This window comes from Eupeodes corollae, chromosome 2, assembly GCF_945859685.1.
Source record: "Eupeodes corollae chromosome 2, idEupCoro1.1, whole genome shotgun sequence".
Classification (NCBI taxonomy): Eukaryota; Metazoa; Arthropoda; class Insecta; order Diptera; family Syrphidae; genus Eupeodes; species Eupeodes corollae.
This window is the reverse complement of record NC_079148.1, coordinates 115076350-115141222: the sequence shown is the minus strand read 5'-3', so window position 1 is coordinate 115141222 and position 64873 is coordinate 115076350. Positions and strand designations below refer to the sequence as shown.

General features: G+C 34.8%; 5 protein-coding genes across 5 annotated transcripts; 3 read left to right on the top strand and 2 right to left on the bottom strand.

Annotated features, from left to right (window-relative positions):
* Positions 1-4138: 4138 nt before the first annotated feature.
* Positions 4139-4789, top strand: LOC129947062 (cuticle protein 16.5-like). Its single transcript, XM_056057497.1, has 2 exons — positions 4139-4268; positions 4336-4789. The coding sequence occupies exons 1-2, from the start codon at positions 4257-4259 to the stop codon at positions 4729-4731; spliced, it is 408 nt and encodes a 135-aa protein (XP_055913472.1). The 5' UTR covers positions 4139-4256; the 3' UTR covers positions 4732-4789.
* Positions 4790-19332: 14543 nt separating this feature from the next.
* Positions 19333-19889, top strand: LOC129947659 (cuticle protein 16.5-like). The gene is made up of 2 exons (XM_056058292.1): positions 19333-19416; positions 19487-19889. The coding sequence occupies exons 1-2, from the start codon at positions 19405-19407 to the stop codon at positions 19796-19798; spliced, it is 324 nt and encodes a 107-aa protein (XP_055914267.1). The 5' UTR covers positions 19333-19404; the 3' UTR covers positions 19799-19889.
* Positions 19890-23927: 4038 nt separating this feature from the next.
* On the bottom strand, positions 23928-24554 carry LOC129947131 (cuticle protein 16.5-like). Its single transcript, XM_056057572.1, has 2 exons — positions 24400-24554; positions 23928-24329 (listed from the first exon to the last, which is right to left on the bottom strand). The coding sequence occupies exons 1-2, from the start codon at positions 24409-24411 to the stop codon at positions 24018-24020; spliced, it is 324 nt and encodes a 107-aa protein (XP_055913547.1). The 5' UTR covers positions 24412-24554; the 3' UTR covers positions 23928-24017.
* Positions 24555-31065: 6511 nt separating this feature from the next.
* LOC129947937 (cuticle protein 21-like) lies at positions 31066-31628 on the top strand. Its single transcript, XM_056058709.1, has 2 exons — positions 31066-31210; positions 31280-31628. The coding sequence occupies exons 1-2, from the start codon at positions 31199-31201 to the stop codon at positions 31574-31576; spliced, it is 309 nt and encodes a 102-aa protein (XP_055914684.1). The 5' UTR covers positions 31066-31198; the 3' UTR covers positions 31577-31628.
* A 14741-nt stretch (positions 31629-46369) lies between these two features.
* LOC129945196 (cuticle protein 16.5-like) lies at positions 46370-46920 on the bottom strand. The gene is made up of 2 exons (XM_056054853.1): positions 46762-46920; positions 46370-46675 (listed from the first exon to the last, which is right to left on the bottom strand). Exons 1-2 carry the CDS (start codon positions 46771-46773, stop codon positions 46370-46372), a joined length of 318 nt encoding a protein of 105 aa, XP_055910828.1. The 5' UTR covers positions 46774-46920.
* Positions 46921-64873: the final 17953 nt, after the last annotated feature.

Below are 64873 nucleotides of genomic sequence, written 5' to 3'. Positions count from 1 at the left end.
CCACCAACCCCTTCTTTTCTTTTTGACCCATCTGTGTAAAAATGGATTGACTCATCCTCCAGGAATGTCCTATCCTACCATAAAGATCTGGTAGGTATAGAAATCTGGAAGTTTCTGTCGAATTGTAGTTGGGGGATCGTGTAGTCTGTGTGCTTTGGAATTGAATCTTAGAATTACGGAGTGGCCAATGTTGTTGTTTTTATTTATTTTGCCCTGGTTTATACCTTTCTCTAAAGCAGTCCACCATACTGCCACACCGTACGTTAAAATCGGTCTGATTATCGATGCGTATAGCCAATGTGTGATTCTGGGTTGTAAACCCCATTTATTACCAATAGCTTTTTTGCAAGAAAAGAGAGCTACAGTAGCTTTTTTGACTCTTTCCTGTACGTTGCGTTTCCAATTTATTTTTTTGTCTAAGACAAGACCTAGGTATTTAGCCTCGTCTGAGAATTTTAATTGGATTCCTTTAATATAAGGAGGGTTGACAAATGGAATTTTGTATCTCCTCGAAAATAAGACCAGATCGGTTTTGTGGGGGTTAACACCCAGTCCACACCGATTAGCCCAAAGCATTAGTCTGTCTAAGGCATTTTGTAAGAGTTCTTTTAGGATGTTAAGATGCTTTCCTGAAACTGCTATAGCAACGTCGTCCGCATAGGCTATCACTTTGAAACCCTCCGCATCCACACTAGTTCGGATTTCATTCACCACTAGATTCTAGAGGAGAGGGGATAGAACACCACCTTGCGGTGTCCCTCTAATAACGAATCGTCTACTATAAGAGTTGCCCAGTTTTGGGTTAATTATTCCGCTTGTAAGCATTAAATGAATTAACTCCCGAAACGAACTCTCTACATTTAGAGATGACAGTGCAGTTGTGATTGCAGATGTGTCCACGTTGTTAAAGGCACCTTCGATGTCAAGGAAAGCAACAATAGTGAACTCTTTATGATGGAGGGAATATTCGATGGTGCGTACTAAAGTTTGTAACGCTGTTTCCACCGATTTACCATTACAATAGGCATGTTGCGACGAAGTCTTGTATCGATACGTGCCTTTAAATGGATATCAATCAATCTTTCCAAATTCTTAAGAAGGAATGATGATAGACTTATAGGTCGTAGATCTTTAGGATTGACTTGCGAGCATTTACCTGCTTTAGGTATAAAAAAAACTTTAACTTCTCTCCATGCCGAGGGAACATGGACCAGGTAAAGACAGCTGGTAAAAATTGCCTCAAGGATTGGTGCAATTATATCAGAAGAAGTACTCCCTAATTCTGAACAAAATTATTTTAACCATTGGTTTTGATACGAGTATACCAGAGACGAAGCTGTATGTTTATAAGACTGCACAGCTCCTTATTTGGTTAAAAAAAGAAGACAATAAATAATGGTGGCCTCTAGACAATTTTGTGTGTCATACATTTTAATTTCAATTAGAATAATTTAACTTTTTGGATAACTTTTTTTCGGTATTGAATTTTTTTTAAGAGCTTGCATACGATTCTATAAAAGGCGACACGAAAACGATCGTTCGTTTTTCAAAATCGAAAGCAAAATATTAAAAAAAAACATTAGGTTTGCATTTTCATAGTTGTTATGTTAGAAGAAATTTTCTAATTTCCCTAATATTTTCAAACTTCCCAAAGAAAAACATTGTAATTGGTCCGATTTGTTAAATTGAACATTTTTACATTTCTTGACATTTCAAGGTCCCTAGAATCGCAATAAAAGATTTTTAGAGAGATGTCTGTGCGTGCGTGTGTAGGTACGTTCGGGACATTTTTTCGTCGTCCATAGCTCAAGAACTAGATGAGATATCGTCTTTAAATAAATTTTGTTATACAGATAATAATGTAAAAAGATGCAGAAATGACTCTCGTAAAAATACAACAGTCAGTTTTTTTTCATAAAAAAATAAATTAAAAATTAAAATCTACAAAAAATAGAAAAAATAGTACTCAAAATTGGTAAAAAATTGGTTTTCGACTAAAGATTTTGAAATCAAACTATTTCATCATGTGCAAACATTTTTAAATTTTTAAGAAAACACGAAAACATACAAGCTTTTTAAGCAAGTCAAATCGACAGGATGGGAAGTTATCAGAATTTTCGACTGAATTACTTTTCAAATTTACGAAATAAGAAATAAAATGCACGACTGGATTGCAAGAACTTGCTCATGTGTTCAAAGAGTCTGTTTACAAATTTATAAATGTACCTTTTAATAATGTTTATTTTGAAAACTAACATAAATGCTATTGTATTTCTCGAAAAAAACCTTATTGTATTAAAATTTTTATTATCAGAGCAGTTTTTCTTAAATTCACTTTTTATACATACAATTGTTCCATTTTAGTTTAAAAGTATTTATAGTATGCAATAAAAAAAATTGCACCCAAATTTCGAAGTTTAAACCCAATCGACCTAGTGGTTAAGGCCTTATGCTCGTTTCACACTACACAGTTTTGATCGAACGGCAAAAAACCGGACGGCGACACTTTGTAAGAGGCGCAAAGAAGTGCATATACGCTTTCATATTATACGGTCACGACAAAATGGCAGCGCAGTGTAGCAACCGTCTACTACCACTGCAGTATACGGCAGCCGGACGGCGCGATTAGATTAGTGGCGTACGTGACGAAATGCATGTTTTCACTTCATACGATTTTACTCGGCGGCAGAGTTCCATCAGCCACTTCAAGACACTGTGAAAAAGTATACTAAGCACAGGCACCATGCATAAATCGTGTTTTACCGTACGGTTAAAACCGTACAGTGCGTAATTAGCCATTGTTTCGGTTTATGCCTTCCGGTTTTTGCCGTACGGTTAAAACCTTGTAGTGTGAAACGAGCCTAAGGCTACCTTCAGACGGCGACTATTCGATTCGATTTTTTCACGTATGCGGTTTTATCGAATACGAGACGGCGGCATTTCACACGAGAAATACTCGATTCGATTTTTTCACGTACGGCTTTTGAGGCGTGGAAGGGGACACGGTACTGTCGGCAGTCAACCGACCATCGTCATTATGAATCCACGTATATAATAATTCGAAAATCTAAAACACGACGTAATGAACGAATTCGATGAAATTTTGTTCGTGTGAACGACATAATATTAAGATAAGAGCTACTAATTACGTATACGATAAAAATACATTCGATATTTATGGAATAGTGGTGACAAGTTCGTACGGTATACGTACAAAATTATTTCACGAATACGGGATTTTCATGTGAACGCAAAATTATATAACCGTACGGTTAAAATCCGTAAGCTTTTTTTTTGTACGGACTTTGTTTTCACACATAACGTATTTTTCCCGTGAATCATCTACGTTTTGTCATATTTTTGATATTTTTTTTAATTTTAACTCAACTGACTTTCAACTTGTATCGTAAGCGCACTATTGCCATGTGTTTTTTTATATCGTCATATTTGAAAGTATCGAAAACAACGAAATCGTAGTTATTGGGTGCTCTCACTGATAAGGCGGCCGGCAACGGCACGGACGCTGTATATTCCAGTCGTTGAGACGGCTATTTTAAACCGTCCGTACGGAAAAAGCCCATCTCCATCCAGTGTGAAAGCTTTGATTAATTTTATTAGTTTACGAATGAAACCGTCTCGTGTGAAAGAGGCCTAAGGGTCGAGGACAGACTGACGGACGGAATCTTGGGACCCGTTTGATAAAAGTCTCGAGTTCAATTTTTTTACGAATGCAAAATTTGCCGTACAGTTCCATTAACACACAAGAAAATGTTAGGTGAATATTTTCATGAGTATAATATTTTGAAGGAGATCAAATTTTGGAAAAGCCGGAGAAATAAAAAAGGTAGATTCTTTTCTTGCAAAACTACAAAAATTAGATTAAAGTAAAAGTAATTGAACTTGAAGTTTCTGTTGCCTTAACTATAATTATTTTTACTTAACCTTGCATTCCCATATAACTTCAGAGCCTCAGATTCTTGCAAAACATTCATATACATTATAAAGGGTGTCCCGTTAAAGGTCATAACTCCATATAAATGACGATATGTATTGAGGTAATTGTAATTGTGCATACTGCAGAGGCACGCATTTCGAATACACTTAAACGAACAATGTTAAACGAAAATAAATAATGAAAGTCACGCCTTGCGCTTCAATTTAAATCATATAAAAGACTGGTGGCTACGTTCACCAAATCAGACTTTAAACTCACTCCATTTGGAAAAGACTTATTCAAAGCCCAAAACAAAACCAACATGTTCAAATTCGTAAGTTTACCATTACAACGACATTAAAGTGGATTATATTTAACAAACGTTTATTTCTGTTTTTTAGGCCGTTGTCATCTTCACTGTCATCGCCTGCGCTGTAGCCAAGCCTGCTCCAGGACTTCTTGCATCACCATTTGCATACTCTGCCCCATTGGTTGCTGCTGCTCCAGGAGTTGTCACTGCCACAAGTAGCCAAGTGATCGCCAGGAACTACAATGGAATCGCCACCGCTCCAGTGTATGCTGCCGCTCCTGTTGCCAAATTCGTTGCTGCTCCCGTTGCTGCTCCATTAGCTGCTGCTCCTCTCGCTGCTGCACCATTGGCAGCCAAGTATGTAGCATCACCATTCGCTAGCCCGCTGGCTTACTCTGCACCTTTGGCCGCTGCTCCTTTCGGTTATGCTTCCGCCTACGGATACGCGTCCCCTTTGAGCTACGCTTCTGCTCCACTTTTATTGTAAAAATAGAAACAAGTAGAAAAAGATGACAAGGAAAATAAATGAATTTGCTGGAACACTTTAGTCGAAATCGTTTTATTTTGTCAACAGAAGCAATTTAAGTTAACTGAAAAGTTTTCACTTGCCATTGGAAGAATTGGTCATGGTAGAACTTATTAATGGAATTTCAAAAAGGTAAGGTTACAGTGTAATAATTTGGATCTTTTGAAATCCTGTCGAATTTACTAACATTTGACAATTGTACCTTGGTCCATTTTCCACTAATTTACATTTTTACTTATAAACGAATCCAACTTAAGTGAAACAAAAAGGGTATGGATTTTTCAAGAAACTTTTAATGTTATTTGCACTCTGGCAACTCTATAGCAGATGAAGCCTCAATAGATATAACTTTTCATCTCCGCGTACCTTACCAACCCTATATCACCTTATTTCTATGTGTTGCATGTCATTAGGTGTGAAGTGCATAGATTCGTAGAAGCAAACAAAGGTTTGATGCTGAACTGGTGGTAGTTTTTTTCAAAAATGACATACTGTGTATTATGAACTCCTTTCAAAACAAAAATGTTCCTTTCTGTTTCTATTCTTTTCCTATGCACCATAAGCATAACAACCTAACCCATATAAATGTGTATCAAACAATATAAAACCACCCACCACCACCCCGACCGCCGAAGCTTCCACCACCTGCTCCTTGAGCGAAATTGTATTCCTATTTTTCTTTTACAAAAACTTGTCTTCTTCTCTCTAAGGACATTTTGTATAGTTGTGGAGTATAAATTCTATTTAATCGAAAGAACTCCTGCACACCACATGGAAAAAATAAGAGCTTTCCCAATGGAATGAATATACCTTTTTGAATGTCTTCAACTATCTAAACTTAGGTACCTGTGTTATGCATGCATAAAGGTGGATATAAGAATGTTTGTGTGTAGATAGCTTATTTTTCCTCCGGGAGTCTTCCTTTGGTTGAATACAGTTAAAAGAAGTAGAATTTTTGTTTGGGTAACTAAAAGGATTTGATTTCAATTCGGTTCAAGCTGTGTGTGGTGCATACCTTACCCAACCCACTTACAGGTACCTCTCTACACGTTTATGCTCCGCCTTATTTCCATGACGACACATTTATATTTTCCATGCCAATTTGAAATTCAATGGATTTTATTATAAATGAAATTTAATTGTGTGCGCTGCGCTGGCTGCTGTTTCAAGAACAACATTCAAGCAGTTAGTTGTTTTGAGGTTTTTCAATTTCTTTTATAAGTCGAATAACCAGTGTTTTATATAGTTTCTTATACTTGCCGAATGCTGAGGTTTCTGGTTTTGAGAAAATTTAATTGTGATTAAGAAGAAAGTTGAATATTTTATAATAGAAGAAGAAAGTTAAGGTTTAATGTGGGGCTTTTGTGGCTTGATCTGATTTTAAGTTCTCAATGTTTCCTTCGAAAACTGATAACTGAAAGATAGTGAAGCCTTTTACAATTCGTATTATTAGTTACGAACCTTGTTTTGATTAGCCCGTTATTTGGGTAGATGACATCTTTTGACATTTGACAAGTAAACATTATGTTAATACTAAAAAACTAGTACAAATTTAGCATGTCATTAAGCACCTTCTGGCTTAATATAGTGTAACTAGTCCAAATCCCGCTGTAGTCCAGATAGAACCACTCAACGTGGGCTATGCAGATCAACAATTACCTGACCTTGACGAAGTGAAGATAGCTATATCTAAACTAAAGTCAAACAAAGCTGCTGGAGCTGAAGGCATCACTGTTGAACTATTCAAAGCGGCAGGTGATGACTTGGTAGGGAGCATGCCCAACGAGTGGAATCTCAGCATAGTTTGCCTAATACATAAGAAAGTAGACCCTCTAAGCTGCGCCAACTACAGAGGCATCAGTCTCCTCAACATTGCATATAAGATCCTCTCTGCCGTATTATGTAAACGTCTGCAGCCTGAGAGCTCCTTATCAGTGTGGCTTCAGACCAAATATTTATACTACGGCAGATCTTGTAAAAAACCCAGGAACTTCAAATCGATACCCACCACCCCTTTATCGATTTTAAAGCCGTGTATGACAGCATCCATAGGGAAGAGCTCTACATAGCAATGTCTAGTTTCGGCATTCCTGTCAAACTTATTAGAATGCACGTTGCTCTATCAAGGTCGGAAAAGATCTCACCGATGCTTTTGATGTCAAAAAGGTTTTAGGCACTGTCATGCGACTTCTTCAACATCGTTCTGGAAAGAATTGTGCAAAACTCAACCGTCAACACAACCAAAGGTCCATCCAATTACTCGGATACGCAAATGATATTGACATAATTGGAAGATCAAAGCGATATGTCAGGGAGCGTTTGAGCATTGTGTCGGAAGCGAAGAAGATTTGTGTAGTAGCCAATGAGGGCAAGACTAAGTATATGCTGTCATCAAAAAAGGCATTGAACAACGACGTCTTGGACAAAACGTCACCATGGAAAGCTATAACTTTTGAGATAGTTGAGGATTTTGTCTACCTAGGGACCGCTATTAACACAGACAACGACACCAGCGCTGAAATCAAACGAAGAATAACTCTTGCAAATCGCTGCTTCTTTCGACTTAGAAGGCAAAAATCACCATCTTTAAGACACTCATCATACCGGTTCTCATTTATGGCGCTATGGCCTGAACCCTGTCAAAGAAAGATGAAAGCGTCTTAAGATGCTTCGAGAGCAAAATTTTTCGGCTGATTTTTGGCCCCGTGTGCATAGATGGAGAATGTAAGAGAAGATATAACGTCGAACTGTACGGGCTGTATACCGACACTGACCTCTTGAACAGAATAAAAGTCCAACGGCTTAGGTTAGGTTAGGTTAAAGTGGCTGCCCATGATGAAAACAGACACTCTTAGGCCAGTTTAATGGCCCATTGTGATACCACATGAATCTTAAGGCTTCCTCCTAAGCGCAATGGAACCAACTTGAGTCCCTTACAAAACGTGAGAGGATGATTATGCTGATATGATTGAGATCTTTGAAGAATTCTCCTAGGCAATTCTTGTGTTTTGAGCTAGAACAGGGTATGTACAGAGAAGATGAAGAATTGTTTACTCCTCTTCCTCGTCCATACAGCTTCTGCAAAAGTCATTTGAGAATACGAATTGTCGAGTGGCGTGCTTTCTTATTAGACGGTGTCCGGCTATGTCACCTATTATCGAGCTTATATGCGATCTGCTTAGAGATAGCAAGAACCTTGAACGTTTTAAATCTAGTTGTTGTTTTTTGTGACCTGACACGTGGTGATGTTGTTCCATCTGGTCTTTGCCTTCTTCATAGCGTCTTACATTAGCAACAGTTTACAAGTAGCGATTGGTATGCCAGTACTTGCCAAACGTGGTAGGATGGGCTGTACTGTACCGTTCCTGGCGAGTTCATCTGCCTTACAGTTACCTGGAATGTCTCTATGGCCCGGCACCCAGCAAATGTGAATATTAAACTGTTGCGGCATCTCCATTAGGGATGATCGGCAGTTATGGATTGTTATAGAGTTTGTAGAGACAGAGTCCAGAGGTTTTTTAGCGGCCTGACTATCTGAGGAAATACGGATATCAGATGTTGAATTCACGTTTTCTTTAAGCCAGGACAAGATTTCTTTTATCAACGACTTAGATGGCTAGGTCATGTAGAGCGAATTTACTTCAACGCTCCTACCGGGAAGGTTTTTGAATCCAATCCTGAGGGACACCGCAGTAGAGGAAGATCGAGACTCAGGTAGCACACGCATTTGGGTGAAGACCTATTTGGAAGAGGACAACAATTTTGACCAACAAACCACTTTAGCGACAAGGCACACTTTTGAATGACTGTGTGAACAATCACCAGTTAATAATGCATCCTGAAAAAGTTACCGATTGGTGTTTATTATTTGTCAGTGGCGTACTTTTTTGAAAAGGACATTAGTGGGCGTTCACCGTCAACAGCAAGCGTTACATAACAATAATAACCTACTTCTTATGGCCCAAATTAAACCATATGGACCCAGACGACATATGGTTCCAGTAGGACGCGGCGGCGCTACGTGCCACATAGCAAATGTCATTCCATTCAATTTCAACATCTACCCGCCCTTATTAAAAAAAATTCTTTTATTATCTGTAAGACAAGATTAATTCAAAGCCAAATCCCTGGCGCTATTTCTTGAGATTAAAATTGAAAATAGTCTAAAAGTCTAGAGACCTTGCAACGTTGAAAAATGTGTACATTTTAGAATCGACAAATCGAACCGATTTTTATTTAGTGTTTCTGTCTGAGACTTAATTCTTTGATCCAAAGCAAGTTGCCTCAAATAAGGCAAACTAAAACCCTCCGATACCGAAGATGGCTTATGAAGGATTGGTCTACAAAAAGTAGGTTCAAGCTTACTTGTCGTTTCTTATCTGGGGCTGTTGTCCAAAATTCTCTTGGCTAAAACTACTTTCAACACTTTTTCAAAGTATTCGAAGAGTTTTACTGGTCAATTGGTGGCATTTCCTTGTTTTTCTCTCCTTAAAACAAAATAATATGTATGTATATTTTATTTGTCAAATGTTTCCCTGCTCTACTGTCAATTTGTCTCTCTCTTAGCATCTTTAACTCTATCAGCTAAATAGTACCTCTTTAAACTACACCAAAGTGTTTTGTATGAAATTATTGTGATATTATACCAACAAAAGTTTCGAAAGATGTCAACACTTTCATATGTTGTAAACATTAAACTTTATATTGTTGTCTAGCCCCAGGAATTTTATAAAAGGAAAAAATGTCTACAAAAGCATTCTAGGAGGTATATCTTACCAAAAGAGAAATCACAACCCCAAAAAAGTATGCATCAGCAGCAGCACTAGAAATATCATTCTCCTGTCAAAAACCGACCTCCCCTTTTAACCATCAGGACCTTTCGCATACAACATATATAGGGATGTATATTGTATAAGTATATACATAACATGATGCACAAACATAAACAATCACATTATGAAACTTCATATATCTTTGTGATGTGTGTAAGCACTTGAGTTGACAATTTTCGTCTCAAGGGTACCTCTATGTTGATGTATTGCAACGTTGCAAACACCCTTCCCCCTAAATCTTCACTTGGGGTTTCTTGTGCATTTTTGATTCGGGTTAAATTTCAAAACTGATGTGATGCAACATCAAAGCCGAATTAATTTTTTTTATTTTCATTTTGCGTAGCGTGCATTGCATATACTCGTACACAGTCAAATAAAGGAGCACTAAGTTTAGCTCATATGGAAGTTGACACCACCCACCACTTTCACTCTAAGGAGCAACTGAATGAAGTGCAAGGAGTTTAACATTATTTTTATACAAAATAAAAATCACTCGCTACAAAAAAAAATAACAATAACAACAGAATGAAAAAATGTTCAAAAAGTTCCTTTGACACCTTTGGGCAACAACAAAAAACCTTTTTTTTTTGCTATTTTATTATGCATCATCAACAAGGAGAGTTTGAGGTAACAACAGCACCAAGGACCCAGAAGTTTCAGCAGGAACCCATAATGCCACATGGCCCTCTACCTACCTTTAGTTCAGGAACAGCTTTATTTTTGCCATATATACAAAGTGTGTATACATTGCAAACATAAAAGTTTGTGATGTTCCCATTGAAAGTATGCTGCATGGAAAGGATGCAAACAACAAGGATTGTATCAGCAAAGTAACACTGTTACAAGAAGTCCTTCTGCTTTGGCACATTAAACCTTCCTACACACAAAACCGCACCATCCCCATTACCATAACCATTTCTCTCTGTTATATGCTGCTTGCCAAGCCAAAGCCGTCAATGCAAATGGATTCGAAGTGTGTATCGAACTTTAGATCCGCATCCATCCATCCATCCATACGGCCAACCATCCAACCAACCGACCAAGAGCTATGGCATGTTGCCGTTGGGGATGGAGATGGGGGGAAACGATGGAGGAGGACATATATTAAGGACCTGTGTAAGTGCATTTTGTAATTTTAGCTTTTAATGTGCATCTTTAAGGAGCGAGCGAGTTGTGGTTTTGATTTTAAAATCGTGCTTCATGTTCAAAACATTATCGATAAGAGAGAGAGAAAAACTGAAAGGATGCGAAGATGGGAATAGGGGGGGGGGGGTGAAAGAACCTCTTGGTGGAGCACTTTTTCTTTGAGGATGATGTGCATTTTTTTCTTCTTCTTATTTTGGTAAAAGTATTATATCCTCATCAAAGGAAATAAACTTTAAAGTGTATACCTAGAATGGGTTCTCAAGGGTTGACAAATGTGAGAACAAAAAATATAAAATGAATAAGGACTGTACTATGTGTGCATTACTGAACTTACTACATTGTATACGAGAAGGATTATAACTTTGAAGTGTGTTTCTAAGGATCTGTTTCAAGTTTTATTATTTCTTTGTGTCTTTGAAGTCTTAAGTATCAAGAGCAAGTTCTTAAGGGAAAAAAAAAATTAAATTGATTTTTATTCTTTTTTTTTCAAGAAATTTTATTCAATGTGTGTGATATGTTAATGTTGTAGGCGTTAGACAGAGAGCTGAGGTAAGCAACATGTTGTGTCACTTTGGGATCTTTCACTCTTGAGTTTGGTCAACAGTCAAAAATAGGATGGCGAATACGATTATAGCCCTATTTTATCGCTTTTTAGCGATTTAATTTCTAATCAGTATTTTACTTGAAAACTCAAAACTTCCTCACACAGTACGTGTTTATAAAGGAACTAATATCCTCTCAAAAACTGACTGTGTATACACCAACTTTTCTAAAGCTTTTGACCAACTTAGCCACTGAATTATTTTATTTAAACTTAAGTCTCTTGGTTTTCCACCATTTTTCTTAGCTTGGATTAAGTCATACCTTGAAAACAGATCCTACGAGGTAAAATTTAGAAATTGTCATTCTGAACCTTTTGTTGCTCAATCTGGTGTTCCCCAGGGAAGCCATCTTGGCCCTTTTCTGTTCATCCTGTCTATTAACGATGTATCGTCATGTCTACGGTCAAGTGAACTTCTCATTTTTGCTGACGATATGAAGATTTTCAAAATCATAAGGTCCACCCATGATCGTATTCTTTTACAAGCCGACATTGATAAAGGGTGATTTTTTTGAGGTTAGGATTTTCATGCATTAGTATTTGACAGATCACGCGGGATTTCAGACATGGTGTCAAAGAGAAAGATGCTCAGTATGCTTTGACATTTTATCATGAATAGACTTACTAACGAGCAACGCTTGCAAATCATTGAATTTTATTACCAAAATCAGTGTTCGGTTCGAAATGTGTTTCGCGCTTTACGTCCGATTTATGGTCTACATAATCGACCAAGTGAGCAAACAATGAATGCGATTGTGACCAAGTTTCGCACTCAGTTTACTTTATTGGAAATTAAACCAACCACACGAATGCGTACAGTGCGTACAGAAGAGAATATTGCGTCTGTTTCTGAGAGTGTTGCTGAAGACCGTGAATTGTCGATTCGTCGCCGTTCGCAGCAATTGGGTTTGTGTTATTCGACCACATGGAAGATTTTACGCAAAGATCTTGGTGTAAAACCGCATAAAATACAGCTCGTGCAAGAACTGAAGCCGAACGATCTGCCACAACGTCGAATTTTCAGTGAATGGGCCCTAGAAAAGTTGGCAGAAAATCCACTTTTTTATCGACAAATTTTGTTCAGCGATGAGGCTCATTTCTGTTTGAATGGCTACGTAAATAAGCAAAATTGCCGCATTTGGAGTGAAGAGCAACCAGAAGCCGTTCAAGAACTGCCCATGCATCCCAAAAAATGCACTGTTTGGTGTGGTTTGTACGCTGGTGGAATCATTGGACCGTATTTTTTCAAAGATGCTGTTGGACGCAACGTTACGGTGAATGGCGATCGCTATCGTTCAATGCTAACAAACTTTTTGTTGCTAAAAATGGAAGAACTGAACTTGGTTGACATGTGGTTTCAACAAGATGGCGCTACATGCCACACAGCTCGCGATTCTATGGCCATTTTGAGGGAAAACTTCGGAGAACAATTCATCTCAAGGAATGGACCGGTAAGTTGGCCACCAAGATCATGCGATTTGACGCCTTTAGACTATTTTTTGTGGGGCTACGTCAAGTCTAAAGTCTACACAAATAAGCCAGCAACTATTCCAGCTTTGGAAGACAACATTTCCGAAGAAATTCGGGCTATTCCGGCCGAAATGCTCGAAAAAGTTACCCAAAATTGGACTTTCCGAATGGACCATCTAAGACGCAGTTGCGGTCAACATTTAAATGAAATTATCTTCAAAAAGTAAATGTCATGGACCAATCTACAGTTTCAAATAAAGAATCGATAAGATTTTGCAAATTTCATGGGTTTTTTTTTTTAAAAGTTCTCAAGCTCTTAAAAAATCAGCGTTTAGTTTCACATTTTGGTGTGGGAAAAATAACCTTTTACTCAACCCTTTAAAATGCCAGACTCCACATTTAAAGATTTAGTTGTACATTTCTGTTCCAACTTAGAGTTTAAACATCACATTAATTTTAATGTTAATAAGGCAAGTTCTATGCTTGGTTTTATAAAACGCTGGGCAAAGGAGTTCAATGATCACTATGTTACCCTTTCTTTGTATAATTGCCATGTTCGTCCTCATCTGGAATATGCTTCGCAGGTATGGACACCCTATTACGAAGTTCATAGAAAACGTATTGAATCAATTCAACATAATTTCATTCGCTTTGCCCTAAAAAAATGACAAATTAAATTTTTTTAGCCGATGAACAATTTTCTTTAGCATTGCTACATTTTATCACTTTTCAACTTTGGAATTTTTTAATTAATGAACAAGTCAAAATACACAGACCAACAACACAAGCGTTGAAATTGAATTTGATGCTTTATATATGTTTTGTTATATTTTTGCTAAAACATAAAGCTTATCCCTTATAAGTTGCTTGCATTGAAAGGAGTTAAGTTTAAGTTATAAGGGAATTTTTAAATAACTATTAGAGGCATGGGTAAATCCAGACTTTTAATCAGGAGGGGGGTGGTTCACAAACGTATAGACGAGATCTTACTCACCGCTTAAAAACGTTCTCTAATGTTCTGTAAAAAAGGCTGACAAATGTACATCTTAACCTTTCATTTATTCATTTCTAAAGTGACAACTTTAGAAACAAAATTATTTTATAACACTGTTGCCCATTAAGGTATGGTCTAATTTTTTAATTTGGGCTACTGCCTACATATGAAAGCATTCCAAAAGTTTTCTAAATTTGCCATATTTACTTGTAAGAAGTAAAACACAACAGTTTAGAAGTACACAGTCAATGAACGAAAAAAAATGCCTTCACCTCAAAAAATCCAACAGTTTTAAACCTTGGCAAACTTACTAAGGGATGTCTGGTGATGACCAAAAAAAAGTCACGAAGACATGAGCTCTAGCGGCAGGAACATGGAGATTGTATCAGTATTTCACGTTTATCTTGAAAACTATTTGTTGTATCAAAAAATGGTTACGCACAAAATTAGTGCTCATTAAATTTTATAAAATAACTCTAGCGGCAGTGAAGAGAAACATACGGATTTTTTGGTTTTTGTGTTTATCTCGAAAACTTTTTGTCGTATCAAAAAATTAAGGATTCTTAATTTTCTGAAGGAATATGACATTATTTTGTTAGTTCTTGTTTGAGTTTGTTAAGTTACTCTATAGGCATGTAAGGAGAACCATAAAAAAGTTTCTGAAAACTTTTATACTAAAGAAAACGAACATTTAAAATAGAAAAAGGAAGTAAGGAAGCATTATATCAGTTGTGCGTCCCAGATCATTCATGTCTCCAATACTAAGCAGCCTTGCCTTATTTATATACAGAAAGCTTGGTTCTAAGAAGTTGGTAAACCTAATATCAAGCTTAGGGTTTGTTCTTGTTACTATGAAGCTCAGTTGTTGGAAATATCAGCTATGTGGCACATGCGACCAGATTCCAGCGGTTCATTTAACCAATTATCAATCTGAGTCCCGTCTATCAAAATGCGTAGTCAGATTGGGTGGATTTCACCCCTTAATGTCCTTTATTGTCCCAATAAGTTTTCCGATGAGTGGAATTGGCCTGCTAGAGTTAATAAGTACTATATACGCCCCGGTTTCTGTTGAAAAGATTCAGCAAGGAAAAGCTTTATTAGAGCAGTTCGTATTTTAATACAAGGTCCGGTAAAAAAATGTCCCATATTTTAAAAGTGAATGCCGTGAAGTGTGTGCTGTGGCTCCATCTTGTTGGTACCAGACTTCTTTGTGGTTCCTAGTAAACTTATTTAAGTTTCGTTGGAGGAAGGTCTCAATCATGTGACAGTAGCGATCCGCATTAATTGTAACTTTTTGCCCATTTTCTTCGAAATTTGCGCGATGCTCACCTTGCCACGCCATTATGATTACTAAAAACGGCACGTAGACCTCCAGACCAGACACAAAAAATGCATACCATTTTTTTTTTTTGGAAATAAAATAAGGTTCTTTTTCGTTTAAAATAAACACATGTTTTCCTTAAATGCCTATGGAGTTATTTAACAAACTAAAAAAGTACAAACAAATTATTATAATATTTCTTTAGGAAATTTAATAACTTTTAATTTTGTAAAAGATTATTTGTTGATACGACAAATAGTTTTTAAGATAAACCCGAAAAGCCGAAAAAACCTTATATTTTTCTTCACTGCCGCTAGCGTTATTTTATAAACTATAATCAAAACGAACGAAATCATAGAAGCTATTTTTATAAAGTTTAATGATCTTGAATTTTGTGGAAAAACATTTTTTGATAAGTCAAATGTTTTTGGAGATAAATACAAATTCGCTATAAAAAGTAGATTAATTTAATTCTTTAAGATATTAAAAGTTTTTGTATTCAACAGAAAATCAATTTTTGCTTATGTCTTCCAACAGTCTTTGTTAACTTCCCATCAAATTGAAAATTTTGCTGTTTCTCGATGTTTCAAGGTCCATAAAGTCGGAATAAAAGATTTTTAGAAAGATGTCTGTGCGTGCGTCTGAACGTTCGCGACGTTTTTTTCGTCGTCCATAGCTCAAGAGCCAGAAGAGATATTGACTTCAAATAAATTTTGTTATACAGATAATAGTGCAGAAAGATGCAGAATGACTCTCAAAAAATTTGAGTGGTTGCTTTTTTTACCAAGAAGGTCAACATTTTGGTTAACCCGAAATATCTCACGAACCAATAACGCTAGAGACTTGAACAAAATTTTATATTAAATATTGTAGCGTAATACCAAATAAGTTTATTTTTGGAAAAAAATCAAATTAACGTATTTTTAATAAATAAATAAATAAATAAAACTTAAAGAAAATTTGTCACCTCGAAAATTTTTACGAATAAAAATGTAAAAATGATTTCATCTTTACAACAATTTTGTGCAATGAAAAATAATGTTTTTAACATCTGGTAAAATTTTGAGAAAAATTGGATTGACCATTTTCTTATAAAAAAAAAAAATCTAAAAAAGACATTAATCAAAACTGGTAAAAATCGAATTGACGAGTTAACAGTTTTTTTACAAAAAAATTACAAACCTAAAGAATAATTAACAGAAGTGGGTAAAAATTGATTTTCGACTTAAATATTTTTTTAAAACTTTGAGATTTTTGCTTTAAACTAATTTTATCTTATGACCAATATTGTTTTGAACATTGGATTAAATGTTTTGAAAAATCGAATTGAAAGTTTTTTTTTTAACAAAAAAAAAGAAACCTACTAAAATAAGCATTTTTAAAAGTTCGTAAAAATTGATTTTCGACTCAAATGTTTTTTAAAAAGTTTTATATATTGGTTTCAAACTTATTTTTATCTCACAGAAAATATTATTTTCGACACTCAGTGAATTTTTGATAAAAAATCCAACAGTACGAACAGTACGAACATTTGGTAAAAATGATGTTCGGTTCTCGATATCACGTGAACAACAGAAGGTATTGAGTTCAAATTTATTTCATTCATCCAATTTGTATTTGTTAATATAAGAAATAAAAACTTTAGGAAATGCTGCTAAAATTAGTAAAAAGTAGTTTACAACTAAAAAATTTCGGTAGTAAAAATACATTTTGAAATCAAACTATTTCATCATGTGTTATTGTTATTCATTTTAAATTTTGTAAGATAATTTAATTGATCACTTTTAAAACAAAACACGAATTCAATTTTGAAAGACAATGCACGACTGAACTTGCTTATGTCTTCCAAAAGTCTGTTTAAAAATATTTATTATATTTTAAGATTTAAAAATGTATCTGCAAAATAATTTCCTTAAAGATTTTAATGCCATTTTAATTAGCAACAAAAATTAAATTAACTTAATTTTTTTTGAAAAATCAATAAAGCGTTTTTCTTTAAATTGATTTTGAAATATACGATTTTTAAATTTTGTCTTAAAAACATTTTTGGTATGCAGCTGTTTAGTGCTTATAATTATACATTTTACGTGTTGACCCCTTTCTGAGATTTCGATTTTTGTAAACAAAAACAATACATTTTTAAAAATGAAAAAAAAAATAAAAATAATAATAATGACATTCTTGAGAAAACATAAAAGCAAATAGTTTTATGAAAGGTACTCTTCTGGATCAATACCAAAATATGTTTTTCTTGTAGAAAAAAGCCAAAATAAGAAAGAAAATTTGTTTTTTTTTTTTTTTTAATTATCGGTTAATTGTTAAAAAAATTCGAATTCTGGGTTTTTAACTAAAAAATTTATATATACTGCAATTATTTTTCGTATTAAAAAAATGAAAAAAACGCCTTACGCTAATCAGCTTAAAACCTTTATTTCCTAGTTTAAAATCAATCGACAGGCTTTGAGATGTAGCGGCCAGGATAGACAGACAGAAGGATTTTTTTCGACTTTTCTACAACGTTAATGTTATGTTTGATTAAAAGCTCGAGTTCGAAATTTTTAAGAATTATAACTTTTTAGACGTAATTGAAAGAGAGTTTCAGGAATTTAAAGGCAAGTTATATGCTATAAATATTTCTTCTTTTTCCTAGAAACGAATTTTATAACAATAATTAAAAACATAACTTAAGTTTTTCCAAATTCTAAATTTCGTGAAACAAAACTTTTAGTTGTTTTTGACAGCAAACCACATTTTGGAAAATGTCGTTAAATTTTTAACAAATCTTTAGATGAAATCTGTAATTATACAACTTAACTGTTTAAGCTTTACGGCTCATCATGTGCACCCCCTGGATCGTTCACTGGGGAAAAGTTGATAAATTTGTGCTGCGTTGGTTGAAAAAGGCTTAATTTTCCGATTTATATTATGTTCTTGGTTCAGTAATCATTTAAAAGTAGTGCTTTTCGCAAACAAAGTTTAAGGAAGTAAAATAAATGCAATAACATAGTTTTGAATTCAAGGGAGTTCCTACGAAAATAAGAAAAAATATATCTCCCTGGGTGGGTCATGAGCCTTACGATACCCCCTGGATCCCCCATTGTTGAGAGGACAAAGAAGGTCTCTCGGATACATAACTACAATCAAACCAAGACGCGGGCCAAGATCAAGTCCAAGTCTAAGTATACGACCAAGACCAAGGCCAGCACTGAGACATCAAGCATGAAATATTGAACTGAATATCTTCATTTTGTTAAGTTCGAACCAACGTGTTTGATGCAACATATTTAATGCAATATGTGTGAAGCAAACTAACAATTATTCCTGTGTGCGAGTAATGTTGTCAGAGATGGAATGAACCTACAATTTATATGCCGAATCCGAACGTGTAATTTGAGAAGGCACTCTTCTGGACAATGATAACTTTAGGAGGATTTGTCAATTCCACCTAATGAACCGAATCCAAAGCGTCATCTACTATACTAACTTTAAAAGAAAAAAAAACATCAACTCATCAATCTCAGAAATATGGAAGACAAAAATAGTATTTCATCAAGACAAAGTATAGTATCATAGATAAGTCTTGCTTCCAGGTAGGGCCCCAGAACCTAGGCCGTTCTCTAATAAAGCAATAAGAGAAAAACTACGTTGTGAGACAGAATCAAATAATGTTAGCCTATAAACTTTTCCAGTTAAGAGCTTTTAAAAAAAACACGAAACAACTATGACAACTACGGCTCCTTCAAACTTGCGTCACTGGCAATTTTCAACATGATTTTGGATCAATAAGTCAATTACTCCAATATTTTCACAAACTATAACAAAACATTTCCTTCTATATATCACCTTAAAAGGTAAATTTATCAGTGAGACACAATTCAGTCCACGAGAATGTGTCTTTGATTTAAATATTTTCAAAGTGCATCAAAACGATTAGTTTCCTAATCTCTGATGTGACAACCTCATAAAAATTCCCATTCGAAAAAACGCATAAAACATAGCTATGTACATTTCGTATTGGAAATATTAAAATCACACCATCATGCAATTTTAACAATAAACGTGCATCACGTAGGTAAATTTACGTACGTTAACTCACCACAATGACCACTTTCAATTTCAACTGCTTATTCGAGTACACACCACATGCGTTTTGAATACTAAGTAGCTAACCTGGAAGAAGTATAAAACCGAAAGGTTACTGCCAGAAAAGTATCATAGTTCACTTTACCTTCCATCGAAGTAAACCAAACTCAAACCAAAACAATTCAAGATGTTCAAATTCGTAAGTTCAACTGCATGGACTTTCAAAAGGATATCAAAAGGATTAACACAATCATATTTTATTATTTTAGGTCGCTATCTGCTTCATGGCTGTTGTTGCCCTTGCTGCCGCTAAACCAGGAGTTCTTGCCCCAGCTTTGGCCTACTCATCACCTTTGGTAGCTGCACCAGCTGCATACGCTTCATATGTGGCTCCATATGCCTCTAGTTACAACGCCCACTCTGTTGCCCACTCTGCTGCCTACCCAGCTGCCTATGCTGCTGCCGCTCCATTGGTCGCCGCTCCAGCTGCATACGCTGCCGCACCTGCTTTTGCTCCAGCAGCTTATGCTTCTCCAGCTTTCGCACCTGCAGCTTACTCAGCTCCTCTGCTTTTCAAGTAAATTGACGGATTTGAATAATTTTTTTGAACATATGCTAATGCATCAGGACTATGATCAAGGACAATGAATAAAAAAAACTAACGAAACTGAATTTTTTTGTATATTTTTATTTTTCATACAATTTTTAAAGATTTCACTGCAATCGATTTTGAAAGTGACAATTTATCAGCTTAAGACTATTGATAATCGATGAGCAATAATTCATAACTTGAAAGAACTTTTTTAACTAAAAAAAGCTCAAACAATATTGCACAGTATTCGAACAGGCTCCTTCTTTCTATGTTTTGGATTTCATTTGAAAAACATATAAACCAACTTTCATTTTCAAAACATTAAAGGCCAAAAATAACTCTTGGCAGAAATTGCTGTCCTTATAATTTTTTCAACCAAAGATTAATCAACGTCAACAATTCTTTCCATAATTTATAAATTCTTAGAAATGACGCAGATAACTTTATGTGATCTCCCTTTGAAGCTTGAATCTCATACTCGTTGTAATAATTTTATAGCCTCAAGTGTGTGTATCTTTTAGATGTGTCACAAAATAATAAAAATGACAAAAAGTCAAACTAAGGAGTGTATACGAGTATATGCATGTATTTATATGTCAACAAGGGTAAAGTATAAAAATTTAACCCTTAAGCAAAAGGATAGCAACATAATTGTGTGAAAGTTTTCAATTTAAAAGTTTTAATTTTTTTCGTTTACAGTCCTGTGGGAAAAACTTTTAATTTAAAAAATCTTCTACCTCAACAGGGACATAACTTTCGATACACAATGTGTCGTAGAAAAAAAATGTCAAGACTACTATCTTATAAAATGGTATGGTCCACAATTTTGTAGCACAACAAAAAAAAATGCACGACTGGGTCGCACGAACTTGCTCCTGTATGTAAAGAATCTGTTTAAAAAAGTATCTACCTTTATAAGATTTAAAAATATACTTGTAAAAAAAAGTATGTGTTTCAAAAATATAAATGCCATTTGATTTGTCAAAAAAAACCTCATAGAAATTTAGTCTGGATGAATCATCATTATATCTATTATTTCGTTAGCATGGCTCCATTTTTCGTCTCTCATACGCAACTAATTTTATGAAATAAGGTGTCAAAACAAAGAGAATTTTCCGTAGACTATGCGAAATGCATTTCATTGAATATTAATCTATAATTTGTTGGACAAATTTAACTTTTTATTATAATAAAAATATGAAATATTCAGAAAATATTATGTTAAGGAAATGGTTTGTCTTTGAATGAACTTATCGAATACACACCATTTTTTTCGGTAAGCTTGTTTCATCCCAAAACACAACTCATGACGTAAATAAAAAATACTTGCAAGCATACTAAACGGAATCAGTTGTTTGTTTAGTCAACTAGTTCGTTCAAAAGCTTTTTCCTGTGGATAGCTTTATTTTAATTTCATATTAGAAGAACCAGGATGGAAAATAAATTATCTGAACATTAGAAAGAGGAGGAACATGTATGTTTATTTTTTTTAAAGCGATCGCTTATTGGTTGTGTAGTTAGGCATGGTGTCTAAAACGAATAAAGAATAGTTCATTGGCTCAGACATGTTTATGATGATAATGAAGAAATGTTATTAGCAGGTAGAAGGTTCTTACTACAATCCATTCACATTCCTTCTTTCCTACAAGTTTTCAGCGCAAACACGTTCAGTTTATTTTTTTCGTTAAGTTTTAAAAGAAACAAGCATACGAACAAGTACAAGAAATTCGTATTCATGTGTTGTTTACAGTCAGGCTCTTATGGATTTTATATTTTAGTTATGAAGTGACACGTAAGTTGTAGACGTTGTACGTAACACCTCTGAAAAATAAGTTTATCTTAAAAATTTTGAATGCTAAATTTATAAATCAAAAAACCCTTGATTTTTCAATTTCTTTTTTTTTTTTTAAATATTTAAAGCTGTTTTTTTTTAATAAATTTTTATATGCATATAAAATTTTTCAATTTTTTTCGAAAAATATTTTTGGTATGCAATTGTTTAGTTATTGTAAATATACGCTTTACATTTGAATTTTGTAAAAAAATGTTGAACCCTTTTTGAGATATAGAATTTTGAAAAAAAAATTTAAATATTTTTGTAAAGATCCACACAAACAAAAATTGCACTTTTGATAATCAAATATTGTTAAGGCAATATAAGATCTCGTTTAAAAAAAAAATTATTGAAATCTTATGAACCATAAGTTTCTGAGAAAATTAAAAAAAAAAAATGGTTCTATGAACGGTACCTTTCCGGAGCAATACCAAAATATGTTTTTCTTACTAAAAGAAGCCAAGTTTAAAATAAAATTTTACAGAAAATTAAAATAAAATCTATCGGTTCGTTTTTGAGAAAATTCGAATTTAGGTGTAATGCGGCCATTGTTAGTTTTGATCTTAAAAAAAATTAAAAAATGCCTAAAGCGAATCTGCTCAAAATTTTAACTTCCAAGTTTGAACTCAATCGACCCAATGGTTTAGGCTGTATGAGCGTGGACAGACAGACAAAACAGACCGGACGAAATCGCGGGACCCACTTTTTTCGACTTCTCTACCATCATAATATCATGTTTGATTGATATCGAGTTCGAAATTTTGCACGAATGCAAAACTTGCCATAAAGTTCTTATATGTTGCATGTAAAAATATAAAAATTAAATTGAAAACAGGTATTTTGAGGACTTGAGAAAATAGCAGTAGTATTAGTTAGAAATAGTAAGCTTTTGATTCAAAATCAACACTAAAAATTAAGTCAAAACGGTTATTTATAAAAGAAGTAAAGTATTATCTTCAAGTTTTTTTTTGAGACTTCATATAGATTTAATTTAAGACTCATAAGTCATAACTAATGCGAATTTTCAAAAACTTTGTAAAATATTAAAATCCTTTACATCGCATCTAAAACAGAAAGGTTCATACTTTTCAAAATCATTATACAATTTATTGTTAAGAGATATTTTGAGTTTGAATTTAGTCTTAAAAAACCCGTTTTTGTTTGGTTTCATTATTTTTAAAGGGGCGTATTTTAAAAACATGATGTGATAGAAAAATTCAAAGGTGAGATTCAAATTAAGGACATTTTAATCCATTAAAAAAATATTCTTTTATTTGAGCAACAGGAAAAAAACATAATTTTGTCAACCAGTTTAATTAAAAAAAAATAACATTCAAATACAAGATTTTTAAGAAAAATAAAATTTAAAGCTTTGCCTCAAACGTACTTCAAAACTTAAAAAAAACTAAAATAAATTGCAATTTTATCCATTAAATGATGGTATTGAATTTCTCAAAAACTAGTTATTTGTCAAAACCAGATTCCAAGGTTTTTCATATTAGTTTTATGTCAAATCTAGTTTTAAAAAGGTTTTGAGATTAAGTTTTTCAAAAATTTGGTTTAGATGTCAATGAAATGTAAAAAGTATTTGAATAGTAATAATTTTATTGCCAATGTTTACAAACTTAAAACTCGAACAATTTTAAAAGAAGATTTGCCAAAAGACTGGTTTGACATAACGAAATTACATGGGCTTAAGAAACAATTATTGAAAAATCAAAGTGAAACCTTTTAAGGACTTTAAAATAATCTACACAGTAATTTATTATTTTTATAGATCGGAGTTATTTATCGAATAATTTCCCAATCAATGTTTAGACCGAGTAGTACCCGTGGCGTGATGGTTAGTGCGTTGGACTGTCATGCAAGGGGTCTTGGGTTCAATCACTGCCTGTGCCACCTTAATTTAAAAAAAAATTATTTTCGCGGGTACTACCTCTTTCGAGGAATCGACAAATCCTTCAAGAGTAATTCTTGTCATGAAAAAGTGCTTTCTCAAACTAGCCGTTCGGATTCGGCCTAAAATTGTAGGTCCCTTCCATTCCTGACAACAGTACTCGCACACAGGAATGGTTGAGAGTTGTAAGTCACTAGGCCCTGGTTCACAACGGACTGTTGCGCCACCCCATTTGATTTGAATGTTTAGACCGAAAATCTTTTATTCGAATTATTTTTGTGGCTAAACACCGACTCGATCTAATTTGAAGCCATCTTGATTCGGAACTTCTGAGAATATCTAGATTTTTTTATGAATACAGAAATATAAAACAAGTACAAACAAAAATTCGGTTTCGATATTTTTTTTATTCATTGTCCTTGATCATAGTCCTGATGCATTAGCATATGTTCAAAAAAATTATTCAAATCCGTCAATTTACTTGAAAAGCAGAGGGGCTGAGTAAGCTGCAGGTGCGAAAGCTGGAGAAGCATAAGCTGCTGGAGCAAAAGCAGGTGCGGCAGCGTATGCAGCTGGAGCGGCGACCAAAGGAGCGGCAGCAGCATAGGCAGCTGGGTAGGCAGCAGAGTGGGCAACTGAGTGGGCGTTGTAACTTGAGGCATATGGAGCCACGTATGAAGCGTATGCAGCTGGTGCAGCTACCAAAGGTGATGAGTAGGCCAATGCTGGGGCAAGAACTCCTGGTTTAGCGGCAGCAAGGGCAACAACAGCCATGAAGCAGATAGCGACCTAAAATAATAAAATATGATTGTGTAAATCCTTATGATATCCTTTTGAAAGTCCGTGCAGTTGAACTTACGAATTTGAACATCTTGAATTGTTTTGGTTTGAGTTTGGTTTACTTCGATGGAAGGTAAAGTGAACTATGATACTTTTCTGGCAGCTACCTTTCGGTTTTATACTTCTTCTTGGCTGGCTACTTAGTATGCACAGAGCATGCGGTATGCGGTAGACGCACTTGAAATAAAAGTTGTCAAAGACACACAATTTTCTGATGACACATATTAAATTGTTTCGGAAATATAACGTTTGCTCTGGAAACACTTTTAAGTTGCTTGGTTGCTTTTAATAAAGAAATATATTGCTGTTCATTAATATTGAGTAATTGATTGATTCAATTTTTTTCACCTCACTGTAAATTCCTTTTGAACGAACTATGAATAAAAAGACAAGACATTTACGAAGGATAAAGTATCTCCGCCTCTTCACCGCTGTTAACAATATAAATTGAATTGAATAGTTAAGAAATAAAAAGAAACTTTTTGGCGGATTTTCATCGTTTTCGTTTCCTCCCAAAGGACATAGGAGCAAAAAAATTGTAAGAAATACTTTGCAAGGATATTCTTATATGTGTAATGTGTACCTAATGTGTATCCTCTTCTGATGATGGCAAATATTCTCTATAAAAATTTTGTTATAACTTTATAACTTTTCTTTTTTTAGTTTTATTTTTTTTTTTGGGTTATTTCATGTGAGGATGGCAAGTTGTCTCTTGAGTGTTTGTCTAAGTTTTTTATATGTAATTTTTTGTGTGTATTCCTTTTGTTTCGAGTTGGGCATAACTGAGATTGAAGTTAGTAAAAGTTTTTATTAGGAAAACATTTCATATATCCTTTTCCACACACTTATCACTGCTGATGGTTTGAATTGCTCAAAGATATGTACGTTGTTAGCAACTTATTAAAGTTTATTTTCATTTTTGTTTTTTTTTAACTTAAAATTGAAATTTTCAAAATTTTGCAACAAATAAGAAAAAAAGAAAAAATATGGAGTTTAGACAAAAAACAAATATTACAATATCAGTTAATGTCAATACCTTATTCAGAATGTACGAACGGTTATTTTGAGATCAAGGTTATTTTCTTAACCCAGGTTATTTTTTAACCCTGGACATTTTGTTACCTAGCTTGTTCTGAAATCTAGGTTATTTTTTAACTAATTATTTTGAAATCAAAGTTAAGGCGGGATGACCACAACAATTTAGCAAGACAGGATTTTTTAACCTAGTACATATTTCATATTTCAATTTAATTAAGAAGTTAGGGTTTTTAACAAATTAAAAGAAAAAAACAGATGTAATACGACATGTGCGTTTTTCTTGAAGTAGCCAAAAAATGTTTGTAAATTTGGAAATATTTCAATTCTTTATGTATTTTGAGCACCAAATCCTCAATTTACATCCAAACAAAAATATCCTTGGTCACCGAAGAGTAAATTTTAGAGTATTCTATTCAGGAAAGTATTAGAGATACCGTATTGAAATTTTCAAAAAATATTCTAAAATTAGTCTTAGAAAGCTAGACATTTTTTTTTTAAATTTAACTCTCGTTTTGTGCTCTAAGTGTCAAGTGTTTTGAAATGAAAAAATAATAGTGTATTAACTTTTTAAATTTTGAAAGCGAATGATGGGCAACAATACTTCTACTAAAAGAAACATGATTAAAATTGAATTTCAAAATTCTATAACGCTGCAGAAATGTAGCCCCTATACCGGCTAATACCTGCTTGGTTCAAAAATCACTTTACCTTCAAACTTGTGATGATACCAAAATTCATATTAAACTACTAATTCTGCGGTTCGTAAGATACAAACAAGTGTCTCTAAAGTAGCTCATATTTGATTTTTGTTAGACTTTCAAATGTTGTTTCGTTTGAAAAGTCTTCAAAAGTTTCAGCATTTCGACTTAAGGGGTGAAGGCATAAAAACTCAACGCGAGTCCCTCAAACGAAAGAGCCCAAAAATTTTCTTAAATAGTTTTTAAATTTCTTCATCACTAAAATTTCGAAATTCAATTGTTGCGTTTCCAGCTTTTCAGAGTTATTTTTTTTTACTAATAGTATAAACTTTTAAAAAAGATCAAAGAGTCTTAGGGTGAAGGAAAATTCTTCGGCTGATTTTTGGTCAAATCTGCATAGATGGAGAATGGAGGAGAAGATACAACTACGAACTGTGCGGGCTGTACAGCGACAGTAACCTAGGTAATAGAATTAAGGTCCAATGACTTAGATGGCTAGGTCATGTAAAGTGAATAGACATTAACGCTCCAACCCGCAAGGTATTCGAATACAATGCAGAGGGACGGCGCAGTAGAGGAAGACCACAATTCCTATTATTTAAGATTTTAAAATATACTTTCATAATAAGTTACTCTTCATAACGGTTCTATGGGTAGAACCCTTCTGAAGCAAAGAATGAAGAAAACGCCTTATTTGAATCTACTTTAAACCTTTATTTTAAAGTTTGAATTCAATCGACCCTATGGTTTTTCCTGCAAGGTGTTCTCGACGGACAGAATTGGATAACTTCATCAAACTTGGAAAAGCAATACAAATTTTTTGGGGTACCAGGTCAGAGTGGTGAAAACGGTTATGAACACGCAGATAATGAAGCCAACATTACGGCTAAGAACACAAATTTTACAATATCAAAATATAAACCTACCAAAAACAATATTGTAAAATTGACTTGCTCTATTTTACATTTAATCAAAAAATAATGTATTGGTCTCATTATCAGTACCACCATTCTTCCATCAACCAAATTGCAGCTCAGGGGCGGTCGAAGTAATTAAGACCTATCCTTTTTACTTCCTCCGACTGCTCCTTGCAGCTGGCAATCTAAAACATCATAACATTCAAAATAATACTTTTATAATTTCAGCTAGAAGCCCTGGTAGCTATAAGCTTTTAAGTACTGTTTTGTAAATTCGTGTTATAAGACATAAATAAATTAGGTGGCTCAACAGTTCCTTGAGAATTAGTGCCTTGTGACTTACAACTATCAACCATTCCTGTGTGCGAGTAAAATTGTCAGGGATGTAAGGGACCCTATTTAAAGCCGATGCAGAACGGCTATTTGAAAAAGCACTTTTCATGACAAGAATTACTCTGGGAGAATTTGTCAATTCTTCGCAAGAGGCAGACCCGTGAAAAAATTTCTTTTTTGAACTCAAGACATCTGGCATGACAGTCCAAAGCTCTTTTTTTTAGTTCAATTTTATTAATTTCTTCTTAAACATATCTTAAAGCTAGACAAAAATTCATAAACCTAGGATAATTAACCATAACTTACTGGTTCCATACGGAACTGGTTCGTCTGCTTTATCCTATCAGTTTGGTTGCGTTTGGATAGCTCTACTTAACCGAAGGAGCTCTGCTCCGCTTTGTGCCATGACGTCCCGATTGTGCAGGAGTCGCCTATCCACGGTTCGTCGCCTGACGTGGTAGATTAGCGGAACTGCCAATCTATCCTGTATCAGACCGAATTTGTCTAAAAAGAGGAATGCCTCTGGTGGAATGAACCCGCTCAAGCGTGCACTCTCAAAATACTCGTCGTTTGGATAAAACGCCCCGAAAATTAAATTGTTGGTCGTAGACATAGCTCTTGCAATGTGACCTCGAACGAGTTGTCAATTCTGTTGATTCGAGCCCCGTTGTATAGGATCTCGTTAGAATAGCAATGCACATAAGAAGATTCGGCTGTTCGATATAAGCCGTTACAGCGTCGTAAATACTGCCGCTCGAACACTTCCCCATCTGGAAAGGGGCAACGTTGAACCACACAGGACAACCATAAACGATCATCGGTCGTCTAAGGGCCATGTAACAAATCACTTTCACTCTGGGGTTTAGCCGGCTGCTGTAAAACAGCCGTTTCGTCAGAGCGGCATTTATATGTCCGTCGAAATATAAATACTGATCTAACCAGATATCGAGGTACTTCACTACAATTTTGTTCACAAATCGCTGCTCGTGAAGATCAACTAAGGCCATTTTGCGCCAATTCTTGCACGTATCCCTCGTAGCCCTACCGAACGTAATCCGGAAAAGAATTGTCTCCGACTTCTGTTCTGGACATATATTTTTAGTTTCCAGTCGTCGCAATATCGCTGAGTCTTGGCGAAATCGCGCTGCAAGACAATTCTAATAACCACAACATTTCGGGCCGTTCTGTACTCAATAAGATCATCGGCGTACGCAATTGCCTTTATAAGACAACCTGTCAGATCGCTGGTGCAAATGCTGAAGAGAATCGGCGAATTCACCGCTCCCTGTTGAAGACCATTTTGAATTAAGAATGTTGTGGTAGAAGTTTCATTGCCACTTTTGACAATAATCATATCATAAAGTATATACGACAATGGCTTGCTTATGCCAAGCCTGCTCAGTTTTAGGTAAAGACCCTCTAACTATACGGTGTCAAAGGCCTTTTCCAAATCAACCAGAACAGAACCTGTGCATTGTTGTTTTGATTTATTCCATTGGATATCAGAAACGAGTTTAGACGCAGCATGAATTGTGTCATGACCCGCCTTGAACCCGAACTGTTTATTCGGAATTATTTTGCTGTCCGCAGCCCACTTAATCAGAGCCCTATTGATGATATTCTCAAAAACAGTGCAGATGCTCGGAAGGAGACTTATCGACCGAAGATTTGACGGGTTGGAGTTTTCCTTTCACTTTTAATTAATAACCTGTCCAATGCACTAACCAGCACGCCACGAGTACTGCATGTATAGTTCAATAAGTAATAAAATAATAATAATATTTGAGTTGTCTTACAACTTTCAAACTATAAAAGTATTTTACTTTCTTTTTTGGCTACTTATATGTGCTTCATCCTTGGCAAAACCACTGCGTAAGCTTTTTCATCTGTCCTACTCCTCAGGTCTCGTTCCGAGAGGATGGAAAACTGCATTTGTCCAGCCCATTCCCAAAAAAGGCGAATCTTCTTCACCCTCTAACTATCGACCCATTGCACTTACGTCCCTTCTTTCCTATGTCATGAAAACGCTGATTTATCATTAAGATATTATCAGCTCAAGAAATATCTTGGAGATCGAAAGATTCTTAATGACTGTCATTACGGCTTTCGAAGCAATAGGTCCACTGGTGATTTCAAGGTTCATCTCACCGAACAGTGGAGCAAATTTTTACATCGCTTTGGAGAAAGTAATATTGTTGCACTAGATATTTTAAAAGCATTTGATAGTGTTTGGCATCAGGCATTCTTATCGAAAATACGTGCTTTCAGTTTTCATGAATCCCTGCTTCATTGGATTAGTAATTACTTTTCGGATCGTTCAATGCAGTAGTATTGGATGAATTCAATTCTGGTGCCCATAAAATAAATGCTGGTGTGCCCCAGGGCTCTGTTCTATCTCCAACACTCTTTCTCATTTTTATTAATGATCTCCTGTCTGTAACATCTAATCGAATACATTGTTTCGCTGACGATAGTACTCTTAGCTTTAGGCCGTACTGTCAAAGACAGAGATTCGTTCTTTAATCGTACTACGCGAATGTGGAATGCCTTATCACACTCTATCTTTTCTAGTTATTGCAATATTCAGGAGTTTAAAACCAATGTGCACCGACATCTACTTTTAAACCCTCTCTCCTCTTCCTAGTGCTCACGCTGTGTCTCATAATAAGGTTAGTAATATCCTCTTTAGTGTGTGCTTATTATACAAACAAAATTTTAGGTTTCACTTCAGATCGAGTGAAGTTTGCTACTTCCATGTTTTAAAATATTTATAATATAATCTTTGAAACTCAAAATTTTGATTCTTTTCAAATAATTTTGCATTTAAAATCAGACCACATTCACCCACCAAAATTTTGTATGTCAAGGCCATTAATATACACTGTAAATAACATGTCTTTTGTTCATTCCATAAATATCACTTAGAAACTTTTCTCCTTTTTTAACATCGCATCTCAACGCATCAGTATCAAACTCATTTGAATACAAACAAAAGCAAATTCACGCTAACAAAAACTCATTTTTCTCACTTAATACCACTCGCACATATATTATTTCATTTATCCTTGTTACCCAGTGTCCTTTTGTACTGAAATGTTGCAAGAATGTTCCACCTAATTTGGTTTTGTGGATCAAGTTTTGGATATTATCACTTTCATTGACAAAAAATAAAATAGAAAAGAAACAGAAACACAGCGAAACAAAGAAAAGTTAGAAGTTTTAATGAAAAAAGTTTATTTTTGTTTTTTCTTTCATAATTGTGTATTTGAAGTCCTTTTTTCGAAAAGAAATTCAGTTACTGCAGGTAAGAGGTGATTGCAAAAAAAATCCTTTGAGTAGGTAATTCAAACTTTTGGCGACAGGAGAAATCATAAATGAACTGTTCAATCTCACAATTGACTATAAAAGTTAAGGAGTTTTTATTTCTATCAAGAAACAAAATTTCTAAAAGAAAATAAATATCTATAGGATAAGGACAATCGGACCTTGGTTTGATTTGTTTTACTTTTTGCTTCATAAAAAATACAATTTAGCAACAAAATCATTGAAAAACTTAATCGAAATACAAAAACAAAAATAACCAGAGCTCTTATGAAAGGAGACAAAATACCTCATTGACCATCACTTATTGAATAAATACCTCACCTCCCACCTTAACCAAATCAATATCACAACGAAATTCAGGTCACGCACAATTTATATAGTTCGTAATCTCGAACTTAACTCATATTCATTTCCATTTCAATGTGCAGGGTATAAAAACAGTTAAGTGAGAAAGTTTCAAGCATATTCAGTTCGCAACTGCAGACTTATCAAAACCAAACTCACAAAAATGTTCAAATTCGTAAGTTGTTTTTTTTTTTGGTTTTAACTCTTTCTCAATATTAAGTAATTTTTTGTTTTTAATTTATAGACTGTTGTTCTTTTCGCTCTTGTTGCGTGCGCTGCTGCTAAGCCTGGTGTGCTTGCCCCATTGGCTTCTGCTCCCTTGGCTTACTCTGCACCTTTAGCTTATTCGGCTCCTTTGGCTTACTCGGCACCTTTGGCGTACAATGCACCACTTTTGGCCTCGGAAGGAAGCAGCCGTATTGATATTCAGAACAACTATGGTTATGCTGCTCCTTTGAGCTATGCTGCTCCACTTAGCTATGCTGCTCCATTGGCTTACAGTGCTCCAATTGCCAAAGTAGCTGCTCCAGTGTTTTTGTAAATGTTATGAAGGTTGAAAAAAGGTTATGATTAAAATTGACCGAAAGAAAATAGTGCTGCATTTGTATTTGATTTTGTTTCGTCAAGTTATTTTTTAAAGCTTTAGATATAAAATTTTTGTAAGTTGACAATCTTGTGTGAACCAGGGCCTCAACCAACAAACTTCTCCATCTAGCTCAGTTTTAAGCTATAGATGTCTCCAGTTTCGAGCTTCAAGTTGGGTGAGGCCTCTGTCTAGTTGTGCGAGTCACCTGAACCGCGGTCTTCCTCTACTGAGCTGGCCTGTGGGTGTTGATTCAAAGACTTTCCGAACTGAGCATTTGTTTCCATGCGCTCTACTTCTGGCTAAGTCTAAGTCGCCTTACAGCCCGCACAGCTCATCGTTCTATCTTCTGATACAGTCTCCTTCTATGCATACGGGACCGTAGATAAAGCGAAGAACTTTTCTCTCGAAAAGAGGTGCTTTCTTAGCCCAAAGAAACAGTGGTTATCAAGAGTTATTCTTCGTTTGATCTCAGCCCTGGTACTGTTTTGTACGTTCACAGCGGACCTTAGGCAGACGAAGTCCTTAACCACCTAAAAAGTAACATCTGTCGATGGTGTCGTTTTGACCAAAACGCGTTGTTGTAAGTCCTTTCTCGATGACTTTTGAAAGAAATGGCCTCTAGTATTGACCTGTGAGCTCTGCACTATTCTTTGAAATACGATGTAAAAAAATCGCATGACATGGCATCATCTTATCCAAAGCCTTTTTTGACACCGAAAGGCTCTGTTAAGTTTGTTTTAACCTTTATGAAGTAATGTGAACGGACGAGTTTAGCAGCTATTCCAAAACTAGACATGGCTCTATAGAGCTCATCTCTGTAGACTCTATCATATTCGACCTTGAAATCGATGAAAAGATGTTGAGTGTCGATTTATTGTTCTTGGGTTTTTCTCAGAATCTGCCATAATGTGTATATTTGATCGACTTTGGACTTTCCTGGCCTAAAATTACACTTAAAAGGACCTATCGGGTTGTATACGATGGACTTAGGTTAGGTTAGGAGTTCGAATGAAGCGTAGGAGACAAATTGTGTCAGAATTTTTTAGATCGCTGGTATCGTTGAAGTAGTAGTCTCCAAGGTGGATTCTACGTCTTTGTGATAAGGCAGGGCATGTGCACAGAAGACGAGAGATTGTCTCCTCCTCCTTCTCGTTCATGCAACTCCTACAAAAATTATTTGCAGGGGCTCCAAGTCGAATAGCATGCCTTCCTATTAGGCAGTGCCCAGTCAGGACACCTATAGCGTAGCTAATGTGCAATCTACTCAGAGAGATTAATTGTTTTGAGCGCCTGCCGCTAAGATTAGGCCAAATTAGTTTTGTTGCTAAACAGGTGGTGTTGTTATTCCACCTGAAGTTTGTTTTCTCTACGGTATCTTGCTTTAGCATGAGTTTACATGTAGCTAAGGGGATACCTATGCTAGCATTGGTAAAGTTGTTCCGCTTTTTGCAATTTCGTCAGCTTTGCAATATCCTGGAATGTTTTTATGGCGCGGCAACCAGAAAAGGTGAATGTTAAACTGTGTAGCCATCTCCGTAAGAGATGATCGACAATTTAGGGCTGTTAGTGAGTTAGTGGAGACAGAGTCTAGGGACTTCAACGCAGCTTGGCTATCCGAGAAGATGCATATATCATTAGTTGATATAACGTTTTCTCTAAGCCAGGATAGGACTTCTTTTATAGTCAGGATTTCAACTTGGAACACGCTTCAATGATCAGGTAGACGAAAGGAGAGACTTAAGTTTAGTCTATCTGAGTATACGCCCCACCATACCCATCCTCTGTTTTTGATCCGTCTGTATAAAAGTTTATAGAATCATCGTTCAAAAATGATGTATTCTTCCAAGAAGACCTAGGACAGGGAGGTATAGACACTTTGAAGCTATAGTTGTTAAACTGAGGATGGGGTATGGTGTAGTCCATATTACTGTTTACAGTTCTGAACGAGTTCAAAACAGTGGTGTGGCCAATTACATTATTGATCCACAGAGAGGAGGCTTGAAGCCGTATGGCTGTATTAGCGGCCGTTTTCTTGTTGAAAATGTACAGCGAAATTAAATGGAACAGAACATCAAGTGAGGTGGAGGGTGTAGAGCTAAGTGCTCCTCCTATACACAGGCAGGCTGTTCGTTGGACTTTGCTGAGTTTATCGCGATTTGTAGTCATATTTAGCGTAAGTAAGGTTCGGCCTTATGACTGCAACAGCAACATCGTCCACATAAGCAAACACTTTGTATCCCTCTCTTTCTAGAGTAATTAGTAATTCATTTATTACTAAGTTCCAGAGGAGAGGGGATAGGACACCACCTTGTGGCGTACCTCTGCTGACAACCCTTTATGCAGTAAAATCGCCCAGTTTTAAATTGATAATCCTGCTTATCAGCATCTGATTAATCAATTCGCTGATCGACTTATCTACCTTCAGAGATGTCAATACACGTGCAATTGCAGATGTGTCGACATTGTGAAATGCACCTTCTATATCTAAGAAGGCAACTAGTGTGTACTCTTTATGATGTGTAGAGACGTTTAAACTGATTTGCCTTTTTTGTAGGCGTGTTGAGCCTTTCAAAAGAGGGACTTTCCAATACTTGCCCTTAAGTGGATATCGAGCAAACGTTCAAAAGCTTTGAGAAGGAACGATGATAAGCTGAAAGGTCTTAGGTCTTTAGGGTTTACGTGGCTGGATTTTCCAGCTTTTGGATTAAAAACGATGGGCTTCACAGGTTCAAATATTACAGCAGAGAAGCTTTTATAGGCGATGTTAAGTAGACTGATGACTCTATAGTTGGTGCAGTTTAGAAGGTCTCCTTTTTTCATAATCGGGCAAATAATACTAAGGTTCTATTCATCGGGCATGCTTTCTTCCGAACATATTCTGATAAATTGGTGCATGATCCTAACCAAATTATCTCAAGCTGCTTTTAAGAGCCCTGCATTCAAGCCATCCGCTCCAGCAGCCTTGTTAGACTTCAGCTTAGATATGAAAAACTTTACTTCGTCTGAGCCGAGAAGACGGGATTGTTGGCTTTCGTCGTCTATGTTAAATGGATCATCCTGCCTGACAGCGGAATTCAGTTCGTCGTGGTCGTTATACAGCCTGCAGAAATCATCGTTCCATACCCTCAGCATTGATGTTTCCAACTTAGCCTTTGCATCCTTCGGTTGGAGGTTTATGTACTTGTGGATTTCGTTTTACTTGCTCATAAAACTTTCGATTTTTATTGCTGCTTTTGAACCTCTCAACATTTTCGACCGCACTTTTCCCATGCCCTCTCTTTTTCCTTCTGAGAAGTCGGTGTTCCGCTCGCTTCTTCTGCTCATAGGGCTCGTGAGCAGCTTTCGTCCTTCTATGCAGCGCAACTTTGCGTGTCTGTTGTTGCCTGCCGAGATGCCTCGTTAAAACTTGTTGGAGACTGCTTGAAATCCAGCACGTCAGATGCGGCTTCTCTAACTGCATCTTGGCAATAATGTAACTGGTGTTTGATACATTGTGTTGGCGTCAAAAAAGTTCGAGAGAGGTTACTTGTGATTCGGTCAGAGAAGAATTTGGCAAGATCTTGCGATTGTAGCCATTCAAAGTTGTTGGTTTACTTCGAAAAAAAATCAAGCAGAGCTGAAATTTTGCTACTTTGTTTGTTTAGGATATAAATTATTTTCCAACATTATCCAAAAGAAGAAAGTTTGTCTTTAATTCCCAATAGGGGTAGCAAGTTCACAGAGAATCACTTTTCAACTAAAAATAACGCTATGGGTTATAAAAGACTTAATGAATGTATTATTTTTGATAAATTGAAAGTACCAACAGTATTGAAATTTTAATAAAATATAGGGTTTCCTTAAAAGAGGTTTTAGTTTGAAAAACATTTTATTCGGGAAGGTGTGATTTTAAGCTGTCATCGTTTAACATTAGCAAGTAAAAACTAAATCAGTGCTTCAAAAGGGCTTTTGTGCAACCTAATTTTTGTTGTTACTGCCTAAAATAGAACAATACAGAGATTGCTGCCAATTTGTCAGCAGTTGGTTATGTTGCACTTTGACAAAGTTAAATGTGGCCAAATTCTTTTGAGAAATAACACCCAATTTTTTTTACGTTAAGGCATGCAAAGGGGGACTTGCTGCCACCATGCAAAATCCCCTGCTCGAGCATGCTATAGGGTTTGGGGTTGCTGCCAGATTGAGTAAAATAAAACCAATTTGGCTTTATTTTACTTTGTTTAAGAGTTATAAGGCCAACTCTTAGAAATTGGATTTTGTAACAATTTACAATCAATCTTGAATTCGTAAAGTTATCGAAGAAACAGTTTAGCGGTAAATGTGCGAATTGTTCTTGGACAATTTTTATCGAAAGGTATCTTTTTTATTGTTAATAATATTCGTTCTTTCTTAAAACGAAATAATCTCTATTATTGACATTAAATTAATAAGCGGGCACCCCTTAACTATTTTTCGTATGTGTATTGCTGACATAAATTAACTTAGAGGCAATCATTTCTTGTGCTTTATTTTTAACCTAAAGCCTGTTTATAAATCTATTTGAAATAACCCCTTCCTTCTAATTCCCCTTTTTGAATTTCTGCCCAAGACGCTGCTACTTGGAAACCATTTCACTTATTGAAAAAATCCAAATTTATCACCGTCAAATCAAGTATTTAAATCATTGAACCAAATTTCCAAAAATACTCTTTCCATGAAAATTGTATTTTGCCATTTCCTGAAGCTTTATAATTTCTTATTTGAAAATCCACTTTTGCAGTTTAAAAATCCACCAAAGCCAATTATTTATTTTAAAACGCAATTTTATATCACAACAACATTAATTCCGCAATCAATTCTTCACATTAACCACGCCATCTAATAAAATACCATCATTGTCCGGAAATTTTACTTAGTTAGCCATCACAAGGAAATAATAAAATCAATGTCATGCTGACATTTACAAGACAAAGTTTATCCGAATTTACCTATTTCCTTTTTTCATTGGAAAAATTATTTTCTGTTACTGACTTCACCTCATCTCTAAGTTGATAGAAAGAACAAAAAATATCGTTTTTGTAAGGACAATATTTTTCAAAGGGTAAGTATTTGAAGCGTAATAAGTTGTAAAATTAAAGTCAAAACCTCTGACTCCAAAATTTGACTTTCATTAAAATGAAGTGATTTTAAATAAAATAAAAATGAAATGATTTTAGTATCTTTAAAGAAAAGGTGAAAAAAACTTGACGAAAAACTTTGAAAAGCAAATGCAGCTATTTGTCAAATTGGATATAATTTACAGTGTCAATTTTCTCACCGTACAAGTTGAATATACTGCTTTTTAATAATAATAAAATGCGTTTCTGAAACTTAACGAAAGATTTAACATTCTACTGCCATTTTATCAAATCAGACATTTGATAAACGATCTTATGTCCAATAGAGAAAGAGCCCTTAATCTCTTCGAATACCTCTGCAATCCAAAGTTTTATGAGCAAATGCGTCCAACAAGGTATTGTAGTATTGAAGGTTATTCTCACGTTCGAAGAAAATTGCAAAAAATTAGAAGTAGCAAACAATCAAAACCAAACAAGAAAAAACTTAACGAAACGAAAAATTTAAAACCAAAAAGGACGAACTTTCTCCTTCAATAAACTTTCTAGATGAAGAAAACTATTTTCAAACGTTAAAGCTTCATGTTGACAAGAAAATGTTTTTTAACTATGCAACTTCCCAGCTGGCAAAAGTTTTTATACTTCATCCACCACCCCTCCATTTTCGTCTCCATCTATTTTTCCTGAAAGTAGAAGTCCATTCCAGAAATGACTCGACTCTAGCAAGCTCACAAGGACGATAATAATTTTCCCAAGGAGTGAATTAACTGGAGCACAAGTTTATTATTTACTAATACCAACACTAATACAGTTTCTTCAACCATTTTTTTAATCTTGAAAGGAAATTTCAATTTCAGGAGCCACCTGCTTTTGAAATCGATTTTCTTTTTAATTCCTCTTCACTTTTGGGATGATGAAAAAGTAAAAGAAAAACAAAAATAATATTGTGATTGGCATTATATCAATATCAGTGCACAACACGTCGAAAAAATCTACTCATCAATAATTTACACCGAAACCATTTATGCGGGGGTTATTGTTAAAAATATGCTCGAAATAAGACTAAAATAAAAAAGGACACACATTTTTTGTTTGAATAAGGAACTTTTTCGAATATTACGATTTGTTATGTGTGAAAAGGATACTTTACGCCTACATTTATCAATCACTGTCAACAGAACAGAAAAAATACCTGTAGGCATAGGAAGGTCTTGAGTCTAAAAATGATAAAATATTCATATAGAGCTTTCTTCATAATCAATAATTTAGGCCAAGTTAAGCTGTTAAATGGCAGCATTAGGAAGGATGCTACATAATACAAGTGATGAGATGATGGTATACTATAAGATATAGCTACGTGACCTTGGAAGTACACCATTAGAAATTCCACACAGCATTTAACTTGCAAATGGATGTCATTCTAATTTAGTGTTATATATTTTATCCTGGAATCTTAAATTTAAAGGCTGTTTGAAAATATTAAAATGTTAAACCTTCTTCAAGGCCTATCATCAAGCTAAAAGAGAGAGAGATATTGAGAGTGTTTGAAGATATACGAGTATATTTTAGGATTTTCCAAGAAGAAAAAGGTGTAGGTACATATATTTTCTTTAACGGTTTATATCATAACGGATAAGACTCAGGTGGTGTTAGAACCTTAATTATACAATATTACTGCCATCAAGAACCATTGTTTCTATGTCATCAAGAAATGGAATAGAAAATTCATAAACCGATGGTCTACATTAATTTTAAGTATGTGTGGGAAATTCTGAGTAAAATTGACATAAGATGCAAAGTAGGCAATATTGACAAACAAAACAAAGGTTAATGCAAACAAGGACTTTCTGCCTAAGAAAATAGTGAAAGGGTAAGTAGAGTGTAGGTAAATTGTGTAAAGTGTAAACATAATCACATAAATAAATTATGTTTGTTGCACATTTCCAAAATACATAAGGTCAAGTTAGGGATTTCCATTTTCAGCTTTAAGTTCAAAATGTTTGATTATTTAAGTATCTGAAATGGTTGGAGTTATTTACTTTGATTTTTTGTATTGCAACTTAATCTGTTCCAATTCAAGAAGTTTAAAACAAAATTATATTCTTGGTTTTACAAATATGAAAGATCACCAAGTGAGACTGCACTATAGAGAAATATTTGACACAAAAATGCAATAAGTTTGACAAAAGTACCTTCCATAGGAAGTTATTGTAATGGGTCCGATTTGTCAAATTGAAAATTTTGACATTTCTCGACGTTTCAAGGTCCCTAGAGTGGAAATAAAAGATTTTTAGAAAGATGTCTGTGCGTGCGCGTGTACGTACGTTTGTACGTCCGTACGTCCGTACGTCCGTACGTTCGCTACGTTTTTTTCGTCGTCCATAGCTCAAGAACCAGAAGAGATATCGACTTCAAATAAATTTTGTTATAGAGATAATAAGGCAGAAAGACGCAGAAAGGGATCTCAAGAAAATTGAGTGGGTGGTTTTTTATCATAGCAGTTTGAATAAGGTGAAAATTCTGGTTAACCCTAAATATCTTACGAACCGAAAACGCTAAAGACTTGAATTAAATTTTATATAATATATTGTAACGTGATACCGAACGGTATATTTTTTGAAAAAAATCAATATAACGGTTTTTTTATAAATCAATAAAACTGATAAAAAAAAAATGTGTCACCTCCAAAAATTTACGACTGAAATATGATTTCATCTTCAAAACATTTTTTTGCAACGAAGAATAATGTTTTTGACATGTGATAAAATTTTGAGAAAAATCGAATTGACAGTTTTTTTTATAAAAAATAAAAACCTAAAAAAAACATTATTCAAAGTTGATTCAAATATTTTTTCAAAAACTTGAAATTTAGGCTTAAAACTTATTTTATCTTATAAGAAATATTGTTTTCAACATTCTGAAAAATGTTGAGAAAAATCGAATCGACAGTTTTTTTTACAAAAACTAAAAACCTAAAAAAAAATTAATAAAAGTTGGTAAAAATCGATTTTCGACTCAAGTATCTGGTCAATAATTTGAGATAATAGCATCTAACTAATTTTTACCTATAAGAAATATTGTTTTCAATATAAGAACAAATTTTGAAAAAACCGAATTGACAGTTTTTTTACAAAAAATAAAACTCTAAAAAAAACAATACTAAAACTTGGTAAAAATTTACTTTCGACTCAAATAGCTTTTCAAAAATTAAAAATATTGGCTTTAAGCTGATTCTATTTCACAGAAAATATTGTTTTTGATATTCAGTAATTTTTATATGAAAATCCAACAATCCGTTTTTTCATAGAAAAAAGATCTACAAAAAATAGTACGCAAATTTGGTAAAAATTGATACGAATATAGACAAACTTTTAAGCAAATCAACAGACGGGATGGGAAGTTATCAGTGTGGGTCGCATCCCAGCCTCTTTTTAATTTTTGAAAAGAGTCGAAATCAATTTTTACGAACTTTAAGAAATGTTTTTTTCAAAACATTTTATCAAATGTTCAAAACAATATTTCTCATAAGATAAAATAGGACTTAAGCCAAAGTTTTGAAAAGATAGTTAAGTCGAAAATCAATTTTTTCCTACTTTTGTTTTTTAGGTTTTTAATTTTTTGTAAAAAATTGTTTTCAATTTTGACAAAAATATTTAAAATAAAAAGAAATTTGTTTTAAGCCAATGTCTCAAAGTATTGAAAAGTTATTTCAGTCGAAAACCAATTATTACTAATTTTTATACATTTTTTTGGTTTTTATTTTTGGTAGGAAAACTGTCAATTTGATTTTTTTTTAAAACGTTATTATTGTTATTTTGATTTTTTTCAAAAAATAAACTTGTTTGATATCACGTTACAATATATTATATAAAATTTATGTCAAGTGTCTCTCGATTTTGGTTCGTGAGATATTTGGGGTAAAACTGCTATGGTAAAAAAACACCCATTCAATTACTGATTCTTGAGCTATGGACGACAAAAAAACTTCGCGAAATTGCGTACGCACGCAGGCACAGACATCTCTCTAAAAATATTTTATTTCGACTCCATTGACCTTGAAACGTCGAGAAATTCCAACATTTTCAATTTGACAAATCGGACCCATTACAATAACTTTCTATGGGAAGTTAATAACACAACTAAACTACCATGATATATCTTGTATTAATATAGGACTCAAATTGTGGAAGCTATTATTTGTGTTTAAACTTATTTTTCATTTCCTGGTTTCTAAAAAATAATTGTAAACAAATTTAACGTATTTAAAAAAAAATCAATAAAATGTCATTAGGAAAAAAATCAAACCTTTTAAAATTGTAATATAAACAGTAGGCCACTGTTTGCAAGTCTGGATAAAATGGTAGATTTTTATGGCCCCTTTTTATTAAAAAAGTGTCACCAAATTAGCACTTAACACAACAATTATCTAAACATAAGTTGTTTAAAACCAATTTCTGCTCTACACAAAAACCCTGATTAAGAATATGCCAAGTCCTTAAAATGTATGGATGTAGTTTAAAAACAATTACAACAAATGAGCTTTTTCTGTCTTGAAATTCTGTATGTTTTATCATTTTAAAATTCTTTTCATTGGGACGGACATAATTCTAAACATTTTTAGTCGGGCCCTTGGTATTTCTGTGGCAGAACTCAAAGTCCAAACGTACTTCAGGCTTATATCTTACTCAGTCGAGACTAACAAATTTGGGCTTTATGCGACTGCGTGTTATAACTTAGGAGTTTCATTAATTGATTTGACTTTTTTTTCTCAGAGAACGTGCGAGAGTAAGTTCAGGAAGCTTTTATCGTCGTTCATATTTCAAGAACTAGTAGAGATATCGACTTTAAATAAATTTAGTTAACAATATTTTGTTAAAAAATTTTATGAAAGGAATCTGGAGAAAATTGACTGAATGGTTTTTATACCATAGCAATTTAAAAAAAGTCAAAATTTGCATTAACACAAAATATCTTACGAATCAGTAAAGCTATCGACTTGAATTAAATGTTGAAAAAATGTTTTATAAATCAAAACAACTTAAAAAATAATGATTTTCACTTCAAATGTTTGTGCAACTATAAGAATTACATTTCTGAAACCTGGTAAAATTTTGAGAAAAATCTAAGTAAAGGTTTTTTGCAAAATATTACTAAAATTGATAGAAAATTATTTTTGACTCAAATATTTTTTTCAAACATTTAAGATATTGGCCTTAAACTTAGTTCATCTTGTAGAATATATTGCACTTGAGATTCAATTAAACGCTTAAAAATTACGACAGCCTTTTTTTACGAAAATTAATGTCTACAAAAAATGGTACACAAAATTGGTAAAAATTGATGGTCGATTCTCGAGATATCTCATGAATAAAGGAAGGTTTGACTTCAAAATGATTTTATTCTGTGCTTAATTTTCTTGAAAAAATCAAATTTGTATAATAAAAACATTTTTAGTTAATTTCTTAGACAACTGACAACTGACAACTTAAAAAAAAAAACACGAAAACCTACAAAAAAACTTATAACTAATGGTTTTCGGCTAAAGTATTAAGAGAAAAAAGAAAAATAATATTGAATTCAAATTATTTATCTCAAAATATTGTTATGAAAATTTTATTAAATTTTTTAAGCAAGACAAATCGGTAGACAGGATGGGAAGTTATCAGTGTGGGTCGCATCCCAGTTTGTATTTGATTGTATTTGTCATTCTGATGACTTGTGTTCCTTACAATTTTAATCAAATTATAAAGTAATGTGTTTGAAGACCTAAAATAAAAATAGTGAACTCATAAAGCGTGTAAATTCTACTTTGAATAAAATGTTATTAAAAATCAAAATTATTTGCTACAAAAAATTAAGCGAATACGCAACAATTCAATTACCATCCAAGTTTAAAGACAAATACGATAAAGAAATTTTAAAAGTTTTTATTTTATTATTGGTGTCCCGAGTCGAAATGTTGGCCCTATTCTGGTCCTTAAAAGGATCTTTTCTTCTCATTTACTCCTGCACATAGAAAAATGAACCTCATATCATCGTAAACAATTTTGTATCGTCCTAATTTTATCCTACATGAATCTTTAGAATTCTTTCCGTTTTTCTACGCATTACTGTGAACTTCATATCATCCTAAATGAAGGATTGTCAACATTAAAAATAGATATCGTCTTTTTTGCATACTTAAAAAGCCTACCTTGTCGTGTACCTGGGAGTATAATAAAGATAATGAAGTAGTATCAGAGAAAAATAAAGAAAGAGAGAGAGAGTAAATGAACCAAGAAAAAAGCTATGTTCAAGATGAAAAAGGTTCATTAAAGGCTTTTTGCTGTCGTCCTCATTTGATCCTAAACATCGTGTATTGTCCGATAACTGCCACTATTAGGTTCAAATGAGGAGCAACATTTTAACAGTAAGTGATCATTTTTTGAACCTCAGAGAACATGAATTTCGGAGACGAATATAGGGCCCAAATGTTAGCTAGGGTTATTATAAAAAAAATTAACGTGCACTTACTTATTAATTATTGTAATTTTTTCGATTTGTCGAATTGAGCTGCTCGCGATCTCTAAGAGCAAAATAGGATAGAAGAACACTCGCTTCTTATATGGAAAAGAAAGGAGCATGAGAAGTGCACAATCGAGGAGATAGAGGGATGTCATAACAGGAATAAGGTTCGTACATTTTACTAAAATGAAAAAAAAAACTTTAAAAGGGTACCAGCCACGAACCGAAGACAGTAAGGACGACAGGGAAATATCGTAGTAGAACCGCAGTCAATGTTAGAAATCTGGAAATACCACTTCTCCAAATTATATAACGGCGATGACAAACTGAATTTCACTGTTAGGGGGATAGAGCATAGAGGAGATAGAACCACATAACTTAGTCGACGCAGATTAAACAATTCCACCTTAACGACCATGACGAAGTCAAGAAAGCTGTATCTTACTATATCTTAACTGAAGTCCAACAAAGCTGCTGGAGCTGATAGCATCGCCACCGAATTATTCAAAGCAGCAGGTGATGACTTGGTAGGGAGCATGCACCAACTCATCTGCAAAATATGTTTGGAAGAAAGCAATGCTAGATGTGTGGAATATCAGCATAGTTCACACCATACACAAGAAATGAGACCTTCTAATTTTCGCCAACTACAGAGGCATCAGTCTCCTTAACATTGCGTGTAAGATCCTCTCTGCCGTATTATGTGCACGTCTGAAGCCGTTCGTCAACAACCTGATTGGTCCCTATCAGTGTGGCTTCAGACCAGGGAAGTCCAATATCGACCAAATATTCACACTACGGCAGATCTTGGAAAAAACCCAGGAACTTCAAATCGGTACACACCATCTCTTTATCGATTTTAAAGCCCCGTATGAAAGAATCTATAGGGAAGAGCTCTACAGAGCAATGTCTAGTTTTGGCATCCCTGTCAAACTTATTCGTTTGTGCAGAATGACGATGGAGAATGCACGCTGCTCTATCAAGGTCGGAAAAGATCTCACCGACGCATTTGCTGTCAAAAAAGGTTTGACAAGGCGATTCACTGTCATGCGACTTCTTCAACATCGTTCTGGAAAGAATCGTGCAAAACACAACCGCCAACACTAGAGGCACAATCTTCCAAAGGTCGGTCCAATTATTCGGATACGTAGATGATATTGACATGGTTTATTGGTCATTGAGGGCAAGACCAAGTATTGAACAACGGTGTCTTAGAAAAAAGGTCACCATGGACAGCTATAACTTCGAGGTAGTTAACAACCTTGTCTGCCTTGGCACTGCTATAAACTCAGACAAAAACACCAGCGTTGAAATCAAACGAATAACTCTTGCAAATCGCTGATTCCTTGGACTTAGGAGGCAATTGAGTAGTAAAGTCCTCTTTTGAGCATCTAAAATCACCATCTATAAGACACTCATCATTCCGGCCCTCATTTATGGCGCTGAGGCCTGGACCCTGTCAAAGAAAGATGAGAACGTCTTAGGATGCTTCGAGAGAAAAATTCTTCGGGTGATTTTTGATCCCGTCTGCATAGATGGAGAAGAAGATACAAACAAGAACTGTACAGCGACACTGCCCTGGTTAACAGAATTAAAATCCATTGACTTAGATGGGTGGGTCATGCAGAGCGACTGGACATCAACGCCCGGAAGGGCTTCGATCTCAATCCCGAGAGACAAAAAATATCAGGTGCTAATTTTTAAGGACATCAAGGGGAGGTTTTTGCATTTAGGCATTTTGCTACAAAATCATTTTATTTACAAAAAGTCTTTATTGAATTATGTTTAAAGCATCAAAAGTCCAATTTTATAGAATTGTATTATTAACGAATACTTATACAAGTTAATTGCTACAACATGCCCTCCCCCTCCCTTTATATATAAATAATGTGACTGTGCTAACCCATATGAACCTTTGTCCTCAAAAATGTATCTTTCGGAAAATTATAATTACTTCCATAAATAAGTTAATAAATCGTTTGATATAGAATTATTTTAAAGGTCAATCTATAACACGACATTAATATTTAAATTAAAATTTCAACATCTATCAATTTTACTTTCACTTAATTTAAAATTCTCGGAATATTTAACTTCCATAGGTAACTTAACCTGTTGTTTTAATTTAAAATCTTATCCTTAATTTATGTCCATACCTTAAATCGACAAAAATAAAATATAAAACAAATAACAAGGCTAACGCAATAATTTATGCAACGAATTACGTAATTTAACATTTATTCAAATGTAGATATATAAATGTATATATAAAGCACATAAAATAGAGGTAAACATAAAATACCCCTTCTTTTATATTGGGGGGGTTTTATGTTAATTTCAATGACATACGTCAACAGCAGGATGTCAAGCTAAACGATTGAGGTTCTTGTTAATGTGCTTATCTGATATAAATTATTTTATATATATTTTTTTTATTTTGGTTTTATCTCCAAAAAATTCAAATGAAGGTCACAACAAGGATTAGGAATTTAATATAACTAAAGCAAATTGAGTGCTGGTTTAGTTCTCTTTCCTGCCACCACCGCCTTCGAACCATCATTTAACACTACCTTGAGGTTCTGGAGGCTCATGTCCTTGTTCGTTTACAAAAAATTGAAGATTCAATAAAACAAAATGGTTGCTTGATAAAAGGAAAAGGGGATATGGCGTCGTCATTGTCTGCGTCGGTATAATAAAATTAATTTAAGTTTATTCTTATATTTTGTGTTCCATCTCACCATAGCCAAATCCCATAGACCATTTAAATTCAATTATTTCAATTGCTCTTCAAATGAGCGAACTTAAATTTTATTTTATTTTCAAAAGAGAAAAACTTAAAAAGGATTTTTCTATATTTCGTGGAAAATTTGAAAGTGTCTACCTATTTGATGTTATTTAAAAGTTGGTATAATTATAAGCTGGCTAAAGTGCTGAAAAGCTGACGCTTGTTATGGAGATTGTGATGGGTATAATTATGTTGAATTCTAAATTTGAGGATTGTTCTTTCTTATGTCAAGACTTGACAATTTCAATTAAGTTAAAAAAAATTAAATAAAAAAAGCGATACACAAAAGTTTAGTTTAAGTTTTCGTTTTATTGCAGTTCATCAAATATTTTGTTTAGTCCCAGGATCAGTTCAATTTTTGTATCCATCTTACAGCAGAGGAGCTGAGTATGCTGCAGGTGCGAAAGCTGGAGAAGCATAAGCTGCTGGAGCAAAAGCAGGTGCGGCAGCGTATGCAGCTGGAGCGGCGACCAAAGGAGCGGCAGCAGCATAGGCAGCTGGGTAGGCAGCAGAGTGAGCAACTGAGTGGGCGTTGTAACTTGAGGCATATGGAGCCACGTATGAAGCGTACGCAGCTGGAGCAGCTACCAAAGGTGATGAGTAGGCCAATCCTGGAGCAAGGACTCCTGGTTTAGCGGCAGCAAGGGCAACAACAGCCATGAAGCAGATAGCGACCTAGAACATTAAGATGGTTAATATCCTTCGTATCCTTTTTGGGTGATTTAATCCTTTTTTATGGAGGTTGATGGAAAAATACTTACAAACTTGAACATCTTGAGTGGTTTTGGTTTGATTGTTTGCGGTTAACTTCGATTGAACGAAAACTGAGCTTTGATATCAATTCCGTTGCTGGCACTGGTTTTTATACCAAATAAATTATACTTGCTTATGCCTTTCTTACCAAGCCTCTAATTGATATTCACGATACGTGTAAGCCTGGTAGCAGGTATATAGGTAGTTGAAATCGAAAGTGAATTATGGGCGTAAATTCATCACGTCCAGCACTTCCCAACGTTATACGTTGCCTACCGAGTTGCACTCTTGGGATTTGCGTATATGGTTTATGTGGATTCCCTCGTCGTCACCTTGAATACCTGACTACCAACAGTTGATGGATACGCACATTCTTCTTTTGGTTGAAGCCTTCAATGCTATGTTATTTATGTAAATTTTGAATAATCATGCTATTTCACATATTGCATAGCCAACAACGACGCGACGGACAAGCCGCAGTTATATTGAAACCAAATCGGTGCTTTATTGGTACAATAAAACCGAAAGGCTAACAAATCACGGACCAACGACGCACGGTGGCGTTTAAATTGCGGTAATACCGGTACTATAACCATCTGAGACCATTTATATGGGTCATGGTATCACCTTCGAGTATAAAGCCTCACCCGCAAAAGGTGATTACTCTGTCCGCAGTGCCCGTGCGTCGCGCCGCGCCGCTTCCTCTCGCTGTAGCAGCTCACCTTCCAATCATTTTAATGCATGACAAACCAATTTTCGCTAAAATAAAAACACTTTCATCGGCCATTAATTTGGGTATAAATGATGGATTACCGTCGTCGGTCGTTCAAGTCGCGTTGCTTCGGTGTGGGTAGTTTTTAGGGGAGGACTTTGTTGTACACCTACTCTCAAATGGCTTCATGACAACAAGGGCTCTTTTTGCTTTGCTTTTCAAATATAGGAGCTTCACACACAGAATGGGAGTGAAATATACAAAAGAGATGGAATAAAAGGGGAGAATATCAAGACCTTCAAAGAGAAAAAAAACACAAAACAGATATAAATAAACAAGCTGTCAGGACTCAGGACACAACAGACAAAAAAAACCCGACAAAGGGGCCTGTTTCGCCAAGTTTTTGGTTTTTGGAATTGGAATATATTTTTAGACCGTATCCGCATCGTCGTCGTCGTTCGTGGTAAATATGGCGACGACAGTATGCTGAGGGTGGAGATGCCAGGCTTGGTTTTGCCAGAGGAAGCTATAGCCTCGCGAGGCTAGCAATTAAGCAAATTGAAAGCGTTGACTCGATCTGAAATGCCGCTGGACCGATTTATTATGCAAATTTATCGAGAGTGCTAGCTCTTTTTTGGGTGCGGGTTGTATATTTTCCCATATTGTTTTTTTTGTTTCGTTTTTGAAGAGGTCTATATATTTTTGTATTTTGTATTTTTTTCAAAAACATTTTTAAAAAGGATCGAAATTAAACCCCATTGGAATGGAATGATATATACATCAGGTAGAAAGGAAAGTGGTAAAATAAATGGTGGAGGGTAAGGTTCAAATGGTGTGAGTTTTTAGGGATTTTTAATGACAACGAACCGGCGTAAAATAGACTATGGTCAGGTATTGTTTTAAAGGATTATTGTCTTTTTTTAATTTTTTGTTGTTGTTATGAAAATGAGTTGGGATATTAAAAACAAAGCTTGATGATAGATAGGACCAATGCATATTAATTTTATTTTCAATTAAATAGAAGGACAGTTTTATGCGGGTATAGGATTAGAGTCATTCATTGGGACTTAAATTTTTTTTATTGTTGAAATAAATGGCTTTTATAGTTTTTGAAAAATTATTTATAGCCGATGATTTATTTTTTTCTGTTACCAGTGTTAATGGGGCACTATTATATTAGTATACTATCGACATCTTTGTAGTTCCGTTCGTAATACTGCGATTTTTTTAATACACAATGTAAAAACTATTTTTACGTTATTATTGAGAAATGTAAACGCATCAAATTCAATACATATAAAGACCAGGTTAGATTAGGTAAGGTTAAAGTGGATGTCCGTGATGGAATAGGACATACTTAGGCCAGTTTAATGGCCCATTGTGATACCACATGAATCTTGAGGCCCTCTCCTAAGCTCAATGAAACCCTGTTTGAGTACCTTACGAAGCGGCAAAGGCTGATTATGAAAATATGATTTAGATCTTATTGAAGAATTCTAATAGATAATTCTTACGTTTTTGAGCTAGCGCAGGGCATTTAAAGAGAAGGTGAAGAACTGTTTCATCCTTTTCCTCATCCATACAACTTCTTGAAAAGATATTTGAGAATACGCATAGGCGATTGGCATGCTGTCCTATTAGACAGTGCCCTGTTAGGAACTTATGACACCTATTATCGAGCTTATATGCGATCTGCTAAGAGATAGCAAGCACCTTAATCGCTTTAAATCTAGTGTAGGACAGATGTTTTTTTTAACTTGACACGTGGTGATGTTGTTCCACCTGGTGTTTACCATCTTCATAGCGTCTTGTTCCAGCATTTGCTAAACGTGGTAGTATCGGCACCCAGCAAACTGTTGCGCCATTTCCATAAGAGGTGATCGAAAGTTATGGACTGTTATAGTGTTTGTAGAGACAGAGTCCAAAGATTTGATAGAAGATCCGGATATCAAATGTTGATATAACGTTTTCTTTAAGCCAGGACAAGACTTCTTTTGTAGCCAAAAGTCGCCTGGAGCATGCTACAATTATTGAGAAGGCGGAGTGAGAGACTTAATTTCAGCCGTTCAGAGTAGACAACTTCACCAACTCCTTCTTTTGTTTTTGATCCATCTGTATAAAAGTGGAGTGAAGCGTCTTTCAGCAATACCCTATCCTCTCTGAAAGATCTGGAAGTTTCTATCGAATTGCCGTTGTGGGATAGTGTGCTTTGATTTTTGATTGATTGATTGATTGATTTTAAATACCTAAAAATTACAGAGTGGTCAATGTTGTTGTTTTTATTTATTTTGCCCTGGTTTATAGCTTTTTCTAAATCAGTCCACCATACTGCTACACCGTACATTAAAATCGGTCTGATAACCGATGTGTATAGCCAATGCGTGATTCGGGGTTGCAAGCTCCATTTATTACCAATAGCTTTCTTGCAAAAAAAAAGAGAGCGCTTTCTTGTACATTGCGTTTACAACTTTGTTTTTCATCTAAAAGAAGACCCAGGTATTAAGCCTTGGCTGAGAATTTTAATTGGATTCCTTTAATATACTCGTAGGCAGGGTTAGCAATTGGAATTTTGTATTTCCTCCAAAATATAATTAATTCAGTTTTGTGCGGGTTAAAACCCAGTCCACACCAATCATCCTAAAGTATTAGACTGTCTAAGGCATTTTGTAAGAGTTCTTTTAAGGTATTATGGTGCTTTCCTCAAACCGCTATAGCAACGTTATCCGCATAGGCAATCATTCTGAAACCCTCCGCATCCGGACTAGTTAGAATTTCATTTACCACAAGGTTTCAGAGGAGAGTGGATAGAACACCACCTTGCGGTGTCCCTCTACTAACGAATTTCTGGTAGAAGATTTGCCAAGTTTTGAGTTAATTATTCTGCTAGTCAGCATTACATGAATTTACTCCCCAAGCGAACTCTCTGCGTTTAGAGAAGTTTTGCAGATGTCCACGTTGTTAAAAGCACCTTCATTGTCTAGGAAAGCAACCATAGTGAACTTTCTATAATGGAGGGAGTATTCGATGTTGCCCTCTAGTGTGTCTAACCCCGTTTCCACCGATTGACCTTTACAATAGGCATGTTACGACGTAGACAGAAATCTTGTATCAATACTTGGCCTTTAATGGATATCAATCAATCTTTCTAAGGTATTTAGAAGGAATGATGATAGACTTATAGGTCGTAGATCTTTAGGATTAACTTTCGAGCATTTACTTGCTTACCTGTTGAGAGCCCATTGTAGCTTGTCCCTTAGGGTGAGTTGGATACGTTACATTGAAAAATGGACGAATATGTTTGTGTCAACTTTCGGTTAGAGAACTAATAGGAAAGTGAGTGTCCAGTAGTAAGTTCAGCGATTCTTGACTTGACTTTGTATAGGAGCCGTCAGCATTTTTCAGACAGCTTGGCATCGCTGGATTAATTGCAAGAATTTTCCATACCCTAGAGGTTTCAGAAGTTACTTCTATCGTGCCACAGAAGGATCGCCAGGAAGATCGCTTAGATTTCCTTGGTGCTTAATTATAAATTCTTAGGGATTCTTTAAATAAAGGCCAACAAAATGGTCCTTTTTTAACTTTATATTGTTTTTGTTCCAGTTATTGAAGGTGCAGTTGGTGAATTTATGGATATTTTTTTTGTTAAGGGTTACCCGCTTAATTGCTTTAACGGCTTTGTTAGATTATTAAGGTACATTCTTTATCCAGTTTACTTTGTCGGCCAATTAAATGATAGAATACATATTCATTTGAAACGTTCAATGATCGGTCAATGAAACAACAAAAATTGTTCAACAGCTGAATATTCTTAAAGTGATTAATGATTTATAAAAAGATGTTATGCTCATAAAAAGTGTGATTCATTTCGAGGTTTCGAGTAGTTAGTGATAACATTTGACATTATGTAAAACTGAGCTGTCATTTTAGGTGTCATTATATTGCTTAAATGTTTTTCAGTTTCATTAATAGATAACTAACAAACCGTTAAAATTATTAAAACTTAAAACATCAGCGTAGCTATTTTCGGCAAATTGGTTAGATTGTGAGGAAATTTTAAGAGAATGATTAGAAGCGTTACTAATGTTGTAGGCCCAAAAACCATCGTAAAGCACGCTCAGTCAAAAATGTTGGGTCCCAAGTGCAAGTAAAAGCTTTTCCAATAAGGACTTGCCCCATCGGAAAACCTATGGGTTTTAGTTCTGGGGTCAGCTTGATCTTGTATAGTTGTAAACCAAGATCTTTAAGGAAAATACGCAATAAGGAGGTCTAAGCAATGCCCCATTCTTGAGAATTCCACCATAGAATTGACTGATTTGGATATTTTTGAAAATTTGAAAATTTATTTTTGAAAAATTTCTCTTTGTCTCACTGATACGTCAAAATAACACACCGAAAATGTAGACTCAATTTTTTGTTAACGACTGCTATGGCAAAAATTACGAACAAAAATTGAATTTAACGTTCTTGAAATTGCGTTCATGGTGTTCGAATTTCGGTTGAATTTTTTTAAGATTAGCACACGTTGCTTTTTTGTATCTTTTGTCTCTGATTATTCCAACAACAACAGACAATAAACACCGATTTTTGAAACAATATTTTCTTCAGCCATTTCTCACAAAGTGACAGTTTGGTGAACGTGAGTTGCCATTGACCAATATTTCTTCGAAGATGATTCCAGGTAGAGGGTTACAGTCAACTCGGAGTGATATGGTCGAATAAAAAGCGATGTTTTGTTGGCCGTCGCATCGGTTGAATACAATGACTTACAATAATGTGGTTACAATAAAACGGGATAACAAGAGTAAATTAACAAATTTCAAAGTTTTTGGTAGTGATTAGGCATCACTGCTGATAGTTGCTCAGTTGATTACGATGCGATGCTGATTGACAAACAGTTTTACGTTTAAAAACAACGTTTGCTCTATGATGGATGTGATACTAATAAAACTCTCTTTGTTAATAATGAATCGAAAAACAACTCATTTCTTCAAAAAAATGCGAATTTCGAGAGTAAAACGTCTGAAGAGAATGCAAACATTCATACAAATTTCATCAAGAAAGAAAATATCATGAATATAAAAACTTTTTCAAAGTAATTGAAAAATAACCAAATGATGTCTCCCAAAGCCATTTTCGGATGGATAGCTCAATTTTCGATGTAAGTTCAAACACGTTTTAAATCCCTGTTTAAAATATAACGTGTGGTAAATTTGCAGGATCTGTACAGAGCGTTAAATCATTTTTGGAGGGAATCTCGCACTGGCAGATTCGGATTTTCCTTAGAAAAATGTTTGCTCACAAATTTTTGGAAGCTTTGCAATAGCAACGTTAGTTTCAGAGCATTTTCAAATAGATATCAGGAATTCCAACGTCTCGTTTTCTATGGTTTTACGACGACGCTTATTGGGAGTGATTTCATTCTATGCTTCATAAGATTCCTCACCAATTACTTCCGAAAACGATAAGTCTTCCTGAGTAGATGAAAGTAGAGTCTGATCGTACGAAGAAGGCAAGCAAGAATCTAAGCTGCTTTGTGGCTGATTTGTCAAAATGTCGCTAGGAGCAAGTTCTGGACGGCTAATTTGAATTTTTGGTTCCATAGAATTCGTCCAATCTATCGAAATGTTCCCAAGTAATTGGATCCCCTCCAGTTTCATTATTTCAGTTTCTTATTCTTTTGTATGTTATGATGAGAAACTTTCGATCGATTTCTTTGTTGAAATTCAAATCTGGAGTGACACATTTCATTTCCTCTAGAACTTTTCTCCACAAAAATGATTTTGATTTTCTGCCAGCAATAAATTCACCTTCATATTTTAATCTGATTTCTTACTTACTTTCTTAAGGTGGCGCTACAGTCAACATGCGTCTCCAGCCAGCTCGGTCCCTAGCTAGCTGTCTCCAGTTTCTCACGCCAAATTGGTTGAGTTCTTCACCCACCTGCGTATTCCACCTGAGTTGCAATCTTCTTTTTTGCGCCAGCCGACCGTCCCTCGGGATTGGTTTTGACAGGGTCCAGGCTTCAGCGCCATAAATGAGAACCGGGATGATGAGTGTCTTATAGATGGTGATTTTAGATGCTCAAGAGAGGACTTTACTTCTCAATTGCCTTCTAAGTCCAAAGAAGCAGCGATTTCGGTTGATTTCAGCGCTGGTCGTTGTCTGCATTAATAGCGGTGCCTAGGTAGACAAAGTCCTTAACTACCTCAAAGTTATAGCTGTCTATGGTGACGTTTTGTCCAAGACGTCGTTGTTCAGTGTCCTTTTTTGATGACAGCATATACTTGCCCTCATTGACCACTAAACCCATCTTTTTCGCTTCCGTCGCAATGCTCAAAAACGCTCCACTGACATCAAGCTTTGATCTTCCAATTATGTCAATATCATCTGCGCATCCGAGTAATTGTATGGATCTTTGGAAGATTGTGCCTCTAGTGTTGACGGTTGAGTTTTGCACAATTCTTTCCAGAACGATGTTGAAGAAGTCGCATGACAGTGCATCGACTTGTCTAAAACCTTTTTTGACATCAAATGAATCGGTAAGATCTTTTCCGACCTTGATAGAGCAGCGTGCATTCTCCATCGTCATTATGCACAAACGGATAAGATTGACAGGGATTCCAAAACTAGAAATTGCTCTGTAGAGCTCTTCCCTATAGATGCTGTCATACGCGGCTTTAAAATCGATAAAGTGATGGTGGGTATCGATTTGAAGCTCCTGGGTTTTTTCCAAGATCTGCCGTAGTGTGAATATTTGGTCGATAATGGACTTTCCTGGTCTGAAGCCACACTGATAAGGACCTATCAGGTTGTTCTTCAACAAGGTTAGCATATTATGGCAGAGAGGATCTTTTATGCAATGTTAAGGAGACTGATGCCTCTGTAGTTGGCGCAGTTTAGAGGGTCTCCTTTCTTATGTATATGCTGAGATTCCACTCATCAGGCATACTTTCTTCCGACCATATTTTGCAGATGAGTTGGTGCATGCTCCGTACCGTTATATAATTTGGAGAAGTTAGTGATCTTTCCATATTCTCAGCACCGACTGCGGTTCTACAACGATGTTCCCCTGATCGTCTTTACATCTGATTTCTATTAATAGTTTAATTTGTGCGCTAGTAACAATTTAGAATTTGATCAAATACTTTTCATTGTCTTTTCCTCCATTTTTGCTCCAAATCGCGTCAACAACTTATCAAAAAAATTCTTGATGCTTTTCTTTTTATATTTTCCCATCAGTTTATCCAACTTTGCAATAATGAATAATTGACATTTTAAGTGATGCCAATTATTTGCCTTTATGAACGTGCTTCAGTAATGCGTTTTTGAATTTAAACCAAGTCACAGATCAATCGATTTGATACCGAAAAATGTGTTTCTAAATGTTTACGCATGACAGCATGTTTCCACAAAAAATCCTCGAACTTTAGACGCATTAGAAACCAACATAACTCAGTTATGAAAGAGCTAACATTCCAGTTGTAATAAAAAGTGGTTAAAAATTAATTTATAGAACAGAATGCTACTTGAAACTTAATTTTATAGTCCAACCTGAGCATAAATAAAATGTTTATCAAGCTAGGTTAACGAAAAATCAGTCCAACGAGATAAAGGTAAACCGGGAATACTGAACGTTACAAATAAAAACAAATTAGATTTCCTGAAATTATATTACAAATTCGTCGCTTATTCTCAATCTAATATGAAATACCTGAGTCGAGTTGAAATTTGATCTTTAAAGTTCAAAGAATTCTTTCCTTTTCTTCACTTAACTTAGATCTGATTGTGTATAGATTTTATCTAATTTTTTTCAAACATTTTCATCGAATTTCTTCTTCACAAAAAGATACCAATTTCTTTTTATACCAAAAGATAGTGATACAGTTTAACTTTTCAATTTATCTCTTTGACTCACACAATTCCCAAAAAATTTCATAAAATCATTTTTATCTACAATCTCTGTTTTTATTTTCGATATCTTTTACACGAGTATCTCGAGAGAAATGATATTTTTTGTGTTCATTTCATTTATTCTATTTTCGCACAGTTCACAGATACGGATAGATAAATCAAAGTGAAAGCAGACAAACTGCTTCAAGCTTTTCCTCGAATGTTGAATTGAATATAAAGAAAGAATCTTTTAACTGAATACATTTTAACTTAAGAATAACTTTGAATTACTTTGGCTTTGGATTTTCTCAATTTCAGAAAAATAAATTCAAATCCACAGAAGTTACAAACGATTTTTATGTAGGTAAGGGTTAGGAATTCTACTTCTTCTTTTCATCAGAGATGCAATATTCAACCATGGATACAGATGCAATGATACGTTTCGTTTTAGATTCATTTTTCCTTCGTTTTATATATCAAAACCATATTAATGCATGAATGTAGGTCATACTCATATACCGCAAATACTTACGAGTATATATGTATACTCAAAGGATTTTGAATTTATAAGGAAAAAGAAGTCGTAAAGTTAAAGGCAAAGATGTAAGTAAGATGCAAAAGCAAAGACATTTTGAAAGTCAGTAAGTTGAGTTGCTGATGCTTCATGCACAAGTGTAAGTTGCAAGGAAAAGTAAAGGATTCTTTTTTGTCTCTGTAACTTTGTTTCCTACCCACATGCTACACGAAGACGAAGATGACAAACAAGGACGAGATCTGCGGCAACGATGACGAGACGTTAATATGATGAAGGCAATTTCATTTCAAACATCCTTTCTATTAGATTTGTTTGTAATATTTATTTTATTTATTTTATTTTGTCTCATATCTAATTCTAAGTTGTACAATGTACGTACATATGTACAACTTGTGCGAGAGAAGTTTAACTGCTTTCTTGGTAATTTAATTTTATAAGATTTCATATATAGACTCAAATCTAATCAACTTAAATCCAATTTGATCCAAACACACACATTCCACCTACACACGTCCCTCTATATCATCCCTTGTCCTACCCTTCAAGTGCTATAAATAAATTCACACATCTTTGTGTCAAGATGTTATAGCCGAGGAAGTTGCTCCAAAAAAAAGGATATGGGTTTGGAGTTTGGAGATCACATCAGTAGAGTTGGTTTTCCCTGGAGGGCTATACGAGGATATTACGATAAATCGTCGTAGTCGTTCTCAACCTAGCCTTGCCTCGTGAACAAGGATAAAGTTTCGATTTGGAAAAAAAAGGAGATTTTTTCTCATGTTATATGTTGGGTCCTTTGAGACGACTTCAACGAGAACGAAAAGAAGCAACACGACGATGAGCGACGCGACGCATGGACGCACGACACGAGGACAAAAGATTCTATCGCATATAAATGTATTAGTTTTAAGTGACAGGACAGGACTTTGGGGCTTATATTTGTCCAATGTCCACTTATCGAAGTGAATTATATTCCGGAAGTCAAACGCTAGGCTGATAAGGTACTTAGTTATTTTGTTAATTAATCATCATCAGGTGGGAACAACTAAAATAAAAGTCATAAAGTGAATCGGTAAGGACATTGATTATTGAATAATAAACGGGTTGAAGGGTTTGAATTTCATTTTTGAAGAAAAATAATATTTTCTTTCAATTAAATGAATGTCAATCAAATTTGGCAATGAAACCTAACAACTTAAGGAAAAATTGAAAAGTCCTAGTTTTTAATTTATTTTTCTAGAATTATTGAGTAATATAGTTTTGTGCAAATGGGCTTGAGGACTGAAAACTACTCTGGTAATTTTCATTTGTTTTTATCTATATGACAGAGTACCCGTGGCATTTTCAAAAATTTGAGATAATAGCTTCCAACAAATTTTTACTTATAAGAAATATTGTTTTCAACATTAGGACAAATTTTGAGAAAAATCGAGTTGACAGTTTTTTTTACAAAAAATAAAAACCTAAAAAAAATGTATACAATTTGGTAAAAATTGATTTTCGATTCAAATATCTTTTCAAAAACTGTAGATATTGGCTTTAAACCACATTTTGTTTTGTTTTTTTTTTCGTTAGAAAACTGTCAATTCGATTTTTTCAAAATTTTACCGAATGTTGAAAACAATATTTCTTTTAAGAAAAAATTAGTTTGAATAATCTATAATTTAGGAAAAGACATTTGAGTCGAAAATGAATTTTTACAAAATTAGTAATTTGTTTGTTTTTATTTTAAATTTTTGAAAAAATATTTGAGTTGAAAGACTTTTTGACAACTTTTGGTGACAGACACAGACATCTTTCTAAAATCTCTTATTTTGACCCTAGGGACCTTGAAATGAATCGAGAAATGTCAAAATTTTCAATTCGACAAGACCGATTACAGAAACTTAATATGTGAAATTATTAATGTACCTGCAAAATTTTTTTTTCAAAAATTTAAACCCCATTTGATTTCTGACAAAAAACCTTAATTTAAAAAAATATATTTGTAGATCGTTAGCAAATATTTTAATTTTAGTTTAAAAATATTTGTGATACGGAGTTATTCAGAACTAATTGTTAAATTTACGTTTTCTATTTCCATATTGCAAAACAAATTTGTTTATATTGAGAACTAGGGCCTAGTGACGTACAACTCTCAACCATTGCTGTGTACGAGTAAGGTTGTCAGGGTTGGAGGGGACCTACAGTTTTAAGCCAAATCCGAATGGCTTATGTTTGAAAACACTTTTCATGACAAGAACTATATTTGGTGGATTTGGAAATTCCAGTAAGCAAATATTCAACTCAAGACCTATGGCTTAACAGCCCTACGCGCTAACCATTAGCCACATACATATACTATATTGAAAGAAGATTAATCAAGAAAAAATAATTATCGAACATTTAAAAAAATATATCGGTTTGTTTTTGAGATAATTAAAATTTTTGACATTTGAAAAAAAACTTTGTATGTTTTACTTTTAGTCTTAAAAAAATTGAAAAAGGGCCTAACCTAAGTTTCAAAATTTGAAGTCAGTCATTCCAATGCTTTGGATATAGACAGACAATAGACTTATGCTGGGGGAGGACTGTGATCTATGTTAGCTTTTTGGGTCATGCTCAGGGTTCATCAGGGAATTGATTAGTACAGCTGAGTATATGGCTGGAACTTGACATCTGTCAAACTAAGTTGTCAAACCCATTTTTTTTCAGCTTAAAGTTTGACATTTACGAAAATGGATCCCTTAAATATAGCACAACACATACAAATTGTTAAAACCTGCTACAAAAATGGTGATTCTGCCACATCCACATATCGTGCTTAAAGAGAAGGTTATGGTTTACATTATCATCCAGTTATGACAGCTATTGGTAAAATTGTGAAGAAATTTGAAGAGACTGGATTGGTTACAGATATTGTAAGGTCTGTTCGTTTTGCTCGTACTACTGAAAATATCACTGTTGTAAGTAAAAGTGTTGCCAAAGGCCCAAATGTGTCGATTCCTCGTCGTTCTCAGGATTATGGCGTATTTTGCGTTTGGCTCACACAAACATCCATATATAGTCCACCTCACACAAAAACTGAAGGAAACAAACCATTCACAACGTCATAGATACATATGTAGAATGGCTGCTTGAACTAACGAAATTTTCTTCAGCAAAGAAACACATTTCTTACTTGGTGGGTATGTGGATAAACACAACTGTCATATTTGGGGTTCTGAGAATCCTCAAGTTATTGAAGAATGGTCATTACATCCACAATAAGTCACTATTTGGTGCGCTCTTTGGTCCTGAGGTGTGATTGGACGAAATTTCTTCGAAAGCGACGACTGTCACCGTCAATTTGGAGCATTATGATCATATTATAACCTACTTTTTTTGCCTGCAATGGAAGAATACCACTTGGAGAATATGTAGTCTCCACAAGACAGTGCTACATGCCACAAAATCGAGCGCAAGGCCGTCTTTATGCAGAGCACAACAACGTCCACTGGATCAGATTATTATTAAGAGGGATAGGGTTTTATTAACTTTTGCCATGTTTCAAGATATGTATTTTGTTTTTCCTTTCTATGCTATAATTGCCTTTTTTGCCCTTTTTCGACATTTTCTGCCTTTTTACTTTTTATTTAATTTTTTAAGAAATATCTTATCATTGGTTTGGCATTAAAGGAAATGAGAACATTTTCGCAGTTAGTTTAAAAACCCGCTTTTTGCAAATTCGATGCGATTGTTGAGGCCCGATGAGCTTAAGGCAGAAAAGGTTTTGCTGTTCGTAACAGACGCTCCAAGGTATATGAAGAAGAGTGGCAAAACTCTGCAAGGGTTGTACTAAAGAATGGTTCACGAAACTTGCGTCACTAAATTTGTAAACAGAGTTTTGGAAAGCATGCGCAGTCACTACTCAAAAGTTGACGCCTTCGTGTCGAACTTTGAAAAAGGTAATTCTGAAGACTCCATCTCGGATGGCTATTTTTAAGGATATAGAACCAGAAATTCTACTGCCACCTCAATCTGTAAGTTCGTTTGCAACTAAATTTGAAGTCGTATTTCTGAATTACCTTTTAAACTTGGTTGAGCAGATAAAGTTGTAATAAACGCCGGCGTGGATTCCAAACTTCCAGGAAACATTGAAGTATTGAAAGTTTTAGATGGGCTCCACTCGTTTCAGTAGTTGAGAGATCATTTAGCTCCTTCACGGCCAATTCCATCGCAGAAGCTCCAAAATATTTTATACGAAACTCTTTCAAAACAAGACATCTTGCAATGAAGTGATGTACATCTTCTCTCTCATTAAGATTGCAAAGATCGCATAAGATCGGCAGATCTGGTCGATACGAACTTTAAATATATAATTTATCATACTTATGGGGAAACGTTTGCGGAGGTATGTTCGTTCTTGAAGATTTAAATTTATTTGACTGTAAATAATTCTATGTTGCGAAGATTGGGCTTCCTCTTTAAAACTTCTATACGCGACAACGTCACACTTCTCTATTGTTGTTTTAAAATTGCCTTTTCCATACTTTCAAATAAGCTAATAGCCCTCTCAATTTTTGACTACCAATAGATGATAAAATCTTCTTAAGTACTTGTCACGCCAATCTTTCTTCGTCCATTTTCATCACCTTAATAATGTAGTCAAAATGCAGCTTTAATGTCCTTAAGAACAATGCAGGATCAGTTGTTTCCAAATATAGCATATGAATTAAAGTGCAAATTGGTAGCCGAAAAATTCGCTTTAAGAAATACCTCAGGAACCTTTCCACCTCCTCGTATTGGCAATATACCCAAACTTGCATTATGGAAGCTTTTGTCCCATGAAAAATGTTTAGCTTTGAACTATGCTCGACGTCTTTCTTATCGATGCAAAGTTTCTACACAGAAGAAACGGCTCTTTTCGATTCCGCTTGCTTCGACTCTAAGTGCTTTTTTATGATGTTATTAAAACCTCTAAGTATGGTAGTACCCGTTACATGATGGTTAGTGCATTACTGTCATGCCAAAGGTCTTGGATTCGATCCCTGCCTATGCCATCTAAAGTCTTTTCACGGGTACTGCCTCTTGCGAGGAATTGACAAATTCTCCAAGAGTAACTCTAGTCATGAAAAAGTGCTTTCTCAAATTAGCCGTTCGGATTCAGCATATACACTGTAGGTCCCCTCCATTCCTGACAACATTACTCGCACAAAGGAATGGTTGAGAGTTGTAAGTCACTAGGCCTTGGTTCTCTGCGGACTGTTACGCCACTCAATTTATTTTATTTAATAAGTATTTGTACTCTCAAACAATTCCAACACATTCACCTTTGTATATTCAATTTTCATTTATGGGTATCTTCTTCCTCCGCCCCGAAATATCATAATTTTAGACTTCTGTAAATTAACTGACAGATTCCAATTTTCACAATAAGTCGCCAGTCTATTCACCATACGCTGCATTCCTTTCACCGATTCAAATAAAAAAAACAATAACATCCGCAAATATCAGTCCTGGTATCCGAGTACTTCCGAACTGGATTCCTCCTTGACCTCCTCGAGATATCATTGACAAACAAAACAAATAGTAGTGCGCTCAACACACAGCCTTGCTTAACTCTCATTTCTGTTGAAAACTCTTCAGATATATATGTAAGTACTCCCCATCCCACATCGCTTTGATAAGGGTAACGACTTTACTTGATACTCCAAGCTTATAAAGTTTATAAAAAAGCGCTTCTCGGGCGATTGAGTCAAATCCAAATGTAGCTCGAAAATCCACAAAAAAGGCGTAAAGTATTTGTTTCCTTCTTTTTTCCACTGCAATATTTATCAAACTGAATACTTGGTCTTTAGTACAATAGATATTTCTAAATCCTACTTGAAATGCATTAAGAATTTTCTTTTCTTTGGTCCAATGTGTAAGCCTATTAAAAATAAGAGTACTGAAAAGCTTTGCCGAAGAATTCAAGAAGAAGATGCCCCTACAATTTTCCGGTACATCATAAGACCCTTTTTTGTGTAAGAGGTATATTATTGACCTCTTGAAGCTTTCAAAAAGGTCTGCGCTCTCAAAAATCCTGTTGAACTCCTCTGTCAATAGGAATAAGAATTCTATGGAACAGTTCTTAAAAAACTCTACTAAAATTCGGTCTTCCCCCGGAGCCTTACCCATTTTGGCATTTTCAATTACATTTTTAGCTCAGTAGTCGAGAATGGTGCATCAAGAAATTCATTTTTGAAATACGGAGCTGCGGACTGTGGACGCGGCGCAAATTGCGTTGAGTAATTTCGTGAAATAAATACGGAGTTCAGACGCTGCAGCAATTAAATTAGTTCTTCCGTTGATAGATTTGTCGGCTTTTCAAAATTCTGCGGATGGCTTTGTCGAACTTAAAACGTTAATGTTTTGACGCACCAAACTTTTTCTTTTTTCAAAAGAGAGTTGTTTAAATTTTTATTGGCATCTGCATACATTATTTTGAAAAAAGATGTGTTGAACTTCCTCAGCCGCTTTAAGAAAGCGAACCATTTTTTTCTTGCTGTTTGACCCTCATCGTCAAACCATCCCTGCCTAAAAATATTATAAACCTTAACTTCCACGAATGCTGGGACAGCTTTAACTATCATTTGATTCACGTCCTTTAGTTGTAATTATTGTAATTGGTTATGTAACATAATGTGATGCAAGTTCCGAATTTAAATTATTACGATAAATGTTAAGGAATCTTTCTTTCCATCTCAGTTTTGGAAGCAGCCTCAGTTGTTTTGCGTTGGTTGTATCTTTGGAACCAGAGACAAAGCAAGACACTTCCAAAGGCATGTGGTCCGAAAAAGTCTGCAAAGCTATCCTAAAACCACTGACAGTTGTATTCCATTTGCGAGACACAAAGCAATAGACTATTACTGAGCACGATGTTCCTCGAATAAATTTATACTCGCCATTTTGATCGCCATTGCAGCTTTCGTTAAACATCCTTGCATCCAGAGAATCGGCCATTTAAAATATTTTAGCCCCTTTCGTTTGGATTAGTTGAATTATGACATGCAATAAAATTTGGAGCATTGCATTTTTGGTCTCATTTCTTCAATCATTTTTGTTTGAGAATAGAAAATTCGTTTTGAAATTATGGTTTAGACCTACCTAAATTTTAAAACAACAATTTTGGCAAAATGTAAAGGTAGGTAAGTAGGTCGCCACAATAATGAAACCATAATATGTTCGTCGAATTGATGTTGAAATTGAATATCTTGATAACTCAGGAAATTTTCCTGTCTTACCTCTAGGAAACTATTGCTTTTTAAACCTTAAAAGTGTTCCTACCTTTTTCTCGGGTGAAAGAAATCACAGCCTTGTTGGTATACCTTCTACATGACCCAGATAAAGCCTTATCGAGTATTTTCTGACTTAACTAAAGTGTCCATAAAATTCTAGTGTATTCACTTTACGGATCACAAATAACGTTCACTACTCCATACGGACCAATGCATACATAACCATATAACAGTACATAGAATTCGATTAAAAAACATGATGTACATATACATATACCCAATATCCAGCCTTGTTTTAAGCCTTGTATCGGTGGGACTTACAGTACAACTGTGCGGTTTCTATCTCATGTTTTAAAATCTAAGAAAAAATATGTATCCTACGCTCAACGGCTCTTAACAACATCTTGAATCCTTCCTCAAGCTTTATCCTGCCAAATCCTTTTTTTTTTCCCTTTTTGTATCCACCTCTAGATTCTCATCTTTTATTCATTTTTCATATTTTATGATAGAAGATGCTTCTAGGAATAGAGGTTAAAGGTACATACATATGTATATACCTATACTTTTGTTACCTAAAGATGAAAGAAAACAGTACCTAGTCGATTCCTAGAAGTTTCTTGCTGAGCTATAGTTTTAAAATACATCAGTTTTCAGTTTCTTGCATCGAATAAGGATACAATATTATATAGTATGTATTTTTTTCTTTTTCTGATGGTATTAACTTACAGCTCCTAAAGGCTCAAGGCGACTTGGCTTGGGTGTAAGCTTAGAAATGCATAGATACAGCAACAAAAGAAGAAACTGCAAATAAATTCGTTTTCATAATAAATATATTCCAAAGGTACCTACGAGTAGATATATTTGATTTATGGAAAATTTTCTGTTCAATGAATTGATTTTCAAATCAATATATGTATGTATATTCTTTTTAAGGATAGGTGTGGTAGGTGTCTATGTATAGGTCATATTTTTCCGCGAGCTATAAAAAAGTATCTATCCTTACTTAAGTTCTCTTTTAAATCTGAAATACAATAGTTCTTTACTGAGTAAAGTTACAAAGATTCATTTCCTTAGCGATTAAGATAGAATTTGACAGTTCATATAATGACATATGGCAGCCATTTTTGCAGAGTTGATTTTTACTTTGGCAAATGCAAAGGTTTATCGATTGCATTATTTTGACGTATGTATGTCGTGAGCTGTATTTAATTGACACGTTCTTTTTTTTTTTGTTATATTATACGCGCACTCAAGGGGATATGAATACCCTTATCATAATTAATCACAGTGCGAGCAATTAAGAAGGGAGGATAGGATTAGAAAGGAGATACCGATGCACATTGGGTTTGAATGTTTGCATATTGTAATGAGTGGGAAACACTGAGTCTGGTAAAGCATTCCACATTCGTGTGGTGCGACTGAAGAAAGAATCTCTGTACCTTACAGTTCGTCCGAAATTGGGCTCAAGGGTAAACTGATGAGCATTCCTAGAGGAACGGGAATTACGGTTTAATTGTTTGAGGGGAGGAATGCAACTGGCTATTTCATTAGAGCATTGTTCATGAAAGTAGCGATAAAATAATGACAGGCATGGAAATTTACGACGGTGCTCGAGAGATACAAAAGTTTCAGTTAGACAACGGTCACCTATCATCCTTGGAGCTCTCTTTTGAAATCTGTCTAGGAGACTCAAGTAGGTTATACGAGTAGGAGCACCTGCCCAGATATGGGAATTGTACTCGAGTTTC